This window comes from Rutidosis leptorrhynchoides, chromosome 1, assembly GCF_046630445.1.
Source record: "Rutidosis leptorrhynchoides isolate AG116_Rl617_1_P2 chromosome 1, CSIRO_AGI_Rlap_v1, whole genome shotgun sequence".
NCBI lineage: Eukaryota > Viridiplantae > Streptophyta > Magnoliopsida > Asterales > Asteraceae > Rutidosis > Rutidosis leptorrhynchoides.
The window spans coordinates 653,005,976-653,078,064 of NC_092333.1; the positions used below are offsets into that span (position 1 = coordinate 653,005,976).

Sequence of the window (72,089 nt, forward strand, 5' to 3'; positions counted from 1 at the left end):
TCCCACTCACCAAATACCAGCAACCAGCTCAGATAATCTACTATTGAGCGTCTTCCTTATCCTTATCACCTGAACATAAGGCAAATCAAGTTAGTTGCTGTCCGTTAACACAAAACAGCACAACACAGAAATTTTTGTATCAAAAAGCGCTCGCTAAAAATTTCTTCTTAACACTTATGCATTTTCAAAATTTACATCTTGATCATCAATATACAAACGGGTAGCATAACGGCTAAAAATCAACACTTAGTAAAATATTTCACTGCCAAAGACACTCGATCGACTGTCAGAGACAGTCGGCCGACTGTCTACACTCACTCGGCTGAGTGTCTAGTCACTCGGTCGATGGTCTCTCACAAACACACTCGGCTGTGGGTCATACACACTCGGTAGATGGTCCAGTCGGTCGGTCGAGTGTCAGGAGACACTCGGCTGACTGTGTTTATCTGCAGAAGCTGAAGAACAAAACTACGGGTTTCACCCAAAATCGACTAATTCTTGCTCTAGAGCTCTATTATGACCTCAAAACTGACCAAATCAAAGACACTAAACATGTAGAAATATAAACCCACATGATTTGGACTCAAACAACATCAAATTTAACCACTTTGACCCAAATTACTCACTTTGTAAAACCTTACACAAAAACCCAATTTTCTCAAAGATTAAAGCATGAAATGTTTCGATTCTTACCTTGATAGACTCAGTAAATCACAAGGAACAAGATAGTAAGAAAGATTCGAGCTCAAGAACAAGAATTTGAGATTAGGGTTTGGTGTAGGTGGAGAGGAAGAAGAACGGGGTGTTTGGGAATTGTGACGTCCTCCAGATAGGGCCTGGAAGAATAACGTCAATAAATATATCAAATCACAGTTGTATAAATGAGAACGACTCTATATGAGACGTTTTATTGAGTTTTGTAGAGGAAGATATATAGATTGCATTGTATTTAATGGACAATGCATTAAATGTCTTTAATTGGTATGATATGTAATGAAGACTCCAAGCATGGCAAGCAATCATCATCAAAACAGCAGATATACAGCGAAAGCAATATTTAAGTACCTGAGAATAAACATGCTTAAAGTGTCAACACAAAGGTTGAGTGAGTTCATAGGTTTGTCATAAATAATGATTTCAGTAATAGTGTTAGACCACAAGATTTTTGTTCATAAGCTTGGTCTCGCAGGGACCAATTAGTAGATCTCGCACATCCAAAAGTTGTTCATAAAGTTGGTCTCGCAGGGACCAAAAAGTAGATCACGCAGATCCAAAAGTTGTTCATAAGCTTGGTCTCACATGGACCAATTAGTAGATCACGTAGATCCAAAAGTTGTTCATAGGCTTGGTCTCGCAGGGACCAATTAGTAGATCACGCAGATCCAAAAGTTGTTCATAAGCTTGATCTCACATGGACCAATTAGTAGATCACGTAGATCCAAAAGTTGTTCATAAGCTTGGTCTCGCAGGGACCAATTAGTAGATCACGCAGATCCAAAAGTTGTTCAAAGTTTGTCCCAAAGACAAGTTGTGTTTATACTTGTCGGTTAGGGACTTAGTCAGACATAGCCGGGTATAGCATAGTTTAACAGTTGGTACTTGTGTCTAGCTTGTAAAACAGTTATAAAAGTTGTGCATGTATTCTAAGCCCAAAAATGTAAAGAGTAAAAGGGAATCAAATAAACTCACGAAAAATCAGTTTTAGTATTTGTATTCATTTCATAAAAACAGTTATAAAAGTAGCGCATGTATTCTCAGCCCAAAATATAGATAAAAAGGGAACTATGAAAACTCACCTTAAATAGCAGTTGAAGTATTCCTTGAAAGGAATGAAATGAATGAAAATAAGTGACCAGGATCTCAACCTAGAGATAGAATGTACGATTAGATGTTGTCTAATAGACATAAGTATGGTAACTATACCAATGATAATGGTTTTCTGAAAGAAATTTCATTTTCAGAAAGGTTGCTATCTATGGAAAGTTTCCACTTTTATTAAGTTTTCATGTTTAGTAAGTTAGTGTTGAATACTAGTGAGTTGTTCTTAATAAGTCCACCACTTATTAAGTGTGTAAGTGGATAAGTGTTGTTCACTTAGTGAGTGTATGATTACTATAGTCGGGTTTGATATTGTGCACCATACCCAAACATCTATGCCACTGCCGAGTCACTTGAATGATCTATTTTTACCGGTTGGCCCATGATTTCTCGACCAAAATCTAAGTTTGGCATTCGAAATCCACAAGCGTCCCATAGTGGTACCAACGATCACCCTAGGCCTTAAGTAGCGTTGAGGTTCATATATAGTGCACGTTATCTTGATTATAACCTTGGTGATAATAACGATAGTAATAATAATAATAATTGAAAATGGAAACATCACTCATGTATCAATATTGTGGCTCAGTATTGCAGGAAAAAGTACGCAGATGTAACGGACATTACAAATGCTAGGTTGACCTCACGAACAATACCCATAACCTCCATAGCTATAACCCATACTTTCCTTAGCTCTATCCCGCTCATAAAACCCGTTTTGAAATGACCCGCTCATGACTTCGCCGTAGTATTTATGTATAAATAATAATATGTTATAATTCAGTAGGCTTATAACTACCTTTAGTGGTTTGATTATGTTATAATTCGGTAGGCTTATAACTACCTTTAGTGGTTTGATTCTTGATTAAGAATACTAATAATGAATTGTAAGAACAAAGATGATAATGGAGAGAAAGAAAGAAACACTTTGTAAGTGTGAGAAATGGTGCAAGTTTAATGCTTGCATTCGTGAGTATTTATAGCCTAAAATTTCAATATAAAAATACATACTTTATGTACCAAAATTGACTATATGTATACTAGTTTATAATCTTATTTTTAGTCAACATAAGGATGTACTAGTTTATACTCTTTTATTTATTTTTAGTCAACATAAGGATGTATTTGTTTAGGATTCTTTTTAGTCTCATTATTATTATTATTATTATTATTATTATTATTATTATTATTATTATTATTATTATTATTATTATTATTATTATTATTATTATTATTATTATTATTATTACATTTACTACATGATAAGTATTATTTTCTTTTTACTAATTCATTACATTGAAATATATATATATATATATATATATATATATATATATATATATATATATATATATATATATATATATATTGAAATATTTATTTAATATTTAGTTATTCAAAATCAATTATATTTTAAAGTTTATTTTAAAATTGTTTAAATAATAGAAATTATTATAACACGTAACGTTTTTAATTAATATATATATATATTTACATAAAATTGTTCGTGAATCGTCGGAATCATATAAAAGTTAGGTTTAAATTTAGTCAAAAATTTCCCGGTTGTCATAGTACCTACCCGTTAAAAGAAATTCCGTCCTAAAATTTAGTTGTTGCCATCAATCGGTGTTGTTCGTACATAGACGAGGATATTTACGTTTTGTTTGGTCTTCACGTTCCCAGGTATGGTCGGGGCCTTTCGTGAATTCCAACGGATAGAATATTGTTTTGTTTCAAGAGTTTAAATCATACGAACCATAATTTCTACAGGTTCTTCTATGAAGTGCATTTTATCATTAATGCGGAGGTTATCTAAAGGATTAACAAGAGTGTCATTTGACTAGGTTATTTTCAAAAGGGATGATGGTGCTATACAAGCATTTCAGTAAACTGAACACATAAAATGTGTTATGAATAGTATTGAGCTCATTTAAAACCTTGAGCGTTTATGCCACAATATTATGGCAGACAAACAGAGAGGAGTTCGTGAAAATTACAGTCATGAAATTTGATAGAGATCATCCTTGTTTACAACAAGAATATTGTAATGATGAATATGAGTTAAAATAGAGTTTTATCATCGTTGAGTAATATGAATAAAACGATTTGATTATAGGAAGAGTATAAACGAAGCTATCATAAAATAGTGAAATGATGAAATATCTGTTTGCTTTAACTTTTGACATGGTTAAAGTTGATTTCCGGAAATTAAGAGATTTAAAGAAATCTTCATAATCTATAAGATTTGATTCTCCGGTAATTAAGGAATTTAGGATTTTCTTTGATTAAATGCGGTGAATTGCCTCGATTGCTGTGTTTGGAATTTTGCTATAAATTAGCTTCTTCCATTTCATTATCTTCACCACTTCTATACTTTCTTTCTCAATTCAAACTTCCAAAAAATTAAGGAAATGTTTAATCCAGTTCTGATCCTTGTTATTATATTGACCATATATACAGTCATTCTTTTTTTTTTTCATTTACCACCAGAGGAATTTGTTTTCTTCTACTATTCCCTTAGGGTTATAATGTTTTTAATTCTCCCGTGTCTTTACGTTGCAATACGTATTGATATATACGAATTGTAATTTCGGTGTTGTTATCGGGCTTTATATTTTCCCTTATACGTCGGAGCTCTATGCTCTTGTTTTTTCTTCCCGACTTTAAGTCAAGCGAGTAATGGTCTAGAATTTGTAGGTATGAAGTTTCGAAAGGTCCTACTGTTCTAAGCGTAATATCACGATTTGATTTGGTAAATTACCAGAATTACTGAGGATGGAACTATCAAGAATATATTTTCTTGATATGTTCAGAGGTTAAGTAGAATGTAAGAGTCGTGTAACATGGCAAATGATGATTTATAAAGTCTATGAATCATCATCTTCCATTAAAAATTTAGCATGACTTACTGTAATATAATCACGTTAGCCTGACGTCATTATATTATACTAACTCATGCTTCAATTCCCAACACTTCTTCAAAACATTTATAATTTAAACTTGAATTTTACAGAATATAGAAACTAATACAGTTTCCTTTATGATGAAATAAAGATATCGCAAAGAGATAATTAATTGCGGATAAGAATCGTTTTGAAGATATCTTCAGAAATATAGAGGATATTTATAACGAAGGATACGATGATATCTTTAGAATTTCTAAGATCGAATGATAATGAGGAAAATTCTTCTGTAAGGATTTAGAATGCGTAAGGAGATTATTTGTCTTCTGTAATTTCCATCAGAAATCGAATCATCTGGATTCCTTGAGTATAGGTTTAGTCCTTGTGATTTGTCCACAACCTCCTTCATAGTTTGCTCAATCCATTTTCCAGTTCCAAATCTGAGTTTATACCATTTTTTATCATCAAACTTTTGGTCATTAAGACCATCTATAGCTTTTGCTGCTTCGTCAGCATTCTCAAGTTTAACGAATCTGAATCATTGATTATCAATCCGAGATGGTTTCAAGAAATTTTATTTTTAGATGATTAAACGCTGATTGTAATCGTCAACGGATCTAATGGTTGACGAATAGGCGTTGTTGATTTCAAAAGTAATGAATGATAATTTCGGTGGTTTGATGTGATAATTCATCATAGAATACGAATGAATATAATTTATGAATGTAGTGATCTTTAGGAAGATAACACCTGCTAAATCTTTACTTGGATTCTGATATGTCAAAATCAGAATATGTAATTGAATTTGTATGAGAATGGTTGTTCCTTAGTGAACGGATACATATGTGGATGCAAGTAGTATAGTTACTGATTATTGAATCAGAATTGGAGAATGTACAATGTAACATATTAATGTGAGATATAAGTATTTCTCGGATTTTACCTACCCGTTAAAATATTTTCACAATTAACAGTTTATACAAAAGGATTTTTAATTACCATCTTTATGAAGATATACATTCATATATGTATTCTTCAGGTATAATATAGATTTAATGAGTTAATATAATATTAAACTCATTTGATTTGGAACGAGAATCGTCGCGGAATATTTCTTTAATGAAGTTATGAATCAATACTTCATCGTTCATTGTTATTGATATACCTTGGTATATGATGTTGATGCTCGTGAAATCCTTGTGAAATTCACAAGACATGAATAATGTTTTCTAGAAAGCTTCGAGTATGTCGAAAACGAAAATGTAAAACCAAACATGTATTTGAATAATACACTTGGTTTATTATGAAATGGAGTTTATTGTGTTGAAGCAGTGATTAACGATTGTTAAGTTATTAACGAAGGGTGTACATCATAGCATATTAGTGATATGAATTAAGCAAGTAGTATATACTAGTTAAGATTCACACGTAATAGCTTAGTACGAAAAGATTTATTATTATTCCAAACCATATATATATATATATATATATATATATATATATATATATATATATATATATATATATATATATATATATATATATATATATATATATATATAAAGTATACATATATAATTCTTCAGGAAGAATGAGTCAATACATCTTAACTCATTATTACTAATATTCCTTGGTATCTAGGGGCGTATGATGTTGATATCCTAGGTACCGAGTGTGATGTTGAAGCGTAGGATGCGGATGTTATTGTTGGTGAAGCTGATGCTGTTGGTACTGTCGGTGCTGGTTATGCTGCTGATGCTGCTGCTGGTGCTCGTAGGTTTTGCACCATATTTTCTAAAGCCACTACTCGAGCGCGAAGCTCGTTGACTTCTTCTCTTACTCCGGGATGATTGGCAGTTCGGACAAGTGGATGAATAAGATCTAGAATTTTAGATATTATATATTCGTGACGGGATATCCTGGAAATGAGGGTGAAAATGGTGTTCCGAATGGGTTCGCCGGTAAGCGCTTCAGGTTCTTCGCCAAGTGGTGAATTTGGTTGGTGGAAGGGATCTCCTTCTTCTCGTCTCCATTGATTGAGTCGGCTACGAACTCATCCCCAATTCATCCAGAATAGATGATGGCTAATTGGTTCGTTTATTCCGGTTATGCTGTGAAAGGACCCGTTCATATACATTATAAACGATTCATAATAGTTGATTTCATCGCGAGGTATTTGACCTCTATATGATACATTTTACAAACATTGCATTCGTTTTTAAAAGACAAACTTTCTTTACAACGAAAGTTGACGGCATGCACACCATTTCATAATACATCCAACTATAATTGGCTTAATAATAATCTTGATGAACTTAATGACTTGAATGCAACGTCTTTCAAAATATGCCATGAATGACTCCAAGTAATATCCTTAAAATGAGTTAATGCACAGCGGAAGATTTCTTTAATACCTGAGAATAAACATGCTTTAAAGTGTCAACCAAAAGGTTGGTGAGTTCATAGGTTTATCATAACAATCATTTCAATATATTAATAGACCACAAGATTTCCGTTTATAAATATATGTACACTCACAAGTGTATAAAAGTATTCTATAAGTTGTAGGCACCCGGTAACAAGCCTTAACGTTCATGTTTTACCCTCTGAAGTACACCAGATCAGGTGTGTTTAAAATAACCTCGAAGTACTAAAGCATCCCATAGTCAGGATGGGGTTTGTCAGACCCAATAGATCTATCTTTAGGATTCGCGCCTACCGTATATAGACAAGTAGTTTAATGTTACCAAGCTAAGGGTATATTTCTGGTTTAAACCCACATAGAATTAGTTTTAGTACTTGTGCCTATTTCGTAAAACATTTATAAATCAGCGCATGTATTCTCAGCCCAAAAATATATATAAAAAGGGAGCAAATGAAACTCACAATACTGTATTTTGTAGCAATTATGTATATGACGGCACTGAACAAGTGCAGGGTTTGTCTTGGATTCACGAACCTATATTAAGTATATATATTTATATGTTGGTCAATATCTGTCTAACAATTTAGGTCAAGTCGTAGTGTATCACAATCCTAATGCTCGAGACCGACATGCAAAAGTCAACAAAAGTCAACTTGACCCAAAATGACTTTCAAAATCTATACATGTTTATTATATAACTTATATATAGTAGTTTTATATATTTAAATATATTTATCAAATCTTATTATACTAAATAATACAAGTCATTTATTAATAAATAAAAATTTATATTAAAATTCATATATGATAAAAATATACTTTTATATATCTCAAGTAATAAAATTTATAAAATTCACTTAATATCATAAAAATATAGTGGTATGTATTATTAATGTAATTACATTACGTGTGGTAAAAATATCTTTGTACGCATATTTATTTGATAAAATAATATTGATAATAATAATAATGATAAAAATAATAAAATGATAGTTTCAATAAAAATATTAATTTTTAGTAATAAAGATAATTTTAGTAATAACATCAACTGATAACAGTTATAATAATCGTTTTAATAATAATATTAAAATTAATGATAATTCAGTTGACCATATCTTTTAATCCGTTCATCGAAACTACACGATTTCTAATTGAAAAGTTATTAATTTTTTTCTTCAGCTTTTCAACGACATGCATATCATATAACTTAACTCAGTAGCATATGTATCAAATTCGTGATTTATCATAAACTATTTAACGACGAAACTAAGCATACAAACATGCATAATCATATATACTCGAGCACTAGTCAGGGATACACTATTAATATATAAAAGATAAGATATGAATGCTCACGTATCAATATTGTGATTCAATATTGCAGGAAAGTACGTAGACGCAACGAAAATGATAAACGTTAGGTTGACCTCACGAGCAATACCCTCGATCAATACCCATAACCTTCATAGCTATAACCCATAATTTCCTTAGCTATATCCCATTTGAAAACTTATTTTGAAATCATCTGAATATAACTCCGTCGTAGTATTTTATGTATACTAATAATATCTTGAAATAGTACTAAGTAAATATATATATATATATGTAATTCGATTGAGAGAGTTTAGAGAAATATATTTTCAAGTTTCTATGAAATAATGAAACCTATTGAATTCTATTTATAATATATTTTTGAATTATTAAAGTGAATTATTAAAGTATGAATTATTAAAGTGAATTATTAAAGTATGAATTATTAAAGTGAATTATTAAAGTATGAATTATTAAAGTGAATTATTAAAGTATGAATTATTAAAGTGAATTATTAAAGTATGAATTATTAAAGTGAATTATTAAAGTATGAATTATTAAAGTGAATTATTAAAGTATGAATTATTAAAGTTAAAGTAAAGTAAAAGTAAAGTAAAGGTAAAGTTAAAGTATAGTAAAAGTATAAAACTATGTACGTATAATACGCGTCTAAAAATATATAATATTAATTTAAATCGTTATATATATTTAACAAAATAAAATATAAATATCGTTATCTTTATCATACTGGTTAAGTAATGAGTTGTCAAAAAGAATAGATTTCTTAAATCACAGTGGACCTAATAACATAGGCCCGTAATCATATTATAATGTATCTGATAATTAAATCATTTGATATTATCTCTTAATTCTGTCGATAAATATATCGAAACAAATATGTTCATGTAAAGTATCATATATCTAATACTTTGTTAATGTTTTCAGTTAATATTATATATTATATATACATATCTATATACACATAATTGTTCGTGAATCGTCGAACACGGTCAAAGGGTAATTGATTACATGAATGTAGTTCCAAACTTTTTAAGATTCAATATTACAAATTCTGCTTATCGTGTCAGAAACATATAAAGGTTAAGTTTAAATTTGGTCAGAAATTTCCGGGTCGTCACAGTACCTACCCGTTAAAGAAATTTCGTCCCCGAAATTTGATAGAGGTCGTCATGACTAACAATGAGAATGTTATTATAACGATTATAGAGTTTTATCATGTTCAAGAAGAATGGATAAAATAATTCGATTACTCGAAGCGTGTGAGTGAAGTTATTGTAAATGAATGAAATAAGATAATAGTGATTCGTCGTATCTTTTGACGTCGTCACGATTGATCTCCGAAAAGAAAATCTTTGTAATCTATATTGGATTTGATTATTCGGCGATTAAGGAAATTATGATCCTCTTCGAATTAATGCGATAATCCATTTTGATTTCTCTGTCGGATATTTCACTATAAATCCACCTCATTTGTTTTCTTACAACTCACACATTCTCAACTCATATTTTAAAGTATTTGTCAATATGCTTCATCCAGTGCTGATTCTTGATATACTCCTCACTTTCATATCTGTCGCTCTTCTTTTTCATCTGCCTCCGAAAGAATCTATTTACTTCTACTATACTCTTGGCTTTATAGTGTTTTTAGTTCTCCCGTGTCTTTATATTGCTATATGCATTAATATATACGGTTTGTGATTTCTGGGTTGTTGTTGGGTTTTATATCTTCCCTTATATTTCAAAGTCCTTGCTTCTTCTATAATCATTGTCATTCACAGTTAATGCTCTCTTCTATTTGCTATGATTTATACTCCCATTTCTAGTTCGGAGCTTTGTCCTTTCGTTTCTTCTTCTTGCGATTAAGCACCGCTTGTAATAGTCCAGAATTCGCAGATATAAATTTCGGAATGAACATTGTTATTGTTCTAGGAAGGAAATTGTAATGGCACGATCTTGACTTGTCAAATTACCAGAATACCTCGGAAAAGGCCGAATCATCAAGAAATATTTTCTTGATATTTAGAGATCAAAGAGAATACAAGAGTCGTGTAACATAGCACATGATGACGTTATGATCTGTGAATCATCATGTTCCATTTAGAAACTCAGCATGAATTACTGTAATATAATCACGTTGATCAAGTGTCATTATATTATACTAACTCATGCTTCAGCTCCCAACACTTCTTCAAGAATATTCCTATTTTAAATTCAAATTTTTTTTTTAGAATTTAGAAACTAACACAGTTTCTTTTTATGTTGTAACGCAGATATTGCGAAGAGATACAAGATTTCAGATAAGAATAGTTGTGAAAATATCTTCAGGAATATCGAAGATATTATAATAAAAGATATGATAATATGGATGATGAAGAAGATTTGTCTGTGAAAGTTTAGAATAAGAAGTAAGGTGTTTGCTAACGATTTCAGTAGACACTGAATCATTTGGATCCTTTGAAGGCAGGTTTAGTCTTTGTGATTTGTCCACAGCCTCCTTCATGGTCTGCTCAATCCGTTTTCCAGTTTCAAACCTTCTCTTTTTCTCAGCTTTACCACCATACTATTCTTTATCATCAAACTTTTGACTGTTAAAGTCGTTTACAGTTTTTGCTGCTTCATCAGCATTTTTCCAATTTCGGAGAACTAGTTCATGGTTTGGGATGTTTTTCAGAAAATTCACATTCGAAGTATGTAAGTCTAGGAGATAGATGTTATATGTATAACTTTTGGCGTAAAATTATCGCGAAATTCAAAATACTGATTGCTAATTCCCAGTAGTTGGTGTGACAATTATTGTTACAGGATGTAGGTGAGTACATGATGGGGTTTTAATGAATAAGTATAGTGGCTTTTCGAAGAAGCTTAAGTCGAAGGTTAATGAAGTTATTGATAAGTTTACTGCTAATGTGGCGAGATATGAAAGGTTCCCCGGTAACAATGATGAAGGGGTAATTGTTATAATAAGGTTTATTCGTATAAACAAATGAAGGTGATTTGCTGGAGCTGTGACAAAACTGTCTATTTTGGAAAGAGATTGAAAAATTATATTTGGTAATAAATATCAAAGGATCTGACATGGATACGTGTTAAACTATAACTTTGGTTTCAAGAGCTTTTCAGATGCATGACAGTGGGTAATATGTGGTTGGATCATCATCTCGCATGTCTTTAGGAATTTTGAAGTGTTTGAACACATATTGTAATTGTTAATATACATATGATGTTCTAAGATTTTGAATGATACAAATATTTTTGTGAGTTCCATGAATAGAAATGACGTTCTAGGACAGTTTTGAAGTCAAAGTATAGTTTTGAAAGATGTAGGAATCTAAGAGTGATGATTTCGATTATATCTTGAATCGAATTATGAGATTTCAAAATCAGAATATGTAATTAGATTTTGAATGAGTATGGTTGTTTTGATTTCTATAAAAGAATGTATATTGTTGTGAAAGTAGGGAGTATAATGGATGATTTGCTGAATCAGATTCGAAGAATGTAACATATTAATTGTGAATTTATATATCTCTCGGGTATTACCTACCCGTTAAAGAAAATAATTCACAATTAATATTTTGTACAAAAGAATTTTATTACAGTCTTTATGGAAATATATATGTGTATATTTCTTCAGATGTAATATTGATTTAATGAGTTAATATTAAATTAAACTCATTTGATTTATGGTTAAGGCGTGGATAGATAATTTCTAAACTTTAGGAATTACATAATCGCCGTAGAATGTTTCCCCAATGAAGTTATGAATCAATACTTCATCGTTGTGGTATTCCTTGGTATCTACATGGCGTATGACATCGATGCTCGTGGGACAGATTGTGAAGTTGAGGTTTGCGATGCGATTGTTGTTGGTGGTGGTAATGGTACTGTTGATGGTGGTACTGGTTATGCTGTTGGTGCTGCTGCTGGTGTTTGTAACCTTTGCACCATATTCTCCAAAGCCACTACCCGAGCGCGAAGCTCGTTGACTTCTTCTATTACACCGGGGTAATTGTCGGTTCGGACGAGCGGATAAATAAGATCTAGAATTTGGTGTAGTATACAATCATGACGAGATACTCTGGAAATGAGAGAGAAAATGGTGTTTCGGACAGGTTCGCCGGTAAGTGCTTCAGGTTCATTGCCAAGAGGGCAATGTGGTGGATGAAAGGGATCGCCTTCTTCTTGTCTCCAATGGTTAAGTAGATTACGAACCCATCCCCAATTCATCCAGAATAGATGATGGCTAATTGGTTGATTCATTCCGGTCACGCTGCTTTCAGAGCTCATGTGGAAATCCATATCGGCATAGCTGTCAGAATCCGAGGAACTCGAACTGGTTGAGGGATCCATCTTGTATGATCAGGGAAAGAATTTTTTGGTATGAAATAGATTGTAGAATTTAGATTTGGTATTCTTCAATACATAATTTACATATGTATATATAATACCAAAATCCCATAAATTACGGAGGAATCTTTGAAAGATGTCAGTCAAAGTTCACAGTAACAGATATGCTAAGATAAGAATTTGTCTATACACTATTATGCAATAAATGTAGGAAAACGCGTCTAGACTTAAGAATGATAAGCAGGTAATTTCCTAAGGATGGTAAGTAGATGATTTCCGACTAAAAATGATAAGCAAAAATTTTGACATGCAGACACGGTCGAAGTCCAGACTCACTAATGCATCTTAACAACTATCAGTTAGACACACTAATGCAAGACCTGGTTCGCTAAGACCACTGCTCTGATACCAACTGAAAGGACCCGTTCATATACATTATAAACGATTCATAATAGTTGATTTCATCGCGAGGTATTTGACCTCTATATGATACATTTTACAAACATTGCATTCGTTTTTAAAAGACAAACTTTCTTTACAACGAAAGTTGACGGCATGCACACCATTTCATAATACATCCAACTATAATTGGCTTAATAATAATCTTGATGAACTTAATGACTTGAATGCAACGTCTTTCAAAATATGCCATGAATGACTCCAAGTAATGTCCTTAAAATGAGTTAATGCACAGCGGAAGATTTCTTTAATACCTGAGAATAAACATGCTTTAAAGTGTCAACCAAAAGGTTGGTGAGTTCATAGGTTTATCATAACAATCATTTCAATATATTAATAGACCACAAGATTTCCGTTTATAAATATATGTACACTCACAAGTGTATAAAAGTATTCTATAAGTTGTAGGCACCCGGTAACAAGCCTTAACGTTCATGTTTTACCCTCTGAAGTACACCAGATCAGGTGTGTTTAAAATAACCTCGAAGTACTAAAGCATCCCATAGTCAGGATGGGGTTTGTCAGACCCAATAGATCTATCTTTAGGATTCGCGCCTACCGTATATAGACAAGTAGTTTAATGTTACCAAGCTAAGGGTATATTTCTGGTTTAAACCCACATAGAATTAGTTTTAGTACTTGTGCCTATTTCGTAAAACATTTATAAATCAGCGCATGTATTCTCAGCCCAAAAATATATATAAAAAGGGAGCAAATGAAACTCACAATACTGTATTTTGTAGCAATTATGTATATGACGGCACTGAACAAGTGCAGGGTTTGTCTTGGATTCACGAACCTATATTAAGTATATATATTTATATGTTGGTCAATATCTGTCTAACAATTTAGGTCAAGTCGTAGTGTATCACAATCCTAATGCTCGAGACCGACATGCAAAAGTCAACAAAAGTCAACTTGACCCAAAATGACTTTCAAAATCTATACATGTTTATTATATAACTTATATATAGTAGTTTTATATATTTAAATATATTTATCAAATCTTATTATACTAAATAATACAAGTCATTTATTAATAAATAAAAATTTATATTAAAATTCATATATGATAAAAATATACTTTTATATATCTCAAGTAATAAAATTTATAAAATTCACTTAATATCATAAAAATATAGTGGTATGTATTATTAATGTAATTACATTACGTGTGGTAAAAATATCTTTGTACGCATATTTATTTGATAAAATAATATTGATAATAATAATAATGATAAAAATAATAAAATGATAGTTTCAATAAAAATATTAATTTTTAGTAATAAAGATAATTTTAGTAATAACATCAACTGATAACAGTTATAATAATCGTTTTAATAATAATATTAAAATTAATGATAATTCAGTTGACCATATCTTTTAATCCGTTCATCGAAACTACACGATTTCTAATTGAAAAGTTATTAATTTTTTTCTTCAGCTTTTCAACGACATGCATATCATATAACTTAACTCAGTAGCATATGTATCAAATTCGTGATTTATCATAAACTATTTAACGACGAAACTAAGCATACAAACATGCATAATCATATATACTCGAGCACTAGTCAGGGATACACTATTAATATATAAAAGATAAGATATGAATGCTCACGTATCAATATTGTGATTCAATATTGCAGGAAAGTACGTAGACGCAACGAAAATGATAAACGTTAGGTTGACCTCACGAGCAATACCCTCGATCAATACCCATAACCTTCATAGCTATAACCCATAATTTCCTTAGCTATATCCCATTTGAAAACTTATTTTGAAATCATCTGAATATAACTCCGTCGTAGTATTTTATGTATACTAATAATATCTTGAAATAGTACTAAGTAAATATATATATATATATGTAATTCGATTGAGAGAGTTTAGAGAAATATATTTTCAAGTTTCTATGAAATAATGAAACCTATTGAATTCTATTTATAATATATTTTTGAATTATTAAAGTGAATTATTAAAGTATGAATTATTAAAGTGAATTATTAAAGTATGAATTATTAAAGTGAATTATTAAAGTATGAATTATTAAAGTGAATTATTAAAGTATGAATTATTAAAGTGAATTATTAAAGTATGAATTATTAAAGTGAATTATTAAAGTATGAATTATTAAAGTGAATTATTAAAGTATGAATTATTAAAGTTAAAGTAAAGTAAAAGTAAAGTAAAGGTAAAGTTAAAGTATAGTAAAAGTATAAAACTATGTACGTATAATACGCGTCTAAAAATATATAATATTAATTTAAATCGTTATATATATTTAACAAAATAAAATATAAATATCGTTATCTTTATCATACTGGTTAAGTAATGAGTTGTCAAAAAGAATAGATTTCTTAAATCACAGTGGACCTAATAACATAGGCCCGTAATCATATTATAATGTATCTGATAATTAAATCATTTGATATTATCTCTTAATTCTGTCGATAAATATATCGAAACAAATATGTTCATGTAAAGTATCATATATCTAATACTTTGTTAATGTTTTCAGTTAATATTATATATTATATATACATATCTATATACACATAATTGTTCGTGAATCGTCGAACACGGTCAAAGGGTAATTGATTACATGAATGTAGTTCCAAACTTTTTAAGATTCAATATTACAAATTCTGCTTATCGTGTCAGAAACATATAAAGGTTAAGTTTAAATTTGGTCAGAAATTTCCGGGTCGTCACATGCTGCCATTGGAGCTTGAGGAATCAGATGAGAAATCCATATTATGTGATCGGATAAGGGTTTCGATATGAGATGAGTTGTTGAATATTGAATGATATATTCGTTTCCTTGAATACGTATGTATAGCAAAAAAATTTCCGTAATTTACGGAGAAAATTTAGGAAAAGTGTTAGACAAAGTCTATTGAGATAGATATGATAAGATATAATAAGATATGATTTTTCTATACTCCAATAATAGCAGTATGACGTGTCGAGATCATAAAATGATAAGTATGTAATCTAATAATCTTTCGATTAAAGACTTTCAATTCGTATACTGTGATAACCCAATGACATTTTCCGGTTCGCAAACTGATGCATAAAGGCATAAGGCATATAGGTACGTGATATATAACAGGCAGTTATATACGTTTGAGTATGAATAGTAACAATTATAGGAGTTTCAAAAATCATGGATAATGTTTCATGCAATACATATGTAATACACAAAACCATGATAAATGACATAGGAATGTCAAGAATTTCTGAAATCATGGTGTTGCATTTAAATGCGGTGGCGTAATTGGATAATACTTAGGAAAGTGAGCAGAGTTCTTAGATTAACTCGACATTCTAAGATAAGTAAAGTTTCTAAAGTATAGTGTAGCATTTTTCAGTTAAAGGCAACAAGTAAAGGCACTATGGTCAAGGAAAGTTGTAGTCCTACATTGCTAAGGTACCTAATTGTATAAGGTACACATAAAATGTAATCCTGATTCTCTACAATAACACTGTTCTGATACCAATCTGTGACGTCCTCCAGATAGGGCCTGGAAGAATAACGTCACTAAATATATCAAATCACAGTTGTATAAACGAGAACGACTCTATATGAGACGTTTTATTGAGTTTTGCAGTGGAAGATAAATAGATTACATTGTATTTAATGAACAATGCATTAAATGTCTTTAATTGGTATAATATGTAATGAAGACTCCAAGCATGGCAAGCAATCATCATCAAAACAGCAGATATACAGCGGAAGCAATATTTAAGTACCTGAGAATAAACATGCTTAAAGTGTCAACACAAAGGTTGAGTGAGTTCATAGGTTTATCATAAATAATTATTTCAGTAATAGTGTTAGACTACAAGATTTTTGTTCATAAGCTTGGTCTCGCAGGGACCAATTAGTAGATCTCGCAGATCCAAAAGTTGTTCATAAAGTTGGTCTCGCAAGGACCAAAAAGTAGATCACGCAGATTCAAAAGTTGTTCATAAGCTTGGTCTCACATGGACCAATTAGTAGATCACGTAGATCCAAAAGTTGTTCATAAGCTTGGTCTCGTAGGGACCAATTAGTAGATCACGCAGATCTAAAATTTGTTCATAAGCTTGGTCTCACATGGACCAATTAGTAGATCATGTAGATCCAAAAGTTGTTCATAAGCTTAGTCTCGCCGGGACCAATTATTAGATCACGCAGATCCAAAAGTTGTTCAAAGTTTGCCCCAAAGACAAGTTGTGTTTATACTTGTCGGTTAGGGACTTAGTCGGATATAGCCGGGTATAGCATAGTTTAACAGTTGGTACTTGTGTCTAGCGTGTAAAACAGTTATAAAAGTTGTGCATGTATTCTCAGCCCAAAAATGTAAAGAGTAAAAGGGAATCAAATAAACTCACAAAAAATCAGTTTTAGTATTTGTATTCATTTCATAAAAACAGTTATAAAAGTAGCGCATGTATTCTCAGCCCAAAATATAGATAAAAAGGGAACTATGAAAACTCACCTTAAATAGCAGTTGAAGTATTCCTTGAAAGGAATGAAATGAATGGAAATAAGTGACCGGGATCTCAACTTAGAGATAGAATGTACGATCAGATGTTGTCTAATAGACATAAGTATGGTAGCTATACCAATGATAATGGTTTTCTGAAAGAAATTCCATTTTCAGAAAGGTTACTATCTATGGAAAGTTTCCACTTTTAGTAACTTTTCATGTTTAGTAAGTTAGTGTTGAATACTAGTGAGTTGTTCTTAATAAGTCCACCATTTATTAAGTGTGTAAGTGGCTAAGTGTTGTTCACTTAGTGAGTGTATGATTACTATAGTCGGGTTTGATATTGTGCACCATACCCAAACATCTATGCCACCGCCGAGTCACTTGAATGATCTATTTTTACCGGTTGGCCCAGGATTTCTCGACCAAAATCTAAGTTTGGCATTATAAATCCACAAGCATCCTATAGTGGTACCAACGATCACCCTAGGCCTTAAGTAGCGTTGAGGTTCATATATAGTGCACGTTATCTTGATTATAACCTTGGTGATAATAACGATAGTAATAATAATAATAATAATTGAAAATAGAAACATCACTCACATATCAATATTGTGGCTCAATATTGCAGGAAAAAGTACGCAGATGTAACGGACATTACAAATGCTAGGTTGACCTCATGAACAATACCCATAACCTCCATAGCTATAACCCATACTTTCCTTAGCTTTATCCCGCTCATAAAACCCGTTTTGAAATGACTCACTCATGACTTCGTCGTAGTATTTATGTATAAATAATAATATGTTATAATTCAGTAGGCTTATAACTACCTTAGTGGTTTGATTTTGTTATAATTCAGTAGGCTTATAACTACCTTTAGTGGTTTGATTCATGATTAAGAATACTAATAATGAAGTGTAAGAACAAAGATGATAATGGAGAGAAAGAAAGAAACACTTTGTAAGTGTGAGAAATGGTGCAAGCTTAATGCTTGCATTCGTGAGTATTTATAGTCTAAAATTTCAATATAAAAATACATACTTTATATACCAAAATTGACTATATGTATACTAGTTTATAATTTTATTTTTAGTCAACATAAGGATGTACTATTTTATACTCTTTTATTTATTTTTAGTCAATATAAGGATGTATTTGTTCAGGATTCTTTTTAGTCTCATTATTATTATTATTATTATTATTATTATTATTATTATTATTATTATTATTATTATTATTATTATTATTATTATTATTATTATTATTATTACATTTACTAACGGGACGAGCAAAAAGGGGGATAGTCGAGTAAAAAACAGGAAATTCGAACAAAAAACATGATATTCGAACAATAAAAAGGTGGGCGAACAATTCTGTGTTCTACATATTGGATAGTCGAACAAAAAATGTAGAACACGTTGATAGCCGAACAAAAAATGCGATATTCGAACAAAAATGTGTTCTACATTTTGGTATTCGAACAAAAAATTTTTTTTTTGCTCGACTATGATTTTTTTGTTCGTCTGTGTTTTTAATTTTTGCTCGAATTCCCTTTTTGTGCTCGAATTCCCCCTTTTTTGCTCGAATTTTAGTGTATTTTGGAGTTGCTATAGTTCTCACACTAAAAAAGTTCTCACTGGATCCTCTCACTATATATATATATATATATATATATATATATATATATATATATATATATATATATATATATATATATATGCGTTCAAATGAGAACGTTCTCATTATAACTTTTAGTGAGAACAGATCTGGACCACACATCTTGATTAATTGATTTAAATTAAATTTTAATTATAAATAATCTTATAAGGGTGTAATAGTAAATTTTATTTGCAATTAGGGGACAACATAGTAATTAAAATCTAAAATTCAGGGCCCGTTTACTTTTCTTTCCATTAAGTTTCTTATGGATATAGATGGCAGTTTGGATATTGATGCCAGTATTGATTAATTAGTGACACGAGTAATGTTGTAATGTTGTTTACTTTTTATACTTAATAAACTAACTGAATGAGAAATTGACAATTTTGCCCTCAAACTAAATAATAACTTAATAATAATAATATACATAATACTAAAACTAGTAAAATGGGCCCGCGCGATGCCGCGGGACCTTTCGGGTTGCGTATTCGTAGTTAATGAAGCGTTATGTATTTACAGAAGTAAAAACGCTTTGCTACGGGTATTTTTAAATACACGTAGTTAGTATCTAATGTACCTAATGACCTATGCGTTTTTAACGGCAGGAAGATCGTGTAAAAAAAGGGAAAAAGAATTATCGATATGATATAGTTACTTTCGGGAGTTTATTATAGGTGTGTGTATGTATTGAATATAGTCCGAGGTATTTAGCGTTTTTTAGAAGTATCCGTTTCGCGTATAGTTAGTCTCGTTGTGTTCGTTAGATTTTTTTTTAGTTGAACGGTGGGTTCGGAAAAAATTAACGCGAGGCGTGCGGAAAGATATGTCCCGTTGAGTATTGAATATAGTCTAAGGTATTTAGCGTTTTCTTAGAAGTGTCTATTTCGCATATAGTTAGTCCCGTTGTGTTCGTTAGATTTTTTTGAGTTGAACGGTGGGTTCGAAAAAATTTAACGCAACGCGAGCGGAAAGATATGTCCCGTTGAAAGTATGGGTGAAGTTTGGGTAAGATTTTTTATTAAAATATTGATTTTACACTTTGTACCCCTGGTTTGAGGGTTGGGGGGTAAGTTGGCACATTTTTTAGGGGGTGATTTGGTTTTTTTTTTTTTGTACCTTTTTTTCTCTTGTCGTTTTGGAAAGAATTTGGGTGGGGGTGGGGTAAAACGACCAAAGACTTGGTTGTGATTAGTATATATGGATAATGGATAATGGATAATAGATAATAACAAGGTTGCAAAATTCGCTATTCGGCGATTAATTGGTCGGGACTTTGAAAACATTAATCGGTAATTCGGGGATTAATCGGAGATTAATCGGATTGTACTGTATACATTTAAATATTGAATTTTAAAAATTATATGTGTAACTATAGAAAAAAATCATAAATATAAAGATAATTTTTAACATAATTGTTTAAAATTGTTCATTTTACTTCAAAACTATAAAATTCTAGTTTAAGTTAATGTTCAAATGATAACCATTTTTGACTTTGACTGACTTTGATTACCATATCTGATTTTGATCGATCAATTGACGTTGACCGTTTAATTAAATGGATTTTTGGAAATCGGAACGGATTATTCTTAAAAATGATTAAACGGAGATTAATCGACGAGTAATTGGGTTTTTTTACAACACTGGATAATAATAATAAGTGTAACCAAAAATAAAAAAACCTAGAACATTCTTAATAGTTATCTGCATTTTATTTTCACGAGATTTGATTACCTACATAAATCCAGAAACTACCTATCCAATTGCTAATAGTACGATTAATAATCAAATATTTCATTTGTCTGCGTATTTTTAATTTCCCAAAACTTTTGGGGCAAAACCCATTCCCCAATCTTCCATTCATTCATTAAATAAAACCGTTGTGGCCAAATGAAACTAATCGAAATCCCTATTTTCCATCTCACCCTATCAACTCACCTACTCTCAGTTTCAATTTTATTTTCGTGTTTTAATCTTCTCATTTTCTTTAATTCCTTCGTATTAGGGTTTCGGTTTTTTAAACCGCCTTCTTGTTTCTTTTAGAACATGGATGTCCTCCTACTCGTCACTATGGACTTTCGCAAGAGATTCCGATCAATATCCATGAATCGTTGTTGGTGTTCATAACCTTTCTGAAAGTAATTTTGATCCGCTGAGAAAGATAGAAGAAAAGTTTGGTTTTAGGAAATGGAAGATCAAAAAAGGAAAGGGGAAAAATAAAATAAAGAAAGGGTAAAGTTGAGAAAAAGACAGCTATATGGGGAGGACACCAAGTTGAGAAAAAGACAGCTATATGGGGAGGACACCCTTTTTGAAGATGTGCCAAACAGCCTTTCATATTGGTTAGATTAATGAATAATGCTAAAGTAAACAGCCAAACAATCTTACCGAATAATTCATGTGGTCCACTAAGCTCATTAAGCTAAAAATAAACAGGCCCTCAGTTAAATCCAGTGCCTGTTATGCCTATTATGTAGCAATGTGATAATGGACTTCACTTTTTGAAATTTTCCTACGCACACACGACTAAACAATTTCACCAAACATCCCTATTTCAAAGTATCTGCAATCTCACATCTCCATTCCATTTCTTTTCAAGTAAATTCCATTTTTGAGAACTATATCTAAATACATCGGGGTTTTTTTTTTGTGTAAGATCACAAAAAAACTTCATCCGTATCTAAAGTATTATTAATATAAATCAAAATATGTCTTATACAGAGGTTGAAGACGTTGAAGAAGTCGAAGAAGAAGGTACGTAGTTACTTTTCATTCTTTGTGCATCCATATTTCGAATGAGGAAGCGGATGAGGCTGATGAAGATGAACTAGATGCAGACATGGAAGATTCAGATGACATATCTTCTTGATTATTACAAAGTCTTTTGTGTATTTGTTACAATACAAATTTTATAACAGTTAACTTTTCTCATGCATATTTTTGGGTAGCATCCATTTCATTGTTCCTTGGTGTTTGTTGAGGGGTACTACCATAACCATAATCGTATATAAACACGTTCTGGTTCGGGGTGACACTGGAGGATTGACCCTGATTTGTATTCTGAGGGAAACCATAATCCAGCCATTGGTAGTTTTGTGTACCATACAACTGGATACCCGGATCTTGCTGAGTTTGATGCGTGAAGCCTATCAACTGACGCGGAAAGTCAACATAAAAGCCTGCAGGTTTGGTTGAATGTTTGGTTGCATTTGAGCTGTAGCCATCACGCTTATCCTTGTTAAACCCTCCTCCTGCATAATAAGTAAATGTAAACAAATATTAAAACCAATTCATTTCACACAAATGCTATAAAAATAATTATGTTACTTACATAAAGATTCTCTTCTGTTCTCCAGTCACGATATTGATTGGCGGGTTGTGGTCTTCTAATATCACGTATTATCACTATTATGCGCGCGTAGTACCACGGAAGGTAACGATGAGTCGTGTTCGTGCCACCCCCGACGTACTAATATAGACCTTCTGATCTCGTTCATACCACTGAATTATGTACAGAGCTTGCGGGTTCGTTTGCCTTATATCCGCGTTAGCTCTTGACCGTAGGGTTGTGCCGTGTATGGCATGATATTGTTGCGGTGTGAACAACAAGTCTGACGACGGAATATCTTGAATCCATCCGAACTATCTGCATACCCTATATGGGAGATGCATCTCAATCGTAGCCTAAAATAGAATCGCGCCCCGGTATGTCCACATGTTAGCATCAGCTCTACACTTAGCGGGTAGTCGGTGCAAAATCGGTCCATACGGAAGCCAAACAAACTTTAACAACATAATAAAATATCAATTTATTTTAATATCTACATATAATTTATAAACTTTATATGTAGATTTATATAACCTCGTTATATACCTCTTTAGGGCGTAACCCCGACAATGTTGTGCGACACGTACTCAATACATGTGTGGGTGTATCTAAGAAGATCTTTGGTCCATACCACCTACATTAATGAAATTAACTTATATAGTTACAAATAACCAAAAGAAATAGAAGTAACTAGAAATATATAAATTACAAATAATATACCTCACACCATACGGTCCATCCAACGGAGCATTGGATGTAAAGTCTATATCTTGCAGAAGACGTGGCGCAAGACTAGAAATTCTTTCATACAACCATTGTTGTACTAAAAGAATCGCACCATTTATGCTTGATTGGTCTGTATTTTCAGCTGTATGGCACAAATTTCTATATACATGTGCGAGCACCGCACTACCCCAACTCAAACGTTCAAAGTTGATGAGGTTATACACATAGTTTAACGGAGCACTGGTGGAATTTCCGTAAGGGAATAGAAAGGCAGACATGTCAGCTAACATATAAACTCTAGCCCGTTGTTGGTGAGATCTAATAGTCTGACCAACGGGCTCATTCAACTCCTTGCATAAAGTAGATTTTAAGATGTGTCCCGATTTTATTTTAGTAGGAGGAACATCAATCCCTAAATATTGGCCAGCAAAACCAGACCATTCCTCTGGCGTCATGTTGCGCCATAAACTGGACACAACATCTCCATTTATGGGTAAACCCCATAAAATTTGAACATCTTGCAACGTTATCGTTGCTTCTCCTACGCAAAACATATATACGAATATAAATAATATATATATATATATATATATATATATATATACGAATTATATATATATATATATATATATAATATATACGAATATAATTCACATTTATTTAATTTAAATACAAATTAATTACATTTAAATACATGAATATAGATAATTTAAATATAAATTAATTATTTAAAAATAACTACAAATTAATCATTGTAAACTAGTTATATAAATACGAATTAATTGGTTATATAAATATAAATATACGAATTATATATTACATATATACAAATTAATTGGTTAAAAACATTTTACCAATCGGGAAGTGGAAGGTATGCGTCTCAGCAGCCACCGTTCAACCAACGCTGAAATAAGAGCGTGATCCAATAGTTGGTATCCTATTTTAAAAATTTTCCCTAAACATGTTTGTTCAACATAACCGTAAACTCGTGCGTCTATAAACTCGTCTACAGCTTTGAGACCTTCCATATGATGCCATAAACCTCGATCCGATCGTCTTGGTTTAACTTTTTATGATCTATCAGGAACAAGAACATCTTGAACAACACCCATAAAAACCTTGTACGCTAGGTGAGTTCCTTGATATTGTAAAAATAACAGTGATTCATCGACCGGAGTTGCTCGAGGTTGTGCGGGATTCATTGTAAAATCGCAGTTTTTGTGTATGTGTTCTAAAAAATTGGTGGGGTTGTCAAGAAGTGATAGAAACCGATGTACCAGAGGTCAGTATATATATTGATACACACCGGCGTTTCATTTGTCGGTTTGAACACGTTGCCATTTTTTATTGGCCAGTATTAAAAACAAGGATTGAGGGAATAAATGATAGGCGGTTGGTAAGCGAAAACTGTTTCAGTCAAAGAGTCAACCGGCATTTCATTTGTCGGTTTGACAGAGAATCTTCCATGTGGCCAAACCGACAAATGAAACACCGGTTTGGCCCCAAAACCGGTAATACGGCTATTCATTAATCGGTTTACCCATTTTTATAAAAATTGAGTTTGATTTTCTATTTTTGTAAATACCTTGAAAATAATTCTATTTTGAATTTTTTTTTTTAAAAAGATTTGATATTGTAGAGTAAATGATGCTCCACTCGTCACAATTTGATAGTCGTGTTTTTTCTTTTTGAGATCTCTGAAATTAATAATCTAAATTCGTAAATAAATAATAATAATGAGATAAAGTTATTTTATACTTTACTTTATGTATGTAAAATAAAAAATTAAGTAAAAAGTAAATGATAAAACTACAAAGTCAATAAAAAATAAAGTGCGAAAATAATATTTATTGTTATAAAATATCTAGATTGTGTTATAAAATATCTAGATTGTGTTATAAAATATCTAGATTGGATGTTAATTTTATTATTATTATATTTCTTGCATAGTAATATTTTATACTATAAATAGACATGTATGGTAACCATTTAAGGTGTACCATTTCTCTTGAAATATCAATATCAATATTTCTTCTCTCCTTCTTATCTCTTTTCTCTCTTTGTTCTTATAACTATTAAAGGTAGTTATAAGCCTACTGAATTATAACACGTTATCAGCACGAAAAGCTTAGTGTAATTAAAAGATATCTCAAACGATCACGAATCACTAATCAAGGTATGAAATTATTAATAATTTTCAGACTCGAATATATCAAATTTTGGACTACTAACATTTATATTTATGTTATTTAAGTTATATATGGTCGGCTATACCACCTGAATTATATTTCTGTAATCTAACTTTTACTAACTTCACTAACATTTATATTTATGTTATTTAAGTTATATATGGTCGGTTATACCACCTGAATTATATTTCTGTAATCTAACTTTTACTAACTTCACTAACATTTATATTTATGTTATTTAAGTTATATATGGTCGGTTATACCACCTGAATTATATTTTCTGTAATCTAACTCTTATTAACTTCACTAACATTTATATTTATGTTAATAAGACCTCATGATTGTACGCAACACGTCATTTGACAACACGGTACTTTATGTACGCAACACGTCATTTGACAACACGGTACCATGGGTCGAGATTAATTCCGATCAATACGAATACGACGGGGTCTTTATATGTTATCTAACATTTATGATTACTTATGCAATTAATCATTATTTATTTCATGCATACTAATGTTTATTCTTAAATTTATAATTTTAAAAGTTAAAATAAAAAAATAGTTTGTATTTTTATTAAAAGTAAATCTTAAAAGTTAAAATAAGAAAAAGTAGTTTGTACTTTTATTAAAAGTAAATCTTAAAAGTTAAAATACAAAAAGTAGTTTGTATTTTTATTAAAAGTAAATCTTAAAAGTTAAAATAAGAAAAAGTAGTTTGTATTTTTATTAAAAGTATATCTTAAAAGTTAAAGTAAGAAAAAAAGGGGATGGTAAAATGGAATAGTTTTTTTTGTCAAAAATGAAGTATTGAAAATGAAGTGGTCTCCTTCTATAACTAAAAAAAATATATACTTTTATCAAATGAATTTTTTTGTGGCCGACAATTTCAAACACGAGTCCGTGTTTAGTTTATCAAGAATATCTCTTGCTTTGGTGAAAGGTCACGATCACGATATCAGGTGTTGTGAAAGAATTAAAAAATTGGTCAAGTGGCCTTTTAAAAACTAGAAAAAAAAATTTAAACAAAAAGTTTTTTTTTTATATTTATAATTTACGGGTAACGTAAAAAAAGGAAGTTTTTTAAAAAAAAAAACAAAGAAAGTGTTTAAATGAGTTTTACAGAAAGGGAGAAAGCAAAGTAAAAAAAAAAAAACTTTTTTCCAAACAAAGGTAAATGAAAGTAGGACTTAATACAAGAAAAAAGTAAACATCTCCTAGACGTGATAAAATCTATCAATGATAAGTATTAGACTTGATGAGCTAAATGTGACAAAAATGTTTCAACATGTCTTATGTTAATTTTCTAAAATAAGTTATTATTATTCCGAGTTTAACACATATACATATGTTAATTAAAAACAACCTTTTTGTTCTTATGTAGTGTTGGGTTGCAATTTTGGTTGTATGCCATAATTCCATCCAGTAGAGTGACAATAGAAAACTTTTGATGATAATCAATAAAAAACTTTTTTCCAAACTTGTCAAATGTTTTGTTAAAAACGTGACCGTTGAAAAAAGGAGGTTGAATAATAAAACTTAAAAAACAAATTATTTTTTTAAGAGTGTGCATCAAAATGGCCCGTTTAATAATGGGGAGTAAAAATATAGTCAAATTGTTTCAACGAACAAGGGTTCAATTGGATGTCTCTTAAAAAAAATCCGCGGGTACGGGTGATGGATCCAATGGATCCGCATCCACGACCCGCGGGTGCTATCCCTAATTGTGACAAGTACAAATCAACTAAAAGTCTAAAAAATAAATGCTCTTATAGGGACCAAATGTTCACAATAATTGCCTAAGCTAGATATGAAACAAATAGTTCATAAAAAAAAAGGTCGTTGTGCGTTTTCGGGATGATAGCCGAAATACACTAACAAAAGTAGGTCAGCCGTCAATTCTTTATGGCCATATCAACGTAGATCAATAAAATCATTTATGGTTTTGATAAAAGATTAATTAAAAATTAATTGTTTTTTGGTCTTGGATTCTCGGTAACAAAAGCAAAGGTTGTTTTTGGTTGCCACAACAAACAAGACAGAGGTTGTTGACTTTTGTTGTTAAACATGGCACAAGTGAACAATAACAATAGATTATTGTTTTTGAAAAGAATAATGATGCGTTAATTTTATTGTATAAAATAAAATTAAAGAAAATGGTTTTCATTGATGACTATGAACAAACGCAAACAAAGTGTTTGTGGTATTTGGTGATTAAAAAAAAGTGCATCTAAAGCTTCTACTGAAAATAATATGCATCTAAAGCTTCTACTGAAAATTAATGTGCAAGGTACAACGTATAACTATATGGTCAAATTCATTTGAGCCTTCGGAGTCACAAGTATATGATGTATATATATATTACTCAATTAACAAAATAGTAAATCTAAATTAATTCATATGAATAGTAAAACGAAATTAATTAATTTACTATTCACATAAAAAAGCGCATATGATAAAAAGCGCATCGCATATGATAAGCGCATATGATAAAAAGCGAATATGATGAAAAGCACAACGCATATGATGAAAATCGCATATGATTAAAAGCGCATATGGTGAAAAACACAGCGCATATGATTAAAAGCGTATATGGTGAAAAGGATATATGATAAAAAAAACACATATGGTGATTTATAAAAAAAAAAACACATATGGTGATTAATGGAAAGCACATATGGTGATTAATGAAAAGTATATTGTGAAAAAGAATCACAAATGTTTCTTGAAAGAATTCAAGGTAAGATATATGAACCAATTCATCCATCATGTGAACCATTTTGATATTTCATGGTTCTAATAGACGCATCTAGCGGATGGTCTCATATTTGTATGTTATCAAGCCGTAATATGGCATTTGCAAAGTTTCTTGCACAAATTATTAAATTGAGAACACATTATTCTGATTACACCATTAAAAGGATGAGACTTGATAATGCTGGTGAGTTAACATCTCAAGCATTTAATGATCATTATATATCTACAGGGATTGTTGTTGAACATCCAGTTGCTCATGTGCATACACAAAATTGGTTTAGCTGAATCAATAGATAAACGCTTACAGCTAATAACTAGACAATTGATAATGAGTACAAATCTCTCAATATTTATATGTGGACATGTAAATTTACATGCTGCGACATTAATTCGCATTATACCATGTGGAAGTCGTAAATATTTTCACTTAATACTTGATTTTGGCCAAGAGCCAAATATTTTCTACCTTAAAACATTGGTTGTGCAGTGTATGTTCCAATTGTATCACCACAACACAATAAAATGGTTCTTCAAAGAAAGATGATAATATATTTTGGATATAAAACATCTTCAATCATAAGATATATTGAACCCATGATGGGTGATGTTTTTACAGCACGTTTTGCTGATTGTCATTTTAATAAAACATTGTTTCCTAGATTAGGGGAAGAAATAAAAATAAAAAATAAAATGATGCTTCATGATGTGAACATCAATTAAGGTATATTGAACTCGCACAAAAGAATGTGAAACGAAAGTTCAAAAATAATGCATATGCAAGAACTTGCAAATTAATTACTTTATGCATTTACAGATATAAAAAAAGGTGACTAAATCATATATACCAGCGATAAATGCTTCAGCTCGAACTGAAATTCCAAAAGCTGGCAATAATGTCACTGTTGAGTCTTTGCCACGCATCAAACGTGGAAGATCAATTGGTTCCGAAGATAAAAATCCTCGAAAAAGAAAATCAGCTGATAATGAGGTAAAAGAAAGTGTTCAAGAAGAACCACAAATCAATATTCCTTCTGCAGAGGATATTGATAAATGTAAATACTAAAATTGCGATAAATTATGCAATATTATGGAACCGAAATGAAATTAAAATCTCTATGAGATATTTTCATATAATGTTACAATGACATCATGAATAAAGATGATGATCTGGAACTAAAATCTGTCATTGAATATACAAAATGGACATGATTGAGCTAAATGGAAAGGAGCAATACGAGCTGAATTAGAATCGCTTGATAAAAGAAAAGTTTTCGGATCAATCGTTATCACTTTTAAAGATGTGAAACGTATGGGATACAAATGAATTTTTTATCCGAAAAGAAATGTGAAAATGAAGTTACAAGGCAAAACTAGACTTGTAACTCAATATTTCCCACAAAGACCAGAAATGAATTAGGAGGAAAACTTATCCTCCTGTAATGGATACAATTACTTATTAGATACTTAATCAACCTGGTAGTTATTTAAATGCATCTCATGAATATTGTTACTACTTATCTGTATGGATCACTTAATAGTGATATATATGAATATACCTAAAGGGTTAAGGTATCATAAGCATCTAATCTAAAACCCAAGGGAATATCTTCCATTAAATCACAAAGATTTCTAAATGGGTTTATACAAATGGGACGTATGTGGTATAACCGATTAAATGACTACTTGATAAAAAAAGGGTATAAATATAAACTTATTTTGCACGTATGTATTATAAAAACAATGTTCGGATATGAGATCGTAGTTGCTTATGTCAATGTTCTTAACATCATATGAACAAATAAAGAGATCTATGAAATCATTCAACTTCTAAAGAATTATTTTGAAATGAAAGATCTTGAAAAAACCAAGTATTACCTTGGATTGCAAATTGAGCATATGCCTAATGGTTTACTTGTACATCAAACAACTTATACCGAAAAGATTTTAAAACATTTTTAAAAAAAAAAAAACAAACTCATTGTTGTTAGATCACTCAATATTGACACTGATCTATTTCATCCCTGCGAAGATCATGAAAATCTTAAACAGATCGGAAGTTCCATATTTTAGTGCAATTGAGGTTCTTATGTATCTTATAGATTGTACAAGACCTGACATTTCTCTTGCAGTTAATTTGTTGGCAAGATTCAGCTCAAATGACAATGGAGCGGGATTAAACACATATTTTGATACCCTTGAGAAACTGCTGATTTAAAATTATTTTATTCTAACGTTTCAAAACAAGATTTGGTTGATTATGTATATGCAGGTCATTCATCAAATTCTCATAAAGATAAATCTCAAACTCGATATGTATTCCTAAATGGAGGTACCACAAAATCATGGCGTTCTTAAAACAAACACTTATTGCAACATCATCAAATCATGACGAAGTGATTGCATTATATGAAACTACTCAAAAATGTGTTTGGTTGAGATCAATAACACAAATCATTAATGATTCTTGTGGACTAGAACGCTATAAAAGACCAACAACTATCTTCACCAATAACTATATATGAAGATAATGCAGCTTGCATAATACAAATGAAAGAAGAGTATCAAAAGTGACTGAACAAAATATAAATACTGAGGAGGCGCCAAAGCCATAGACGGTCTTAACGGTCATAAGTTTGATGGAAAAGAATGGTATGTTGGTAAGGCTCAGAAAAGACTACAAGGGAATAGGAATTGAAACAAGGGTTTGAGCAAACCATGAAGGAGACTGTAGACAAATCACAGGGGCTAAACTTGTACATAAAAGATTTAGATGATACAGTTTCAAATGAAAACCTCAGATTCTTCTCATATACTCAAGATCTCGTAAAAGACAACCAGATTAAAATGAGATACGTTCAATCAACAACTCTGCTGATCTTTATACCAAAGCACTGCCAACTGCTATTTTCAGAACACACGTTCATAATATTGGCATGAGGCATGTTCAGAAGATGTAACAACTCAGGCGTTGCCTACTTGAGGGGGAGTCAACTCTATGCTGCACTCTTTTTCCCTTAGCTAAAGTTTTATCCCAATGGGTTTTCTTTAGCAAGGTTTTTAACGAGACAGTACTAGTTATTCTCTAATAAAATTGTCATCCAAGGGGGAGTGTTATAAAATATCTAGATTGTGTTATAAAATATCTAGATTGGATGTTAATTTTATTATTATTATATTTCTTGCATAGTAATATTTTATACTATAAATAGACATGTATGGTAACCATTTAAGGTGTACCATTTCTCTTGAAATATCAATATCAATATTTCTTCTCTCCTTCTTATCTCTTTTCTCTCTTTGTTCTTATAACTATTAAAGGTAGTTATAAGCCTACTGAATTATAACATTTATTAAGTTTTGTGTCCTTTTGTTAATCGAATATTATTAAATTGACACGGATGGAGTAAATAATGACATTCAAAAGTGTAGTGTTGGGAAAAAAACAGAAATGTGTGTGGTATGGTATGGACACATATAGCCGTCACCTTTTTACTAAGAGATCGATGTTTCAGGGTTTCAGTTTCAAATACTGAATTGCAAATGGGGCCATGTGTTTTTCACGTTTATTTTGAACATGTTTAGGAATAGGAATGGTAGTACTACGGGTACTATTTTCTACGAGTACTACAATTTACTCCGCTACTTGCTTTGATAAGACTTTCTTGTACATACCTTTTGAAATAAATAAAAAAATTAGTTATATTATACTCCGTAAGTCTTTAATTGATAAGAGCGGTACTTAGAAAATAAACATGTCAGGGGAATTGAGCTATTTCGATGAATATTGTACCACATCAAGGCCCATAATTGAACTAATTTCAGAGACTTGTACAGTACAAATGAACGATGTAGATACACACTTGGTGTGTCCACTGCAGGACCCTTTCACGTAAGTATATTTCATTTCGTTTCATCGAGCAGAGAAAGTAATCACGTGTTTTGTGTCGTGGAAAAAACATAGTGGCCCGGGGGCCTTGCTTATGTACTACTCCGTACTATCATACAATTACACAAACAAATCTCTATTTTTTTTAAAGCACACGGAGTCGTGCATTTTATTCGCCTTTTTTCAAATTCAACGCCGGGCTTTCTACCATCGTTGACTCCCCGCTGGCGTCTTCCCAACGTCGAGTTTCACCGTCGGTCTTCAGGAGGAAACTCAATTCGCGACAATACCGAAGGTAGAGATAACTCCCCAGAGAACTTCCCAAATCATATTGATGTGACAGTACAATCAAATGTTGAAAATTTTCTGTTTGGAGTGAGAATCGAATATGGGTTGGCAGTACCCCAAGTTGAATCTCACCCCATATCACTTAAGCCAAGCTTCGGTGATAAATAAATATAAGTATTACAAAATAATTAGATAATAAATTAAACAATAAATTAGACACTAACCATTTCTCCACGTTTGTCTTGAGTGTCTACCTAGACACTGAAATTAGACACCAAACTCACTATCACGACTCCTTATGCTTTTAGAATGTCAAACTCACACCTTACACAACTTTACATGAATGATATTCTAAACATGACTCGAACTCATTAACTCAAGATCAGAGGGGCTCATTGAAACCGCTTATTAGTAAACATACTACTCCCTCCGTCCCATATCTATTGCCCATCTTTCCTTTTTTGGATGTCCCAAATTAATTGTCCACTTTCATAAATGGAAAATAATGTGATAAATTTCTTTTATGCACATACTTTATACATGTAAGACAAAAAGATGGGTAAAAAGCATCCTTGTGGTTCAGTGGTTCACCCATTTGCACTTGTGCATTGGGATGGGGGTAGGGAGGTCTCAAGTTCGAGTCTCTCCGATAAAAATATTCGTGGGAGTTATTTCCTGAAAGCTTAATTGCCCCCTGGGAAGGTTTTACCGACCCGTATTCAGGACCAAGGTCCGACCGCCTGTCCCTTGGGATGGTATAAGGTTTGAATCCCTGTAATGCGGTTCGGGTTTCCTGCCCAAAAGCGCGTGCGTGCGTGGCAATAAGAGTATTCGATGCCAACAACTTGCCTTTAAAAAAAAAGGTAAGGGGTAAAACTAGCAAGTTAACAGAAAAGTACATGTGTCAGGTACTTTTTCTTAAACTGTGTGTTTTGTGTCTGGGAACAATAGATTTGGGATTATTTATATATAATATTAATATTATTTTATTTTATTATATTATCATACGTTGTTAATATTAAAACGGGTACGTGTGTGTGAGTGCGCTCACACACTTTTATATATAGCTTTACTTTATATCTACAATTAAATAGAGTAATACGGAGTATTGTTTTATGAGTAGTACTTTTGCTTTATAATATCTTTTAACATGGTGAGAAATTGAATGAAACATGATAAAACATTTTCATACAACCGATAAACTCTACAAGTATATAAGGATCATTGTGCAAAAAGATTTATTTCAAACCATACTATGTAAGCAGGATTGCAAATAACGGGTAGACGGCAAACTAGTCGTCTTGATGACTGGCCCGACAAGTTTTAGAGGAAAGCGTTGGGGAAGTTGGTCAACGATCATAACTTAAGCGCGTGTTGGTGTGAGTCGGTATAGCCGTCAAAGTCGGTACAAGTTAAGGGTGATCAAAGTTATGTCAAACCTTATATACGTTTCAAATTTAAGGTTTGATTGGCCCCTATTTTTTTGAGATATTTCATGCATATTTAAAAGACAATTTTATTAATGATGGCTCATAGAGATGTTGTTAACACTCTTAGTTATCGTTTCAACTTACTCGTCAATTCAAAGTTTGACGCCTGCCTCCTTTAAGAGAGGTCAGGAGTTCGACCACCGTTGGCTACATATTAAAAACACATTTTTATCTCTGTCATGAAGTACCACCCATGACACATTTCTCATATCGTTTTAGGGGTAAAGGGAGGGGGTTTTATTTGGTCGTGCCTTTGGATCGGTTTCAAGGTTTCCTCCCGGACAGCGATGAGGGCGGGTTTATTATCACTACATCGACATAGTTTTAACGGGAGATGATCGCAACGTGTGGTTTAGTCTCCCTCCGGTGATCCAATCGCTGTTCAAGAAAAAAAAATCACTTTCCGGTATAACTAGATACAATTCCCAAGAACTCATTAAGTTAAAACAACTTTCCCTTAATTTTAGTAACAGTTACAAACGGTTAACAACAACATAAACTGCTTATCGGCAGCTCAGTTTCGAGACAAACAAGATGATAAGTTTGTAAAAATCAACAAGGACTTATTATGAATGTTAACAAATCATTAAGGACTATTTATGTAACTACTTTCTTGAATCCAAAACTGCAGAGGTCAGCCGTATTACAAAGACAAAAAGGTCACAAAAGTGGAAATCTTCCATCCAATTTAGATTCAAAACCCAACCCCGAAATAGATTTCATTTTATTTTTGTTTTTACTTTTGTTCTTTCAATCCTTTATATTATACTCGTATACACGAATACACGATGGGTACACACAGTTGCAATATTTCAAAGAAGAAGAAAAAACAAAAACGCGGCGGTATCAAGAAAAAGATGACGATTGAACAATCTATTGCTTATAAATCCGTTACCGAATGGGTTTATTTAGACAATAGTATTTCATTTTCTTCAGCCGATTCCACAATTGCCATTGATGATGATTTCAAGGTGAAGTTGGTTAACACTAAGGTTTCAGCTGAGAAATTGGTGTTTGATTTGCATTCGCATTCGATTTGCAGTGATGGGTTTTTATCTCCTACTAAACTTGTTGAAAGAGCACATCATTGTGGGGTATGTATCAGCTTGTATTTCTTTTGGTTTTTGTATGTTTTTCGTTGAGGCATTATATCAAACAGTTGGCGTGCATTACTTTATTTACTTTGATGTATATCGTATATGTATCTCTTTGTATTTTAAAGCTTGTTCATAAGGGGTTGGTTAGTCTAGTAATCTTCTTTTTAACTAAGTCATTTATAGCTTCTAATTCTACTTATCTTACCGGAGTAGTAATATACCAATTTTATATAATATATATATATTTTTATTTATTTTTTATTAAGAATAAGCTAATGGCAGCCCTTAGGTTGTCGTTAAGGTGCATAAAAAAGCTTGTACAATTCAATAACCGCCGCATTAAAGTAAAACGTAACCGCTGTGTAAAAACTTTTTATGCATCTTAACGACAGCCCTTAGCCTGTCGTTAGCAAAATTATCCTGACCCTGTAATCCCATAGCGACCAGCCGCAAAGTGGTTAGCCCAGAGTCGTCTACCATCGACCTCTGTGGCCACAAATGTATATTTTTTTTTGCTCATAGGATTCGAACTTGGACGTCGAAGTTTTTCACCCATACAAAACCTTGGTGTGCATCTACTTTGATATATATGTTTCTGTGATAAATGGTTTCTTTAGACTAAAGATGATGGTAAGGCAATACAAGATGGTTGGTTCTTATTTAATAAGATAATGAAATTGTTATTTGGAAACATAGATACTTGGATGTAAATTGTTGATATTGGAGTATTAGATTTTGTGACTTGGAACCCTAGGAATTTCACCTGCATTTCAAATGTTGCTACCATTATTCAGATCGGAGAACTCTAAATTATTTTGCTTGACGGTTTTCTGGGTGTGCTATAAATATATATTATTTGTTCAAGGAAACGAAATGTGGTAATTGTATTTAAGGAATTATGATTGAGGTCAACTTTCCACGCATACTGCTACGTTTAAGTAGATAAGCACTTAAACAATACGGAGTACACAAATATATAACACTTGTTTTCAAATATTGTAATCTTAGTTTATGAATTGATTAGTACAATTTGTTCAGAACAGGTAAAAGTTCTGTCGTTAACAGATCATGATACAATGGCTGGCATTCCTCAAGCCATAGAGGCAGCTCGAAGAGTTGGTATTAAGATTATTCCTGGTGTTGAAATCAGTACCATTTTCACCCCAAGGTTATATACATTCACATATCTTTTGTTCAGTTTATGCTTAAACTAAAATATATATACTTATTTTCAGTAAATAATCAATTCGTTGTTAAAATGATCTTAAACAGGATGGAGTCTGGATCTGAAGAACCGGTTCACGTTCTAGCCTATTACAGTAGCTGTGGACCCACAAATTATGAAAAACTGGATCTGTTTCTAGGTAACATAAGGGAAGGGCGTTATCTACGCGCAAAGAACATGATCTCAAAATTGAATAAACTGAAGTTGCCACTTAGATGGGAGAGTGTCGAAAAGATTGCAGGTGCTGGTGTTGCGCCAGGAAGAGTGCATGTTGCACGTGCTATGGTTGAGGCGGGCCATGTCGAGAATTTAAAACAAGCTTTTAGCCGGTACCTTTATGATGGCGGTCCTGCTTATTCAACGTAAGCATCTTTCATATTTTAGCTTCGTCCTCCCCTTAATTGTGAAATGACCAAGAGTTTTTAATTTTTCTTTTTTTAATGGTGTAGTGGAAGTGAACCTGATGCAGAGGAAGCGGTGCAATTGATTTGTGAAACGGGTGGTGTGGCGGTCTTGGCTCACCCGTGGGCATTAAAAAATCCAGTCGCTGTTATCAGAAGATTAAAAGAAGCTGGGTTGCATGGATTGGAGGTTTATAGAAGTGACGGGAAGTTAGCAGGTATGCACTTATGATTTTGTAGTTTAAAAATTCTTAATCCTATAAAAAGGTAACTAACTTTGGTTTGATATTTCGATTTTGTGTAATCAACTTTTTTCACCTCCTTTAAAAAGGTAACTAACTTTGGTCTGATATTTCGATTTTGTTTAATCAACTTTTTTCACCCAACCAATGAGCTAATATTAGCTCATTGGTACCCGCTGTCTTAGAATTTGGGCCCGTGGAAGCCTTTGCCAAAAGTGGAGCAGGTTCGAGTCCCAGTCTTGGCAAGGATTAACAACCCTTGACAGAGTTGGATGATACTCGATCCTGCCACATGGGGTTATTCGGTGGAGGTATTTTATACGCATCCAACCGACTTTTACTGGGTGGGTTTTCAAAGGAAACACGTGAATTGGTTAATTGGGTGTTTTTGCTGTTATACACCTTTTTGTCAATTTATTTAACCCATAACACCCAAAACTATATAAATCTCTAGGTTGCAAGGTTATAAAGTAAACAAAGCTGACGTCGTATAGAATATTTTAGCATGTTTTCATATATTCATGGGTTGGAACAAAGTTGGTTACACTAATTTTGTCTATGCTAGCATGAAGTTGTGTTGCCCAAGTATTGCGAAAAGGTGATTTCATGGTTTTACTAAAGCTATTTAATTATGATATGCACAGCATTCAGTGACCTAGCAGATACATATGATCTATTGAAGCTTGGAGGTTCAGATTATCATGCAAGAGGTGGCACAAGTGAGTCGGCACTAGGAAGTGTGAGCCTTCCGGTTGTGACCATTCATGAATTCCTCAAGGTGGCACGCCCAATCTGGTGTGGTTCTATTAAAAACACGGTGGAGCGGTATGTGAATGACCCCACAGAATCAAACCTAGACCAGATTTTAAAATATGCCAAGACCAAACATGTTAAGGATGGCACTTCCTCTTTAACACACAACATTAACCTCATTGATGAGTGTCTTTCTCAATGGTTGACCATTGAAGAACAAAAGAATGCCAACTTTGAAGCTGTTACTGGAATTCTTTCCAAGATGAAGACTTGTATTGATTTGTATGCATAGATAGAATGTATTTCTCATTATTATTATTTTTTTTTAACCGAAGGGCGTTTGGCCTTACGGTATCGAGATAATTTAACCTTGAGTTTGTGAGTTCAAGTCCAGTGGTAGACTATTTGCAATTGCTCGTGTGTGTGTTTGACGTTCTAAAAAAGTAAGAAGATTTATATGTTTCTAAAATTCAACATTGAGGTCATATGGTTCTTGCTGATCACCATATTCATTCTGAGTACTTTTTAACCTTTGTGGTTTTTACTTTTTTGGCCAGGATAAATGAGTTACTTTGAAGTTTTAGGGGGTATGTAATTCCACAGCAATATGGAATCAGGACTTCAATCTTGCAAAGTCAAAGAGTCAGACCTACAGCTGAATAGTTCAAAAGTTGAATTTTTGGACCAAAATAAATAAATAAAGATTAGTAATAAAAACGTTGTTTTCTTTCAACATATGGGGGCCAGTGGTTGCTGTTCGACTCACTGATTTCCACTAAGAACAACGGCCAGTTGAACAAAGCTTTTGCACCCAAGTTCAGGGCATTACAGACGACTAGTCAAAAGACACTAGATTACAGATACGTTGGTGGGGAATAAAATAAAAAATTGAACTTGAAATACTAACAAAAAGACCGGCTCGTCTGCATTTGCCTCAAACATGCATTTGTATAAAGTACTTGTAGCACTGCAACGGTATGTATCTCAATCAATAGCTTAGCCCAATTTTCCAATCTCCATCTTCTTCCTTAGAGCCTTATGACCATGGTAGATGAATGAATCTACTATCCCTGCAACTGTGAAGACACCTGTAAAACACCCATAGCAAACATTGTTTCAGAATAATTTTGATACTAATAATCAGATCAACATGAACAGGTTATATACGTGAGAATAAACAAAATGTTCACCCAAAAAGTGTAATCATAAAGCATATTATTTACCTCCGACAATGGCACAAACGCTGGTCATGAAATGTAAGAATGAGGCATGTGTTTCTGTATACGTCACCTGCACAAGCCACCAGGTAAGGTTTTAAGTGGAAGAAGCTCTTATCTCTTTGTGTGGAACTAATCATTTAACTTACTTGATAAATTCTTTAGTATAAATAATAATTGATCTGGTTATTTACGCTTGGGGTGTTCATAATTTCGGATTCGGATATCGGATGACCAAATTCACTATCCAAATTTTCGGATATCCGAAATTCGGATATCCGGTCGGAACACCCCTGCCTATGATAAGAAAACTATATATTATCAGAACAATACTCTTGAAAAACTTTATGGCGTCGTAACTCATAAAGACAGCCCAATATTTTATATGATGCACGTTAGCAAACAAAGGCAACCCAACCAAATATATAAAATAAAATAAAAAAACATTTTTATATGATTAGACTAATACTCAACTCTAATAGATTCTTTATTACTAACCATCTTCATATCAGACCAAATGTTCATCAAAACTGAAATGGAAAGTACCTTAATTGGAGAAAGGTCATAGAAGAAGAAGACCCCAGGGAGAGACCGTCTGCCGACTTCTGGACTCTTGTAGTGTTCAGTCACAGAAAACTGTACAATACAAATTATAAAGTTGAAAAGAGGGAAAAAATGACAATAATTTTATTAAAAATTTTCTCTTTGAAACCTAAAAATACCTGATTTGATTGAATAGTGTGACCTCTAAGATTAGTGTATATAGTTGGGACCACCTGTAATTATTAAGAAATTTTGAAGAGAGTGCAGGTTTGTAGATAGTTACAGACATAAACACGAATCTAACAATATACCAACCTTAATGAAGTATTGATACATTCCATTCGGAGTTGATTGAAACCAATGCACTCTGTATCGAAAACAAACTCGTTAAGGAACATCATCAACACAAGCGTAAGAAATTTCAGGTAGATAGAATACAAACTAAACTGGTATACGTGAAGTAGTCATTTATCTTGATTGGGAAGAAAGATATTTTGGTATGCCATAGAGGTGGCAAACGAGCTTACTCAAGATTAAACTACAGAGTACTTTGGTTTTGTTATCATTTTGAAATACTAATACTATTCTTTGGATGAGATTGATTTATCTTTGGGTCAACCGAACCAGTACCAAAGTGATCCATCTTTGACCAAAAGTGACAAGTTAGGTTTTAACCAAAGCATTTGACACACCCATTTTGTCATCGATGGCATGTGGTATAGTAAAGTGACAAAATTACAGATATGTGAAAAAACGAAAGAATTACCCATCAAGAGGATTAACAATCCCAGGATAATAGTCTCCAAAAGCTAATTTATTTATCTTGTGACTTATCTGCATGATGCATCAGCAAACTATTAGAAAAAATCATCGATCGATCAAAGGTATGATTTCAAAATGATAAAACAACAATACTTCTATTAATAATTGATGGCGTGCAAAGGGTGGGAATTGTAACCTACATTATAACTATCCTCTTGAAAAGACAGCAAATCAGGAATATGAACACTCGACTGATGAAAGCTCTTGATAAAATGAAAATTTCCAGCAACTTTGTTAACCTCCAATGACCCATAAATATTGCATCCTTCACCTTCCTCATCTTTAATCCTTTGAGCAAAACCTTCCCGTTTGCACTGACACACATAACATAATAATATTATCACTATAGTAAATAAGATTCTATTTATTGATCAAGTGTTGAAACAAATAATTTGCACCTATCAAGAATGTTCCTTACTATGTTTCACCTATCAATACGGTTCGTCTTACCTGGTCAATCAAATCAGGATTAGTCAAACCCCAGCCTTTTCTTCTGTATGCTTCACGGACCTCTTCACATGAGTTACAACATTCATCATCAGTCTGCAAAGTAAGACAACAAATATTGAAGTATTCCAACAAAACGTGTACTATAAGAGAACATGATCAAAAGTTCGTGAATGGCAAGTAGATTATTTATCTGATTACCGCCTCTGCACCAAAGCATGAACCACAATATGTTTCATTATGTTCGAGCCTGCCACCATGTCTTTGCAAAGGCTTGTCAATCTGCACAAGATGATAGTCGCTATTACAAAACATATAATGGCATGTCACACGATCCTCAAAATGAAAGCTCTTATCGAGTAACATGATCCAACTAGTTAGGCATGATTTAAAAAAAATAATAATAATAATAATAATAATATAAGCCCAAATATACTAAAAAAATCAAATTTATGATTTCTCTTCAGTATGTATGCAGACCAACTAGTAACAGTTAAACTAAACAGCCAAATAAGGGAGCCTTTATATTTGCAATTTGAGCTGATTATCTGAAAACTCCAAATTTAGGTGCAAACATGTAATGTTTGATGTTTGGATGAACAGAGTATGTTTCTTAGTAAGTTAGTAACTAGCTTCATACAAGTTGCAAAGAAACTTTTTATGTATGAATAAAATAACTGTGACTTGAATTACCATTAACTTGAAACGATAGAAGCACATCCAAACACTATTTTCTAAATAATGTCTAACAAAGCTGATTAGCCGAATAAAATTGATAGATATCACATTAAGTGCATCTAAACACCCTTTATGTATACATAAAAGCATGAGATAATAAGGTGTAAAGTAACGCTATATATTACAAAACCACATAAATCAGAGTGCAAAATTGTATTGTACTAACCTGAGGGCCACCAATTCCTTCCTTTCTCTCTTCAATGACATTGCCATTATGGTCAATTCTTTTTTTTATTATATCATGTCTCTGCAATTATATTTAAAAATGTAAATAACACACAAAGTCCAGAGCAACAACACCGTATCTATAGAACTGAGACCATTTATTTAACAAACATACGATATCAAGATGTTGCTCCCCACTGATATCCATGGCATCAAGACTAAGTAGTGTACACGAAACAGATGGAAATGTAATATCAAACTGCAATTAAAAAATAGAATATTAATGATGGTTTACATAAATTTGGAGGAGGAAAGTCAAAACTATCTTTGGCATCCAAAATGAGATACCAATCCAAATCCACAAAACTACCAATGATCTTTACATTAATATGTAGCTTTTCCCCTCTAGACGTATCAACTACAAGCTTCGATTCAGTAACTGTGTGGAGATATAGCCCTGCAATCAGTAAAGACACTATTAACAATTGGAAGCTTAATTCATATGTCTAATGAGAAGACCAATCAAGCTGAAGTAAAGGTTCAAAATTCAAGATTCCAGACTCCACATTAGCTCACCATACACGAAACACCATCGATCAAGATTCAAGAATAAAAGCAGATCAGAAGCCTCAAAACATACTAAACGTAAAAACAATCTACGAAAAGTAAGCTTCCTGCCGCCTTACAACTTTTACTACTTTGACATGCAAAAGAATCCACCTTGCACCTTCTTAAACCAACAAGCTCATGGATCCATACAGTGGCGGAACATAGTTATACCCAAAGGGGGTATCCGCCCCACCTGGATTTAACTGGAAAAAAATTTTGCACTAAATTTTTTTTACCAAAAAATAAGGTTCTAATGTTTACATCTACTGACAATGAAAAATCTATTAAATTTTTACACCCGCCCGCCCCATCTGTATCGGGTTCAAGTTCCGCAACTGGATCCATAAACTAAATATTTTCCTTAAATCCCTAAAATTGCCTAAAACTAACAATAACTAATTGAACAAAAAAGTAATTGAACAAAAAAGTAATACAGATATCAAGATCAAACAAGTAATTGAACAAGAAAGTAATAGCTTTCATATTTCAACGGCATATAGCAAGTGAAATCAATCGCGTTGACTCTAGGGTTTACATATATAAGATAAAAAAACTTCACCTAATTCTGAGAAAAATAGAAGAAACATGGCGATTGAAGAAACTAGGGTAATAACACCACCGGAAAGCGTACGGCTATAGAAATCTTCATTAATTTTAGGATACGCATCCAAGTTGCGAACTTTACTAAAAACTCTATCCATAATTGTAAAACAAAACCTGTTACTTTTTCGCTGGCAAAATTGAACTCTCCGTCTTACAGACGCCTTCCTGTATATATGATTTTGTATATAGATATGATTTTAGAGAGAATTGTGGTAGTAGACGGAGAAAAAGATGGACGGAAGGACGGCGAAGGAAAGAAATCTAGAGTGATTGGGGTTTTGTTGAACAAATCTGGACTTGTTTTGAGTTTCATCCGTTTTTTTTTCTTGTTTATTACTGTAATTTATAATTATAATTAATTATTAATTATTACTCTGTAATTAATTATTAAATTATAATTAGACACAAAATTCTCAAAATCGTCCCTATGTTTGTGACTTTTCAGGTTTTTAGTCCCTCCCATTGATTCTCTGCAAAAAGAGTCCTTAAATTCCTTTTTTTGTACAAATTTAGTCCCTACTGTTAAAGTATGTTACATCTCCGTTACATTAATGACACATGCCTGTCACATGACTGTTTCTTTAACCTCTCTATATATTCGTTTCCCCCAAATTCCCATATGAAATTCCCATATGAATCGGGTAATTCTGACGACTTTTCATTAGAATCGACTTTTTTACTTGAAAAGAACCAGCTAAAGGACTCGATTGTGTGTGAAAGCAACACGAGAACCCAAAGGATACTGAGGATAATATGCTTATGATGACCCATTTGACCCAATACGCAACAATATTGATATTGATCCTGTATAAAAATAATAGAAACTCATTTAGAAGAAGCATTTTATAATAGGATTGTGCAAAACTTCTTGAGAAAGATTGTTGAATATTAAATAGTTAACAAATATGACAAGTAGTTAAAAGGAAGACACTTGACCCAATATCAACATAATTTAAATGAAGACAACAAAAAAGCTAATCTTCAAACAGGATATAATATTTTTATAGCAGCAAAACGGTCCTATATTAAAGTATTGGTAGCTTTTGCGTGAGGGACACGGATTTACGTCTCAAAGTAAAGCCGGCAGATGATCGTCTGTAGAGAATCCAAGATATAAAACACATGGTTTCATAGGATCAAAGAATAGACAAAAACAGCTGATCAACAAACAAATGATGGCCCACAAACTTGAAATTCCTGTATTGAAATCAAAATGTATGACTTAACCAAGTAGTATTCAGTTAACCCAAATGGAAAGTTCAGATTTTTCACCAAGTAATGTAACATATACCATATAAACAATTTATAGTAAGCATTATCACACTTTCCTTACAGCGCAATGGCCTTTAAATTTGTACTTTAAGCAACAAATAAGCTCATATAAGTCAAAACAATTATCACATGATCTTTAAAATAAGTAACAATAAACGGCCCATTACAAAGTTCCCTTTCAAATACTTGTTGAGTTGTAGATAATATTACCAACGTTTTTGAAATAGAATTACAACACTTTTGATGGTTTTATCAAACAGTTGTTGCTCATCTAAATAAACTGAGTACTTACAATAATTTGTCAGTTATTTGAAACTGGATGTGAAAATTGGTGGAACAATAGCTCGTGAGAAGAGTTGCGTTCGTCGAAATTGCAGCATCATCAAAAAGAAGCTAACCCTTAATTTATGTGGCAAAGTGGTATTGACGGAATGCACCCGTTCACGTTCCATTTTCCGGCGGTTAATGTTCATTGTATCGCCGGTTGGGTAACTAGATCACGACGGTAGAACTAAATAGCCGTCAGTAGGTGACGAATTGTAGATCACGACGGCTACCGACGGCCTTTTTAGGATGGATGAACTGCAGCCTTTTTAGTTTTTACGTCTAGGTTTTACAGTAATAGAGAATATGATACGATGCAGGTCACGAGAGAGGCATATGAATCTCAAGGTTAACGGACGTTTACATAAACTAACAGCAGGGACTAAATTTGGAACGAAAATGGCATTTAGGGACTACTAAAAATGAGTTTCATTGAGAGGGACCAAAAAAAGAAAACGAACAAACACATGGACGAAATTGACAATTTTATCTTATAATTAAATACTCCGTGTTAATTATTGATTACTTATTAATTAATTTAATTTTAATAATAATAATAATATTAATTAATATTTAATATTAATATATTTGTCTAATTGCATACTTTTACTTAGAGGACTCCTATCAGTACGGCCCTGGAGGCCGCCCAGCGGACCGCCCGAAAACGGTCAAATAAAGACCGTTGAATAAAAATTAAATGCAATGGTCATTTACACATGATTTTAATTTTAATTTTTTTCTTCTTTTTCTACAATATATATAAACCCATATACATTTTATACATCTCAATTCTCAAATATACATTCACTTTTATCATACAATCAAATTCTTTAACCGAATAAATGAGTTCCAAAAAAACCCTAAATAAAGGCAAATCGAAACAACGCCCTCAAGTTCAAGAACGAGGATCGGTCGAGCAAGATATGTTTGAATCTTTAATTGATTCTACGCAACAAACAACCGGTTTTTCTCAATTTGCAAATGTTAATCCGTTTACGGGTATGTTTACAAATGTTCACACCCAACATCAAACTCAACAATATCCACACTACCCGAACCAACCACAATCTCAACAATATACGTACTTTCAAACCAACAACAATCTCAACAATATCCACACTACCCGAACCAACCACAATCTCAACAATATCCACACTACCCGAACCAACGACACTCTCAACAACAAACGCATTATTATCCAAGATTACGTGACGAGTCGGACAAGGAAGAAGTTCCTGAAACTCCACGCCAAACTGTACCCGACCATAAACACATTATTTATGTCGCAATTTAATTATCGTCGTAATGTTTTAAATTTAAATTATTGTAATATTTTTAATTTTCAATGAAATTTTAGTTTTATGTTATATATATATATATATATATATATATATATATATATATATATATATATATATATATATATATATATATATATATATATATATATATATACAATTATAATTATTTGATTTTCGAAAAAATAAAAAAAAATGGAAGGAAGGAGTATCGTTGTTGAGAGTGTTTAGTCTTTTGAAAGAAGTGCTGATGTGACGCTGATGTAACACTGATGACTAGGGAGAGAAAAATTACTCCATTGGGAGCACTCTTAAGAGATCGAGTAAGAGCATTAATATCGGTTCGTCGATAGAACCGTCTTCCACTCCGTGGTTGACTAGCGCCAATATTAGTGGAATGGCATGCATCCGCCGTTGATTCACCGTCTTCGTTTTCGCCGATAGATGACATTTTGAAGGACAAGTTAAAGCTTTTTTGTTGTTGTACATTTAACTTCTAAACTTGTACATACAATTAGATAAATTAATTTAGTGGGTGTAAGGAAGTGTGTGATGGGTACGTCATGGATGTTAGCAGTTTAGTGGTTCGTTAGTGATGGGAAGGAGGTGCTGATGTGACGCTGATGTGGCAGTCAGTGATCCCATGACGAACCGTCATGGTTAAGAGTGGTCTAATAGTTAAGTCAATATTTTTTTTAAATAATTATGAACACATTCCACCAAGGAATTATATAATTTTTTCACGAATCCATCATTCGGATCCATCATTGATTCGGAATGAAAAGAATATGTGAAGAAATATCACTTCGATACCACTTAGCTGATTGAGTGAGGTATCTAAATTTGGATGACACAAGTTTAAGTTTTTAAAACGTGTGTGTTACGTGCAAATGATGAGGGTCGTTGAAATAAATGATCTACTGATGCCAAAAAATCGCCGTTAAAAAAAAAAAAAGATAAATGACTACATGTTGTTATGCTTTAATAGCTTGATATTGAGTGTTATGTGGTACACTTTGTGCAAAGAAGTGATGGTATGCAACGATAAACAACAATAGTAAAAGACCGAAGGATAAATCAAGAATGATGTGGGCCCAATTGAATCTTATGATGGGCCCGCTATATTTGCTGATGTTTCCAGTGGGCCAATGTTTTTAAATGATGTTTCTCGGGATGGGGCTAGCTCGGTGGTTCGTTTTCGGTGTAAAAAACGAATATTTAGGCCATTAATCAAACATCATTTTATTAAATTCATTCTAGAAAGAAAACAGTTGAAGCGTAAAAGATGTGATAAACGGACTTGGTTTGAAAGAATTCTCATTGATGATATGTTGAAGAACTCAAACGTGGACGAGGAGGATTATGATGATTGTTCATGCTCATGCTCGTGCCCGTGCTCGTGCTCGTGCTCGTGCTCGTGCTCGTGCTCGTGCTCATGCTCAGACTCAGACTCGGACTCATTGTAGGTTTTGTAATGGGCTTCGAATTGTGCGGTTGCAAGATGGTTGGAAATCATTCACGGGTCTAACTTTATGCCTGTTATGGTTCAATTGTGGTGTGTTGTCGCCTTGTCGGGGTAGTTTGATCATTTTACTCGCGATCAGTGGCGAAACCCGCCAGTGGATTTTTTTTTTCAGTATAAAAATTTTGGATTTTTCGACTTTGCCCCCAGTGGATATTTTTTTTTTGCCCCAAAACCTACATATTTTGACCCCAAAACCTTCAAATTTTGCCCAAAAACCTTCAACTTTTGTCCAAAAACCTTCATAATTTTCTTAAAAACCTCAATTTTTGGTCCCGAAACCGCCATATTTTGTCCAAAAAAATTGCTACGGTTTTAAATTTTTTTTTGCTCCCGGTGAAAAAAATCCTAGTTCCGCCACTGCTCGTGATAATTGTCTAGTCCTGTCGTGGGGTTTGGTTAGATCGTTTTTGGTTCCGCTTATGTGGGTTTTTTTTTCCTGTCGATGTACTTGCTAGTTGCAATTTGTTCCATTTTAATCTCGAATAAAATACTTGTCTTAAAAAAAAATTAAAATTTCGAGAATGATGTTACATGGAGGTTTTACATAAGTATTATCAGTAACAATAAAATGATGTGAAAGTTTAATGACTAATGGAAGTTAATGAAACACCAAAGTCAAATGACACAAAAGTGGAATGAAGCTCATCAAGCTGATTAAGAAGGATAAGAAAGTTAGTGCCGAGGTGGAAAAATGCAGAAAGTGTTTGGACAATATGTTTCGTGGTGTCAGGTAGTTGGTCTCTTAGTGTTGTGAGCTCGATGCTAGGCTCGGTTTTGTTATTTCCGGCTTTGCTTGTTAGGTTGCGTAGTTATTGTTCGATTGGTAGTGCTTTTACATTTTTACGTATTTTAGTTAGTTTTAGTTTTCTGTTTAGTTTGTCCGTGTATTTTTATTTTGCGTTTGGTTTCTTTCTTTTTTTATGAGCGTAGTCTTAGCTTTTTAATATATCCTGTATTGTATCATCTTCTGACTACATGTTCTAAGGAATTTTGGAAGCTTAATACATGTAATCACTATCAAACTGGCTTTTAGAACAATTTACTTTTGTTAATATGAACCTTTACGGTTTCATAATCAAGATCAAGATACTTCCTACGATAAAACGTTTTGGCAACTGTAAAGATTGTTGCCTATAGAGTCGCACAACATAAGTTGCACCGGTTCAGTTCTTGTTCTTTTATCTGGTTTCATAAATATAAGTATAATCTTGACGCTCTGATTAATTAATCTGGTTTCGTAAATGATCAATCTACCATTTACAAAGCAAAAGTTAACTTATTGGACTAACATCAGTGAAAAAAGTTACTGATGTGATTTTCATAAATTCATATAAATCACTCAACCTCCATTAAAGAACGGACTATTACTGTGGATTTCAAACCTAGTAGACGGTTTTGGGTGATATACTGTTTTGGAACCCATGTGATTATGTTACTGTTTTTTTTTTTTTTTTTTTTTTTTTTTTTTTCTGTTTTGATGCAAATCTAAGTCCCAAAAGCAATGAATCAGCCATCCAACCTGATGTTCAAATCACACTGTTTAGAAAAAATTTGAATCGAAATAACACAATTTTCATAGTAGGTTTATTAACAGAGTATACTGCAGGTCAAGTGCAAGCAGTGAAGATGAAAGTTGTATTACACAAATATAACTTTGTGTCAAATTGGCAAAAAAAATGTCACTTACAATGCGGTACTTAAAGGCCCACCACAGATTTTGCTTCACTGTCTTCATTGTTTGCTACTAACTAAGCTCCAAAGCATTTACCAACTGCAAGAAAAGGGTGTGAGCAGTTGCTATATAAATTGGGTCGCGGGTCAAAACAGGAGTTGTGGTACAAGCTGAAAAGAGTTGGTCGGGGTTGAATAGGATGTTTCGATACCTGAGATGGTTTGTTTCCCGTAAGGACGACTGCAGCAACTTCAATAGAAGCTCCAGCACCTCCACCAATAGCAAGTCGTACGAGTGATGAAGCCAAAGCTGAAGCATCATCGACTCCATCACCAGCCATAGCAACAATAAAACTATCCTTCTGAAGTTTACACGCATGGACAAATAGTACAGATATACCAAGTAGTTCAAAGAAAAGAAAATAATAAACCACTAAAACATGAAATTTAAATTCTTTGACCATAGCAACTGATACTATTAAAAGAAAATATCTTATTACAAACTAATAATAGAAGGACACAAAGTTATAATATTCTCTGATAAATAACGTCATATTAATAACTACACAAGTAGACCGAATAGTTCTAAAAATAATGAAATTTTCTCCCCTTAACAGAATTGCTTCCCTCCAACCACATCACCAACAGATGCCAAAGAGACTCACCTATTGAATATCGATAAAGAAACTATATCATTAACACGACTACATATTTTAACAATATTTCTGTTTTGGAAATCATGCCCGGGAATTGGAAAGAAGTGAGAGTCCGAATAAGTGAATAACAAAAGAACGTACCACCAAGGCATATGCTTTGCTTTCTACAAGAATTCTTTGCATTTTTAAGATGACTGTTCTTTAGCAGCCTCACCTGTCAATTATTCACGAAGCTTCAGCATTCATTACCAAGTCAAATGAGACAGAGTACATATTTGAGGTCCTTGCTACAAAAGTCTTTAGAATATAACTAAGCAAAACACCTGTACACCTTTTATTCCGAAGCAATTTATTTTAAGGTCCTTGCTAAATGGACAGTACTTAAATCTTTCACTTCTTTCCATTCTTGTCTTTAAATTTCAGGCAGGATTAAAAACCCATAGAAATTTGATTTTACCATTTTCATGGCGTCTCAATTTATTTTATTTTTTTAAGAAACCTTTTCCTACTTATTGGCCGGAGGTCCACTCGGAAGCAATCTCTCTATCCGTCGAATAGAGAGTGGGATGACTTTCTCTCTACTATTGAGAGTGTTTTCACTCTGGGTGTAGAAATGACTTGTATTTATTCTCGGTTAGGGGAAGGATTGTCTACATCTCACCTCCCCCATACACCACTTATGTGGTATTGGGTTTTGTTGTTTTTGTTGTTGTTGTTGTACTTCTTTCCATTCTTCTAATAACTCATCACTTTAGCGATAGAAACTATGCTTATCAAAATATGAAGCTTAACCAATCAATGATGCGAATGACCTTTTAACAAACAAACGAGTACATGTGAAGTCACCATTTACACATGTAACTTTGAGCAGTGGGTCTGCAAGACCTTCAAGGCTTGATAACTAACATGCCCATTTTTGTAGCGTATCTTAACAATTACAGTACTAAACTAAAAGGTATTGACATTACTCTGATGCCAATACCTGTCATTATAAAGGAACCAACCGTAGCCTAGAGATAATAATTTTCAAGAATTCTTGTAGGCCAACCATAAGCAGATAACGAGTCTTTGAGTATGATACAAAAGTTATATTTATGAGAACAACTAAACAAAAAGAAGGAAATCGAAGATGATGAAAATGAAAATGTAAAAGAAATAGATCTTCTGAACAGCCTCTATTTATGAACATCTTTCAACTTCCTACACCAAAAGTCAGCTTATAAAACAACAAAAACTGCTGAAGTGATGAACAATGAAAGATTGTGATGTGCCAGTCGAAGCATTAATATTTATAATATCTAATGAACTTTTAGATCAAGCATCCTAATATCTACAGTCAGCTTGATATCACAGTAATAGACTAACAGTTCTCAATGTTCATTCACCTAAATACATGAAACAAATGAAAAATCGACCAGGTTCAATACCATACATACTAATACTAGTTGATAACAGCGCAAGCATAAGTAAACAGCTAAATAAAGCAGAAAGACGCCAATTTTCAAGTGGAAATTTTTTACCTCTAAGGTTAGAGTCGAACCCAGAATTAGTCAAATTCTTAGCAAGTTCTTCTCCAATAAGTTTCTGCCAATTCGGTGTAGCTTTGGCCTCAGAAATAGGCCATACAACTGCGGTTTCTGTTGTATGATTCACACTGGCAGAAGACACTTGTGACTGTCCATAGAAAAAATATCAGTATCTTCAGTCACTCATTTATGTATCTCTAATAATGAAAATATATTTGACATTCATTTACGTACTTGATTCTCTAAAATTCTTTTTACACTTGACGCGCATCCTCCACACATCATCCCCTGAAAGACAAAAGTACAACTGTACAAGTTAAGTTTAATAATACAGTTCCACTATTAATTAATAGGTAACTTTAAAGCTCAAAATTGATGACGTATTTGATTATTAACCAATCACTATAACTTAGGGAGTGGATTAAACATGCAATTTGTAGACCTAGGGCAAAAATAGAATATAATAATTACGAAATTAACTTACTCGAACGTCAAGTATTATAACATCTGAAGTAGATAAGGCGGAAACATCATCCACACTATCACTACCGGAAGATGAAGAAAACGAAGCAGCTGAGCTCGAAACACAATTCAATCGACACCGAATAGGTGATAGCGTAGCTCCAGTAGCAGTTTCAAACCTAAATAGCGGAGATTTTGAGCTGAACTTGGTCGATGATCTTTGAAACGGAGCGGTGGTGGTTGTAATCGGTCGGGATCGGATGAGTGTTGATTGAGTCCGGATGGTTCGGCCAGTGGCGGAGGAGCGGCCGAGGGTTTTGGTGATGGAGAGTAGAGTGGTGGTGGTGGTTAGAGACAAAGGTGCTTCCATGATTTTTTGGTAAATGGAGAGGTTGTTGGTTTGACGGGAAATGGATTCCAAAGAGGGGTCTTTTCACAACATACTCTGTAGCGTGCATTTCCCTCGTATATATCATCCGACGTTATTAACATCTCGTCATCATCATTATCATTACCATTAAAATCAGGAAAGTGATCCGTACACCACTTCTTTTTTGCCATACACCACCACATTAAAATTACGGACTATTTTACCCTTATGAACCATTTACCCTTTTTCAACTTAAATTAATCTATGCCTAAAAACTGACTCCTTGTTTGTTCGACACATGCTTCTCATCTTTGTATTTCAAAATTTTGTCACCATTTTTCCAATCAATTAAATTAAAAACATATTATAATCATGATAAAAAAATAAACCCGAAATTGTTTCTCATGTTCTAAAAATGTGCCCAATTTAACAAAGATAACTGTTTGTACCCTAATTTGCATCTAAGATTTTATTCTTACTCATATTTCATTCTGTAGATATTTTTCAACATAAAATGTCTGATTCGTAAAAAAACTTTTGATTGTTTTAGTATACCCTCTCATGGTTAAAGTAGTTTGATCCAATAGTTTTCTAACGGTTTAATCACTTTTTTTGTAATTGTTCTTAACTGGATATTGATTTAATAGCCCTAAACATCCGAATGTTTTATGCTTATTTCATACGGAGTAATAGAACATGAATATTACGTTGTTTATGCTTTTATTTCAAAATGTTGCTGCTTAATCCAGAACATGTTGACTGATTTGCTATTTATATGGTGATTTAGTTTTTGGTAAGCCCAAATTGATTGGTATAGGTTTCAGATTCTGACATGTAAAAAGGATTGTTCTATTTAATTAGGAGAAGGGTAGAATGGTCTAAAAAATAATTTTGGTGGTGTATGGCAAATAAGAGGTGGTGTATGGATCACCTCCATTAACATCATAATCATCATAATAGAGGTGGAGACAGGGGATGTTTGTGGATGCTTTGCATCCTCCAACTCTTCAAATAAGCGAATTATAGTGCGTTAAAAATTGTATATTTATTGTTAATATCCCCTAAAAAAAACATAAGCATCCTCCAACTCTTCAAATAAGCGAATCCTGGCTTCGCCTCTGATCATAATTACTGTTGCACGCGTCGGCCGACGCGTCATTTTTTAGGCATGGCCGATGCATCATTGATAAAAAGTCGGTCAAAGGTAAAAAGTCGATCAAAGTCGAAAAAAGTCGGTCAAATTCGGGAAAAGTCGGTCAAAGTCGGAAAAAGTCGGTCAAAGTCGGAAAAAGTCGGTCAAAGTCGGTCAATTTTTTTTTTATTTTTTTTGTAATATTGTTGGTGAAATTCAGTCAAAGTCGGTCAATTTATTTTTTATTTTTTTTGTAATATTGTTAATAATTGTTAATTGTTCATGTTTATTCTAAATATAATTTATATTTTAAGATTCGGTCTATATAATATTATATATAAATATATATTTAATAAAATTATTTTAAAAAGTCAACGTTAGTCAACGCCCGTTGCGTCCACGTTGCGTCTGACACGTCATTTTTTAGGCATGACCGATGTGTCCCCGACTCACGTCTTTTACAACCTTGATCATAATCATAATCATAATAATATGAGAAAATTGTGCGGATAGTCCCTGTGATTTGTACCATATTGCATGAATAGCCATAGTTGTTGTTTTGAGTGTGGATAGTCCTTGTAGTTTTGAAGTTGAGCAAGGATAGCCCAGTTGACGATTTCTGTCTGATTCTGCCGTTAACTTCATTGCATGTGCATTCCACACGAGAGTATTTTGGTCTTTGCACGATTACATCTCGATTCCCACACCCACCCATCTCCACCTACTTAGTTTCTTGCATTTATTTGTAATAGTACATTCAACTTCTATTTCCCTCCATTTTAACAAAAACTCCAAAAAAAATAGTTTAAACAAAACCCTTAATTCGATTTCGATGGACAACATGAACACAAATGCAATACATATACGCGATGACGATCCTGAATACGATGACACTGATTTTCTTTTGCTTTATGGTAAGTAATGAAACATTTTTAAATGTATATAAATGTCGATGTCGATTGAATGTCATTTACAGTCATTTTCTTATCTTAAACATGAATTATCAATTTTAATACCTTATTTTGATTTTACAGGTGTGTATGAGTCTTACTTTACAATCAAGTTTCACCATGGTGGAGTTTTTACAAAAGGTCCTGGAAGGATCTATGAAAATGGTCGGGTAACTTATCTTAACGCTATAAATATTGACATGTTTTCAGTGCATGATTTGAATGATGTTATACAGACAGTAGGTTATGATGGTTGGGGCTTCATCATTTATCACTTCCTTAAACCAGGGTATACATTAGATGATGGCTTAGAACCTCTGAGTTGTGATGATGATGTTTGTATTTTGTCTAAATATATGTCTAAAAACAGGGTAATATCTGTATACACTGAACATGATCAACCACATGTAATTATGTAAACACCTTTTTAAACCTATCCTAAAAACCCTTCATTTTAGAGGAAATTGAGGATGAAGAGGATCCGGTACCTATTGTAACAAAAAAAAAAAAAAATAATAATAATAATAATAATAATGGACCAACTTGTTCAAATCCAAGTGTTTCAAAGAAACTTTTATTAAAATATATTATGAATGAACCTGATCATGCATATTTTAACCGAGGGGTTTTAACATGCTTGCTCAACGTAAAGGAGGGGTTTAAGGATCTTAGAACGTGGCTCTCCGGTCCGGCTACCGTGAATAACCCTGGCCGACATGACGATGTCGGCGGGGTGGCCAAGTGATTAAGTCCACCTTCGATGACGTCCGTCGATCAGAAGGCCCCAAGCAAGGTTGTAGGTACCAGTTAATAAAGAACTAACCTGTTAACCTTTAGAAGATGATAGAGGATGTAAGTTACGTAGGATGTGTGGTAGAAGATGGCTACGTAACGTGGTCTGTTGCTAACGACGATTAGGGTTTGTATTTATAGGCAAACCCTAATTCTAGAACCGTCATAGGATAGTGATAATCGTTTCCATAACCAACTCCCCCGAATCACGGATATAATTATGGAAAAGATATTTGCTTGTTAGCTAAGCAACCGCCGTAAAGGGACCAGATACGGATCCGCATGCCGCATGACGCATGAGAGCACCCCGCATACGCACCATAGCGCATGCCCGTGTGTATGTTACATGCGCATGCGGGCTGCGGTATCATTAAGTCCCCCCAGTTTGATGTTATATGACGCAAGTCATATGATATCAAACTATTAAGCGAAAAAGAGAAAACAAAAGGACGGCGAGCATTTAATGTCCTCGCGTGCGCCTCGATGCCATTAAATGCCTGTCACAATCGCAGAAGCCCATTCGGCTGACAAGACATAAAGCTTCCCAAATACGCTCTCGCCTCCAAATCCTATCAATTCCGATCAACTCCGTCATATTCCGATCGTCATTTAAAGGTCAGTCGTTCTCCATTCATCTAAAAATGACCAAAACTAATGAAACTTTCGTAGAGAATGTAGAGTCCAACATAGGCCAGAAAAACATCGACCACTTAGTTAAGCAATACCCCCCTCTAGCGGGTTACAATCCGGTACCACCACTGCCTAGCCAGCGAGCCCATCAGCCACCAGAGAATAAGGTGGCGATCTACGAACATGCTTTTAAGCATGGTAATTTTAGGGTTCCACCCTCCGACTTCTTTTTAGGCGTACTAGATCATTTCAAAGTAGGGCTAGGGCAATTGCACCCGTATGCTATAGGCAAAATCGTTCTATTCGAGATGTGGTGTGTTGCACTCAACACAGTACCATTGGTGAAGGTTTTTTGCCACCTATTCCGCTTAGCCAACCACCATAAATCTTGGTTCACAATCTTCGCACGCCAAAATTTCACAAAAACCCTGAAATCGAATGCGGGAAGTTGGAAAGAAACTTTTTTCTTCGTCGACCAGACCGTAGTAGGCACTGGCTTCCCGCAGACGCTCATTTGGTGCGAGAAGGTAGAAAAAGATGTGAACAAGATGCCAGCGTTGGATGACGAGGAGAAAAAGTTGTTGAAGCAGTGCGTCAACGCACAACTGGTGCACCGTTCGTATGGTAATGTTATGCTGCGGTTGGGGAAGATCTCCGCGTATTGGCCTTGGGAGGATGTGCGGCCGGCCATAGTTGGCCCCGATGGAAAGGGTAGGAATAGCATAAACGCGTACTTACACAAATTTTTGTATATTTTCTAACGCAGGCGTTTATTGTTTGCAGAGATGAGGATGAAGAAGGTGCTTACCGCGGAGGAGATTGCTGGGATCTCTTTCCGCAAGCAGGATGTGGACAAACAGCTAGAGCAGGCAGCTGCTAGCGAACATGTGGAGGAAACGCCGGCGGAGTCAGGCAATAAACGCAAGGCGGCTAGGACGTCCGAGGCTCAGAAGAAGAAGAAGATGACTCCTAAGCAGCTGGAGGACATGCGCAACGACAATTTTGTTGCCATCGAGCCGCGGTCCGCAGACCTACCTCCCCCCATTAATGGTGAGCGTTTATTTTTTCGCATGTATACCGCGTAGAAAAATCTGCGTACTAATCTGAGTATTTTGCAGAGCATGTGGAGGAGACGCAGCCAACAACACCGCGGGTCAACCCCGAGCTGGAGGCCACTGCCACATCCAAAGACAAGGCGATACCCGTCGAGTCTGACTCTACATTACCTCCTCCGCAAGGCAGCTTCCGTGTTGCCAACCTCCGCCAACTTTGCCAGTCCTCCGCAGAAAATGCTGCGGAGCAATCTGCATTCTTGCAGCAAATCTTCCCAGCAGAGTTCCGCGAGCAATTGGCCGCGCTGCCGTTCAACCAGGCGCTCAACGCCTTTGTCCAGAACGGGCTGGTATTCTTTGGGATGTTTGCGGATCAAGCCCGTCGATCCTCCAGCCTATACGATGTTGCACTGCGCAAAGAGGTGGAGTTGGGTTTGCTGCAGGCGGGTGTAGATCAGGTCAAGAAGGACAGGGACGCTGCTGAGGAGGCCCGCAAAGCTGTTGAATTGACTGCGGCTGAAACCAAGACCCTCTTGATTCAAGAAAGAAAAAAGAATCAAGAGCTTGTGGGTGCGGTTGATCAGGCAAAGGGGGGAACTGAGCGAGTGAGGCTGGAGTTGGAAAAGGTGACGAGGGAGAGGGACGATGCGGTTACCAACCGCGAGCTGGCCGAGGCAGATATGACAAAGCTACGCACCGCACTCCCCGCAATTGCGCAGAAAGTGATGGACTCCGAGCCCGTGTCCGACCGGTTTAATGCCTATGTCGATGCGGTCAAGGACCATGAGGTGAACAAGGCTGTGCGGGAAGTGATCCAGGCATGCGGCCTAACTCCACCGTTCCCCGACATTGTCCAAAAGAAATTAAAGGAGGGAACGGCCGCGGCGCTGCTGGAGGCGGAAGAGGCAATCAAGTCCATCCCTATCCCTTTGATCAATGCGTTTGCGGCTGACCCGACGATGCCGCTTGATGGGTTTTTGAAGGAGGATTACTAGGGTAGTTTGTGCCGTAAGCTCTAATCTTAGGCAGGTAATTGTAAATGTATTTTGGAGCCCTAAGTCCCATGTTGGGCAGGCATGTGAAACAATTACTTATGTAATAATTTATTTGGATGTGTATATATGTTTGTCTGTTATGCATGCGTGATGTCCTTGTTTATATATCGCGAATCAAAACAAATTATGAACCGCATGCGCATGCGCATAGTTAACCACAACTTATGCGTATACGGATGGTACTGCGTAAAATAAACCAATATTTTAACTTACCTTTAATAATTTAGACTCAAAAGCTACTGCGCTATTGCTTTGTCATGTACTAGAGGTGCACTATTAGTTGTATGGTAAGCAAACGCAACTAAAAACAAACCAATGTTTTTATGCTTAGGAGTTCCTCAAGCAAACCAATGCGAGAGCGATTACGCACAAGCAAACCAATGCTTGTATTTTTTTTAAGTCGACTTTGCAGCCATCTAGTCTGCGTGGCGCTTGGCTAGGGGAAAACCAATTCCCTTCGCCTGCCGTTATTGTCTAGCCTTGTAACCAAACAGGCTTCTGCCGCACGGGGGCTAGAGGACACCCCTTAAGTAGGCAGGAACCGCATACAAAAAATATAAATGGACAACAAAAGTATGCGCATGTAATTATTTTTATTTGGCATTAATTATGATTACAACTGCGACATATCCGAAAGGATGAAAAATACAAAAAATAATGTGCTAAACAAATTGGAGTGATCAAGTCCATCTAGCTACATGTAACATTTTTTCAATAACGTCGCATGCCAAGTGCGTTTCACAGGTTTGCCATCTAATGTCTCTAGATGGTATGCCCCGGTGTTGCTTGCTTTTGCTACCCTGTATGGGCCCTCCCAACGAGGTCCCAGTTTCCCAGTATCTTCCGCATGACTTGCATCGTTCTGGCGCCAAACCAAATCACCGCACTTATAAGTGCGTGAACGCACACGCTGATTGTAATACTTTACGATTTTCTGCTTGTTATTTGCTTCGTTAACAGCCGCAGAGAGTCTGCGTTCTTCAAGCAGATTAAGATTTTCCCGCAGAGCTTCAGAGTTATTTTGCTCATCAAAGTTTTGTATGCGTAACGTTGGTACCCCAATCTCTGCGGGTACAACAGCTTCTGACCCATAAACCAAACTAAACGGAGTCTCACCAGTGCTTGCTTTGGGTGTGGTTCTATGCGCCCATAAAACCTTTGGAAGCTCATCCACCCAACCAATGCGGTCATGACCCAACCTTGCCTTGATTCCAGCAACTATATCTCGGTTGGTAACTTCGCACTGGCCATTCGCCTGCGGATGCGCAACTGAAGTAAAAGTTTGCTTAATATTAAGCTCCGCACACCAACTGCGAAAAGGATCGCCGGCAAATTGTGTACCGTTATCACTAACAATTTCATTGGGTATGCCGAATCGACAGACAATGTCTTCCCATACAAAATTCCGCACTCTTTTCCCTGAAATTGTTGCCAGCGGTTTCGCTTCAACCCACTTCGTGAAGTAATCGATTGCAACAATTAAGAATTTGACATTTCCTGCGTGTGCAGAGTATGCGTAAGATAATGACGTAAGTAGCATATTTAGCAAATGAATGGCAATATTACCTTGGCCTTTGGGGAATGGTCCGACTATGTCGATCGCCCATTTGCAGAATGGCCATGGTGAGGAGACCGGTATCATTGGATGCGCAGGTGCTCTACTGATAGGTGCATGTATTTGGCATGATTCGCATTGCTTGACAATACGCGCCGTGTCTGCGTACATAGTAGGCCAATAATAACCTAACCGCATGATTTTTGACACAATGGACCTGTGTCCCGAATGAAGGGCGCATGCACCCTCATGCACCTCGCGTATAACTTCCTCTGCCTCTTTCGGACCTATGCACCTTAAATGCGATCCCAAATAGTTTTTTCGATACAAGACGTCACCCTCAAGGGCATAAAGCGGTGCCTTTGTGCGGACTTTCTTCGCATCAGAGGAGTCCGCGGGTGAAGTGCCGTCCCGTAAAAAAGCGATGATGGGCGTCATCCACGTTGGGCTTGATTCCTCAACCGGTGCCACTAGAGGCATCATGACAATAGATTTTGCGTTGAGTTCCTCTATTAGAATTTTCTTACCCATATGATCAAAAGCCAAGGCAGCTAGTTTGCTTAGCGCATCCGCCTTCTTATTTTGCCCCCGCATTACGTGCGAGATTTGAAAAGCCTCGAACTGGTCAGCGAGATTATGAACAAGCGATAAATATTGCTGCATAGCAATGTCGTGCGCTTCGAAGTCTCCGCAGACTTGATTGCATACTAGCTTTGAATCCACGTAAGCGTGCAAGATTTTAACATTTAACTTATGCGCGATGCGCATACCTGCTAGCAGAGCCTCATACTCTGCTTCATTGTTTGTGACAGCAAAATTAAACCGCAGTGCGTACGTATGTTCCTCACCGCCTGGACCTGTCAAAATTACACCTGCGCCTGCGCCAGATGCGCTACACGCACCATCGGTGTATAATTCCCATGGTGATAGAACAGGTGCGGGCGGATCTTGATGTTCTGCTGACGCTTCGACATCCGCAGGTATTTCTGCTAGGTACTCAGCAAGTATTTGACCCTTAACCGCACTGCGAGAAGAAAAGTTTATTTCATGTTCTCCCAATTCGACTGCCCACTTGGCCATTCGGCCAGAAATCTCGGGCTTGTACAGTACCTGAATGAAATAAAATGATTGCGTTAGTCAATGCGGTAACCCCGGTCATTGCCGCAAAGTAATCATGTACCAACCTGTTTGATTGGCTGATCAGTTAGAACCACAATCGGATGTGCTTGAAAGTATCGGCGCAAACGCCGCGCTGTATGGACAAGCGCATATACTAGCTTCTCTATTGGCGAGTAGTTTACTTCGCTTGATGTCAGCGTCTTGCTTACGAAGTAGACCGGCATTTGCGTCTGAGAAAACCTCAGCGTTAAAGTTCTGCGAAATAAATAATGCAAGTAAATTGATAGGTTACCTTTTCGCGGTCTGCGATGAGAACTGAACTGATTGCTTCCTTTGATGCCGCAAGGTACAGCATTAACGTCTCCCCAGGGACTGGCGCAGTAAGTGTTGGTAACTCTGCAAGCACCTTTTTCATCTCCTGAAAGGCTGATTCTGCTTCCTGAGTCCAGACAAAATCCTTTTTCTTCAAACAGTTTTTCAAAGTGTTAAAGAATGGTAGCTGACGCTCTGCGGCTTTTGACAAAAACCGCGTGATTGCTGCGAGCTTCCCAGTGAGACTCTGCACATCTTTCTTTGTTTTCGGAGATGGTAAATTATCAATACCTTCAATCTTTTTGGGATTAGCCTTGATACCCCGCGCTGTCACCACATGGCCTAGAAACTTGCCTTCCTCCTCTCCAAAGCTACATTTAAGCGGATTAAGCTTCATGTTGATCCTTCGCAGAGACGCAAACGTTTCTAGGATGTCTGCGAGCATGTCTTCTTCGGTGTTGCTTTTGATTACCAAGTCATCGACATACGCTTCAAGATTTCTGCCAATTTGAGGCTTGAATGCTGCGTCAATTACACGCTGATAGGTCGCGCCCGCGTTCTTCAAGCCGAAAGGCATCTTTGTGTAACAATAAATACCCTGCGGCGTATGAAAAGCAGTCTTGTCTTCGTCTTCCGCAGCCATTAGAATTTGGTGATAACCTTTGTATGCGTCCAGAAAGCACTTATATCTGAATCCAGACAAAGATTCAACCTTCCAGTCTATCTCCGGGAGAGGGTAATTGTCTTTAGGACATGCTTTGTTAATGTCTTTAAAATCAACGCACATTCGCCAGTTACCATCAGCCTTTTTCACCAACACCGGATTGGCAACCCATGTTTGATAACGCACTTCGCGTAGAATGTTTGCTTTGACAAGGTTGTCTACTTCTGCGCATAGCCAATCACTGCGGTCTAAAGCCATATGCCGCTTCTTTTGTCTAACAGGTGTGAGCGATGGATTAACATTCAATTTATGTTCCGCAATGTCCCGCGGGACACCTGTCATATCTGATTCGCGCCATGCGAAAACATCTGCGTTTGCGGACAATATACCATGTAACTTAGCCTTGGTTTCAGCTGATAAACCTGCGCCGATTTTTATACGCTTATCTGGATGCAAGCGATTAGCAATGACCGCACTACTTGCAATCTGCTCCCCGACGCTAGGGATGTTAATTTGCACAACTGACGCACATATCTCAATCGTTTGATGTGACGCCATTGTGGCAACTCCTCCCTTAGTAGGAAACTTAATCAAACCGCGCACTACCGAAGGTATGATGTTAAAACGCCGTATGAAATTTCTTCCCAGTAGCGCATTATATCGCGAAGTCGAGCGAACCACATAAAAGTCAACTAATTCGTTCCTTATTAACTGCGGATTCTTGTCATCTTCGAGCTCTATTAATAACTCTATCCGTCCCACGGGCCATGAGCTTTCTCCGGAAAAACCAGACAGCGTGATATCAGACGGACGTAGCTGCGCCTTCACGTGTGCGGGAAGAAATTGATAGCAATGCTCGTACATAATGTCAACGCCGCTCCCAGTGTCGACATGCATGCGCTTGACCTGCACCCCGCAAGAAGGAATGCGGCACTTGATAATGATAGGTTCATTCACCCTGTCAATTGACATCACAGGAGGGAAAGTGATTGGAAGAAGTTCCCAATCCTGATGATCGTTATACTTTCTTCGCTGACCTAATTTCTCTGCGTCAACCATGTTAATGGTTAAATCAGCATTTTTGGCCTTATCCACTTTCTGCCACGCGAAGGATTTAGTTTTTGACCCCTCTTCTGCGGCTTTCCCTTTATCTTTCTTTGGCGGTTTGAGGTGATCCAACTTACCCGCACGGAGCGCCTCCAGTACCCGTTCCATCAAGTTTTTACACCTATTCGTATCGTGCCCGTAATCATCGTGAAATTCACAATACTTTGTCTTATCCCGCTTACCAAATTCTGTAAGCGGAGTTGGGACCGCGAAGGTCGCGCATACTGGCTCCGTCGCCAAGATTTCTTTGGACGTTTTGGATAAGCTTTTAAGAAGCGCATAGTTCTGATTGTTGATGCCGCGCTGATTATTGCTTCGATAATTGCCATTAGATCTCCCCTTTTCACTTCTGATAGGACCGCCACTATGGTAACGCCCGCGAGAATTATTTCCGCGGTTTTGATCTCGTGAGCGGTCATCATCATCCTTTTTTTCATTTCGCGAGCTGCTTGTGGGAACATCGTTATCTTCGCCACTCCGCATATAATCGTGACATTCTTTATGCGCCTCAGCGTAAGTTGTTGGCACCGTATGACGCAAACGCTTGACTAGCGTTGGGTGCCGTTCTGAATTGATGCCATGTATGAGTCCTGATATCTGTTGTTCTGGCTTGAGATCTGGAATGCGCAAACATTCATTAGTATACCTTGTGAGATACTCTCCCAAAGATTCCTTGGATTTCTGCGTAATATCATGGCATTCAATGTGAGTGCGCTTGCGTGGTCTTTGATTCTGATACTGCAATAAAAACTTTGTTCGCAGATCCATGAATCTGGCAATACTGCCCGCCGGGAGTTTATTGAACCATTCGCGAGCAATGCCCTGCAAGGTCATTGGAAATATTTGGCACGCAACCGGATCCACCCAACCTTGAGTGCGCATTGCACCCTCAAAGCGCTGTAAAAAGTCATCCGGATCGGACAAACCATTGTAAGTACCTAGCGTACCAGGTATCTTTGGTGCTGCTGGAAACGGATATGCAGTTATGTGCGGAGGAAATTTGTCAAAAGTAGTCGGTAGCTCGAAAGGTGGTTTAACAGGATACCCTTTTAAACCCGCAAAGAAACGCCGCATCATGTCCTGAACGAAGTCAGGCTGCGAAAATAAGTGAACCATGTCAGGGGGTGCGGCCTGCATAAATTGCCCTGCAAGATTAGCCTGCCCCTGAATATTTTGCCAAGGTTGACCCTGCATCTGCGGATATACCCACGGCTGCGGTGTTAGAAAAGAGGGATTACTTGAAGATGCCGAATACACAGGTTGTAAGGGGAGCGAGACCTGTGGCGCAGATGCCTGCGAAAACTGAGGATACACACTCAAGAGCCCAACCGTTTGCGCTGTGCTTTGTTGTTGCGCTGTTATTGGCGCCCAATGAGAGTTTGCGTCTGGAATGACACCAAATCCCCAGCTGTTAAGTAACGCCTGTGCATCCGCAGGGGTTAAGAATTGAGAAACTGGGCGCGGTGGTTGCCAAGGTTGCAGGGGTGTAAACGACGAGTTTTGCTGAATAGTCTGCGTCTGCAGAGGTATCGAAACAGTGGTACTGTAAATAGGTACCTGGCCGCAGCAAACTACATGCGGTCCCATGGTTTCGCCACCAGCGTTTATCGGGATGACCCTTGGATCCACCGATGAAAAATCCAACCGCGTGGTTGTGACTGGTGAGTTTGCTCTTGGCGGTGTAACCCCATCCGGATATATCGGCTTAAACCGCTGAAAGGGTTCGCCGGATACAGGTGGGGGGTACATTGTGTACCCTGCTTGAGCAGCCGCCTCCGTAGTCAAAACTGGCGTTTGCTGACTACCAGACGGCGCGTGTTGAATTGCTGTTTGAGTATGCTCCGATGATTCCTCGGAAGTCATGATACTGTTAAAAAGAAAAAATTCAAAAAATTCTGTAAATAGCGAATCATAATTCAAAACCTAAAAAGAAAGAACAATTAAACAGTTTTGAATTAATTCGACTCTCAATGAAAGCACCACTTGATCATGCATATTTTAACCGAGGGGTTTTAACATGCTTGCTCAACGTAAAGGAGGGGTTTAAGGATCTTAGAACGTGGCTCTCCGGTCCGGCTACCGTGAATAACCCTGGCCGACATGACGATGTCGGCGGGGTGGCCAAGTGATTAAGTCCACCTTCGATGACGTCCGTCGATCAGAAGGCCCCAAGCAAGGTTGTAGGTACCAGTTAATAAAGAACTAACCTGTTAACCTTTAGAAGATGATAGAGGATGTAAGTTACGTAGGATGTGTGGTAGAAGATGGCTACGTAACGTGGTCTGTTGCTAACGACGATTAGGGTTTGTATTTATAGGCAAACCCTAATTCTAGAACCGTCATAGGATAGTGATAATCGTTTCCATAACCAACTCCCCCGAATCACGGATATAATTATGGAAAAGATATTTGCTTGTTAGCTAAGCAACCGCCGTAAAGGGACCAGATACGGATCCGCATGCCGCATGACGCATGAGAGCACCCCGCATACGCACCATAGCGCATGCCCGTGTGTATGTTACATGCGCATGCGGGCTGCGGTATCATTAGAACCTTTGAATGAACATGTGAATGAACCTATTTTCACTCAAAATAGTGAGGTACCTGGTACCTGAGCAATGGGTAATGGGTATCATACCGTTTATTGGTTGGAAACTTGGAAGAGGGCATACAATTCCACGAAGACCCTTTTGGTCCAAGGTAACTGATCAACCACTCTTTTACCACCATTTAAAGTTGCAAGTGCAGGAAGGCCAAAGAAAAACAGGAGGAAGAGTATGGATGAGAAGGATAGCATGGAATAGAATGGAAAACTACCAAGAAAGGGAAAATCAACTAAATGTGGCAAGTGTTGAGAGTATGGTCATAACAAGAGGACGCGTACATCTGATGCAAGTGTCAAGACAGTGAAGAAAAGGAAGGTCAATACCAATGGTGCAAGTGGTATCAAGAAGAAAACAAAAGTTTGATGTAATTTTATGCAATTTCTATCTTTAGGTTGTCTTTTAGATGTTTAAACTTATGTTGTGTTGTCATTTGTGTTGTTTAAAACATTATGTGTTGTCTTTTGGATGTAAACTTATGTTAAACTTGTTATATATTGGATGTTTAAAACTTTATGTGTTGTTTGATATAAACTTATGTTAAACTTATGATGTGTTGTAATTTTATGCAATTGTTAACCTATTATATTGTACAAAACCAAACATAAGTACAAAATTGTTGAGCAATAAAACATAATCCATTGCATTACTTGTTCATCAGATACACAAATGTAAAAAACAAACAAAATTACATCTCGTAGTCTACTACTTAAAAAACTACTTATAATACACAAAATATACAACTACAATCCACGTAGTCATTAACGTCATCTTCAATCTCTTTGCTTTGTGTTCGAGTTCTTTGTCCTTCTCCTCACTTGCATTCTTCGATCTTAAAAATCCACGAATTATATCCAATGCACGACCAGACATCGGTGGATCAATCCATTCAAAAAACCTACAATTACGAATCTAAAGGAAAAAAAAAATAAGAACAAATAAAAAAAAGATAAATGGAAAAACAAAAATTAAGGTTTTCATCACCAACTACTAACCATACAAGAAACGAATCAACGATCGGTGTTAAGATATATCCATGCTATTTGTTGAATTAACGATCGACCACAATAACATGTATTCATCTTGTTTAATTAACAAGTTAAGATTGTGATGAAAAAATGGGGTGTTTGTTCAAGCTGTAGAAAAAATTTGGGGTTAAAAGGAACAAAGAAGGTGGGTGGGTGTGGGAATCCAAATGTAATCGTGTAAAGATCAATATACCATCGTGTGAAATGCACGTGCAATGAGGTTAACGACAGTATTAGACAGAAAACGTCATACTGGGCTATCCTTGCTCGACTTCAAAACCATAAGGACTATCCACACTTAAAACAACAACTATATATGGCTATCCATGCAATGTGGTACAAACCACATGGACTATCCACGCAATTTTCTCTAATAATATTTACATTTAAAATAGATTACGGAGTAATATTAATATTTAATATTAACTAGGACGTAAATTCCGTGCAATGCATAGGGTTTTTTTCATTCAAATATTTGGATATTCACTATGTATTTTTCAATACTACGAAGACTACATTTAATAAGTTAAACATTATGAGATGAATAAATTAGTAACTTTTTAGTTTGATGAAAAATTATGACAATAAATTTGTGGTAAAGTGAATAGTTTGATTAGTAATAAATTCAAGTTTGATATGGTTTTACTAATAAGATGAACATTAAAACATGATCACATTATTAAGTAAATGCTTTATCTTCTACTTTTGTTACTTATACATATTACATGTAAGTTACATGACAATCAAATAATACATGCAATCAAATAATACATGCAATCAAATAATAATATACGGATTCTTGTAATTGAGATCGACATGATAAGATAACATGATCAATTTTTTTTAACTTAGAATGTAAAAAATCCAAGTATTATTAATTATCTGTTACAAACTATCTAATGTCATTTATACATTAGTGTTGATTAAGACTTTTTTTATTCTTTAAGTCAATATAACTTACTGGCTCAATATATCTCTCAACTATAATGAGCGGGTTACAAGAATCTCATTATTTTTAATGAAATTTATTTGCTATTTTTAGTAGTGTGTCTTGTATGGTATGAAATGGATGGTGTAGTTTTCTGATACTCCGTATATGTGAAATATTGCAATATATAGTAATATAGAGTTAGTTTAGATAGTTACTAGTAGTTTATAACTCGCAAAATTGCAGAATTATACAATTAAAATTATGCCAAGGACATCACTTTTGCATATAGTTATTTTAGTTGGCATGATTCATTGTAATGTGTGAAAAGAAATCTTTGTCTACTATAGGACGAATCTTCTTGTTCGTACAATTCTTAGACAACGATTCATGTAGTCACTATGATGTTGCTATGATCTTTTATACACCAACTTTGCTGGCCAAGATAACTCACAAGAACTCCAGAGAACCTTGTCGGGAACCGTACTTGTTTAACTTGCAAAACTTATACATTAGTTGCTAACATTGTTTCTCATTTGTGTACAATTGTTTTAGGAGCCACCGGCCCGCAATCTGTAGTAATAATCAGAAGTAAAGAAAGGCAGTGACGAAACTTAAATCAGACCACAACAGGGTTAAAATAGTTACGCACCTTAAGAAAGGGAATAATACATGAATAGTGTCATGATTTGTAGTAACATAGCCTAAACTTGACAATGCTTTAAAAACATCAACAATTAGTCCCTAATAATAGACAAAGTTGTTCCCTACATAAGTTTCCCTAATGACAAAAAGAAAACAAAACATAATAAATAAAAATAAAAATATGACAAAGTCAAATATGACAAGGTCTCACACAATGTCTCTAATTTAACCTCGACGAGACTTCCTTTAAATCCTCGTCTTGATGGAGAGTATCAACATCGATATTCTATTAAATGTTTTTTATCTAGCTTTTTATCCTCGCCTTTTCACACTCTAATCAAGTGTGAAAATAAGCATGACTAATCAACACTTTTGTTGTAGTGTAATAATAATAATAATAATAATAATAATAATAATAATTATTATTATTATATGTTTGTATATATTGGGTTCGATCTTCTATAATAGCAAACGAGCCGAGTTTAAGTTTTATAATATAGGCTTGAGATAAATTAAATTCGAGCTCACTAAATTTTATACAAGTCGAGCTCTAGCCAAGTTAAATTCGGAAAACTAAGACTCACTTACACCTGTATTAAAATTCATAGAAAATCAAGAATTCAAATTTTCAACCAATTCCAACATGAATATAAACCTCTCACAAGGCTTCCATGTATTATCGAAACTAATAACATTGCCTTTCAGAATCTTTTTTTATCGAAACTAATAAATAATTAACACATGGAAAAACTAAAATCCATAGTTTCAAAAAAGTAAAGAGTAGTTTTTTTTATGTAATAATAATCCATAATCTATGAGTAACAGGAAAACTATTAAGATTAAGATGAAGGAGTAAAACAAAATCATTATTCATAAAGAAAATTAATTCATATTTATTTACCTATATACTACCATGCATGAGAGCTTTGGTCGTTTGGCCCCTCCCATGATTCCCAAATTACACCCCAAAAAACAAAATAAATTCCCCTCCAAACTTTAAGCAATTCAAAATTTCAGCCCCTCAATCAAGTTTTGGTCGTTTGGCCCCTCCCATGATTCCCAAATTACACCCCAAAAAACAAAATAAATTCCCCTCCAAACTTTAAGCAATTCAAAATTTCAGCCCCTCAATCAAGTTTTGGTCGTTTGGCCCCTCCCATGATTCCCAAATTACACCCCAAAAAACAAAATAAATTCCCCTCCAAACTTTAAGCAATTCAAAATTTCAGCCCCTCAATCAGGTATAACGACCCGACTTTTTCGACTTATATTTATAATTTATACTTTCGCGAAACTGCGTATATGTGCGTACTGAGCTAGATATTCTGGGATCATTATCCATGTTAATTACTTTCGTTAATATCTTTTGATCCTCGAATGCTTTTATGACCGTTAGTGTCACTTGTCGTTTAGAACGAGATACGTACTTGGTACACATTAAACTTTTGTCATAATTGGAGTGTTATGACTACTTAATCCTAATTGTTATTTCTAAATGACAATTACTTAGCTTGACGGTTGTTTAATTACGCTTAGTGTTTTATTAATGCACACTAATGGACTTATCACCTTAATGGACTTAGTTTATCAAAGGCCCACCCTACTCTAGCTAATAGACTAGTATGTTAGCCCATCTTAATGGACTTATGATCATTTAAGACATAAAACAAGACCCATTAAGATATAAGACAAGATTACTAGCATGCTTATGTACCATTACTTACAAATTTTAACCTCATGCTCCATGCTAGCCAACATGCACACATCAATTTGTACCTGATAATGCTAAAAACGAACATATATTTCATAGCATTATCCCTCAAGAAAGACAAGCTTTTAGTTGTAATTGTTCTATTTACAAGTAATATTCGTTTAAATAATAAAAGGTGAAGACAAAAGACAGATTCGATGAATTGAAGACGCAAACGACCAAAAAGCTCAAAAGTACAAAGTACAATCAAAGTGGTTCAAATTATTGATAAGAAACATCTCAAAATTACAAGAGTACAAGACGCAAAACTCAAAATACAAGATATTAAATTGTACGCAAGGACGTTCGAAAATCCGGAACCGGGACCAGAGTCAACTCTCAACGCTCGACGCAACGGACTAAAAATTACAAGTCAACTATGCACACAAATATAATATAATATCTAAATAATTCTATAAATTATTTATATATTATATATTATATTAAAAACCGTCGGCAAGAAAGAAAACAAGCTCATGTGAGCTGGAAAAAGAGGCCATGCGATCGCATGGCCTGGAGGTGCATTTTCCATGCGATCGCATGGCAGTAGGTATCAGGCCACACTCCTATAAATTCGCAGTTTTGGTTGATCAAATATATATCTTTTCATCTATCTCTCTATCTCACTCGTATAATATATATATATATATATATATATATATATATATATATATATATATATATATATATATATATATATATATATATATATATATATATATATATATATATATATATATATATATATATATATATATATTATAATTTTAAATTCTAATAATAAGGGTATGTTAGCGAATGTTGTAAGGGTGTAAGTCGAAATTCTGTCCGTGTAACGCTATGCTATTATTAATCATTGTAAGTTATGTTCAACCTTTTTAAATTAATGTCTCGTAGCTAAATTATTATTATGCTTATTTAAATCGAAATAATCATGATGTTGGGCTAAAATATTAAGACGGGGTAATTGGGCTTTGTACCATAATTGGAGTTTGGACAAAAGAACGACACTTGTGGAAATTAGACTATGGGCTATTAATGGGCTTTATATTCGTTTAATTAAATGATAGTTTGTTAATTTAATATAAAGATTACAATTGGATGTACCTATAAATAACCACATACACTCGATCGGACACGATGGGCGGGATATTTATAAGTACTAATAATCGTTCATTTAACCGGATACGGGAATGGATTAATAGTTAATGGACTTATTAAAACAGGGGTGAATTATGTACAAGTACACTTGGCGTAATTGTTAACAAAGTATTAAAACCTTGGGTTACACGCAGTCGATATCCTGGTGTAATTATTAAACAAAGTATTAAGACCTTGTTACAGTTTAAGTCCCCAATTAGTTGGAATATTTGACTTCGGATATAAGGATAATTTGACGAAGACACTCGCACTTTATATTTATGACTGATGGACTGTTATGGACAAAACCAGACGGACATATTGAATAATCCAGGACAAAGGACAATTAACCCATGGTAATAAACTAAAATCAACACATCAAACATCATGATTACGGAAGTTTAAATAAGCATAATTTCTTTATTTCGTATTTAATTGCACTTTTAATTATCGCAATTTTATTTATTGTCATTTTATTTATCGCATTTTAATTATCGTTATTTACTTTACGCTTTAAATTAAGTTATATATATTTAATATTTTACATTAGGTTTTAACTGCGACTAAAGTTTTAAAATCGACAAACCGGTCATTAAACGGTAAAATTCCGCTTTTATAATAATAATAATAATACTACTTATATATATATATATATATATATATATATATATATATATATATATATATATATATATATATATATATATATATATATTTATTTATTTATTTATTTTTATACAAATATAGTTTTTTTTATATATAGCGTTAAACTTGGTGAGTTCCCTGTGAACGAACCGGACTTACTAAAAACTACACTACTGTACGATTAGGTACACTGCCTATAAGTGTTGTTGCAAGGTTTAGGTATATCCACTCTATAAATAAATAAATAACTTGTGTAAAAATGTATCGTATTTAATAGTATTTCCTTGTAAAAATATAACTATTTTATACACCACCTCGCACACATCAAGTATTTTTGGCGCCGCTGCCGGGGAAACTAAAACGCCGGAAGCGAAACGCTATATATAAAAGAAAAAAAAGATTTTTTATTAGGTTCTTTGTATAAAAAAAATATACGTTTTAAATATTAAAAATTCAAAAATATAAAAAGAAAAACAAAATATATATATATATTTAAGAGTTGTTCAAAAATATATAAAATTATAAAATATTTCTATTTCTATTTTTAGTTTGTAAAAATATAAGTTTTATTTAATTTATATAAATACTTTTTATAAATATTAAAACAGAAAATTAAAACAGAAAAAAATATATAAAATTACTCGGCCTGGTACTGTAGCAGCCTAACACCTGGCCCGAAACCCTAGCCCATGCGATCGCATGAACCCGAAGGCAAAATTCCATGCGACCGCATGAGGCATCCTGACACGCAACATCTGAACATCGTACATCATTAATTACGGTTATTATTAATAATTATTATTATTAAACCCTAATTAGGGTTATATTTAATATTATTTAGTTTAGTTTTATTATTTATTTTGTATTATTAAGTTTAATTAGTTTTATAAATTATAAAATTAATACTTTTATAAAATAAATAATATGAA

At 34.4% G+C, this 72,089-nt stretch overlaps 4 protein-coding genes across 4 annotated transcripts; 2 read left to right on the forward strand and 2 right to left on the reverse strand.

Annotated features, from left to right (window-relative positions):
* Positions 1–34,785: 34,785 nt before the first annotated feature.
* Positions 34,786–38,274, forward strand: LOC139885806 (uncharacterized). The gene is made up of 5 exons (XM_071869560.1): positions 34,786–35,181; positions 36,228–36,352; positions 36,457–36,771; positions 36,859–37,028; positions 37,697–38,274. The coding sequence occupies exons 1-5, from the start codon at positions 34,876–34,878 to the stop codon at positions 38,095–38,097; spliced, it is 1,317 nt and encodes a 438-aa protein (XP_071725661.1). The 5' UTR covers positions 34,786–34,875; the 3' UTR covers positions 38,098–38,274.
* A 235-nt stretch (positions 38,275–38,509) lies between these two features.
* LOC139885807 (uncharacterized) lies at positions 38,510–43,253 on the reverse strand. Its single transcript, XM_071869561.1, has 13 exons — positions 42,906–43,253; positions 42,121–42,194; positions 41,913–41,996; positions 41,739–41,819; positions 41,036–41,116; positions 40,838–40,930; positions 40,528–40,701; positions 40,332–40,399; positions 39,881–39,932; positions 39,745–39,798; positions 39,569–39,658; positions 39,029–39,095; positions 38,510–38,893 (listed from the first exon to the last, which is right to left on the reverse strand). Exons 1-13 carry the CDS (start codon positions 43,045–43,047, stop codon positions 38,802–38,804), a joined length of 1,152 nt encoding a protein of 383 aa, XP_071725662.1. The 5' UTR covers positions 43,048–43,253; the 3' UTR covers positions 38,510–38,801.
* Positions 43,254–49,480: 6,227 nt separating this feature from the next.
* LOC139885808 (copper-transporting ATPase PAA1, chloroplastic-like) lies at positions 49,481–52,114 on the reverse strand. The gene is made up of 5 exons (XM_071869562.1): positions 51,706–52,114; positions 51,456–51,509; positions 51,216–51,369; positions 49,837–49,909; positions 49,481–49,704 (listed from the first exon to the last, which is right to left on the reverse strand). Exons 1-4 carry the CDS (start codon positions 52,051–52,053, stop codon positions 49,881–49,883), a joined length of 585 nt encoding a protein of 194 aa, XP_071725663.1. The 5' UTR covers positions 52,054–52,114; the 3' UTR covers positions 49,481–49,704; positions 49,837–49,880.
* Positions 52,115–56,018: 3,904 nt separating this feature from the next.
* On the forward strand, positions 56,019–61,778 carry LOC139849939 (uncharacterized). Its single transcript, XM_071839552.1, has 4 exons — positions 56,019–56,268; positions 56,341–56,607; positions 56,676–57,331; positions 61,728–61,778. The coding sequence occupies exons 1-4, from the start codon at positions 56,106–56,108 to the stop codon at positions 61,776–61,778; spliced, it is 1,137 nt and encodes a 378-aa protein (XP_071695653.1). The 5' UTR covers positions 56,019–56,105.
* Positions 61,779–72,089: the final 10,311 nt, after the last annotated feature.

Coding starts and splice junctions, on each gene's coding strand:
- LOC139885806 (XM_071869560.1), top strand. CDS start 34,876: ATGGGTACACACAGTTGCAATATTTCAAAGAAGAAGAAAAAACAAAAA. Junction 35,182..36,227: donor AAAGAGCACATCATTGTGGG/GTATGTATCAGC, acceptor TGTTCAGAACAG/GTAAAAGTTCTGTCGTTAAC. Junction 36,772..36,858: donor GGCGGTCCTGCTTATTCAAC/GTAAGCATCTTT, acceptor TTAATGGTGTAG/TGGAAGTGAACCTGATGCAG.
- LOC139885807 (XM_071869561.1), bottom strand. CDS start 43,047: ATGGATAGAGTTTTTAGTAAAGTTCGCAACTTGGATGCGTATCCTAAA. Junction 40,400..40,527: donor TTCAAGAGGATAGTTATAAT/GTAGGTTACAAT, acceptor TGCATCATGCAG/ATAAGTCACAAGATAAATAA. Junction 39,659..39,744: donor ACACTATTCAATCAAATCAG/GTATTTTTAGGT, acceptor TGTATTGTACAG/TTTTCTGTGACTGAACACTA.
- LOC139885808 (XM_071869562.1), bottom strand. CDS start 52,053: ATGGAAGCACCTTTGTCTCTAACCACCACCACCACTCTACTCTCCATC. Junction 51,510..51,705: donor TTATAATACTTGACGTTCGA/GTAAGTTAATTT, acceptor TTTGTCTTTCAG/GGGATGATGTGTGGAGGATG. Junction 49,910..51,215: donor GTTCGACTCTAACCTTAGAG/GTAAAAAATTTC, acceptor AATAATTGACAG/GTGAGGCTGCTAAAGAACAG.
- LOC139849939 (XM_071839552.1), top strand. CDS start 56,106: ATGCCAGCGTTGGATGACGAGGAGAAAAAGTTGTTGAAGCAGTGCGTC. Junction 56,269..56,340: donor AGTTGGCCCCGATGGAAAGG/GTAGGAATAGCA, acceptor TATTGTTTGCAG/AGATGAGGATGAAGAAGGTG. Junction 56,608..56,675: donor CCTACCTCCCCCCATTAATG/GTGAGCGTTTAT, acceptor AGTATTTTGCAG/AGCATGTGGAGGAGACGCAG.